At 51.9% G+C, this 69,853-nt stretch overlaps 2 protein-coding genes across 2 annotated transcripts in view; both read right to left on the bottom strand.

The window, feature by feature from the left end:
• The window catches only part of FOXN1 (forkhead box N1), a 13,351-nt gene extending 573 nt beyond the window's left edge, over positions 1-12,778 (bottom strand). Inside the window, exons 1-7 of the mRNA XM_063113039.1 lie at positions 12,656-12,778; positions 11,764-12,228; positions 9,260-9,370; positions 7,320-7,450; positions 5,964-6,060; positions 2,250-2,457; positions 1,583-2,074 (exon numbers count right to left, since the gene is read on the bottom strand). Coding sequence (XP_062969109.1) covers positions 1,583-2,074; positions 2,250-2,457; positions 5,964-6,060; positions 7,320-7,450; positions 9,260-9,370; positions 11,764-12,228; positions 12,656-12,778 — 1,627 coding nt within the window. The remainder of the gene's footprint in view (positions 1-1,582; positions 2,075-2,249; positions 2,458-5,963; positions 6,061-7,319; positions 7,451-9,259; positions 9,371-11,763; positions 12,229-12,655) is intronic.
• Positions 12,779-35,042: 22,264 nt separating this feature from the next.
• On the bottom strand, positions 35,043-56,765 carry SLC13A2 (solute carrier family 13 member 2). Its single transcript, XM_063112457.1, has 12 exons — positions 56,664-56,765; positions 42,440-42,568; positions 41,534-41,670; positions 41,233-41,438; positions 40,510-40,690; positions 40,289-40,411; positions 38,378-38,596; positions 38,136-38,224; positions 37,749-37,870; positions 36,427-36,588; positions 35,662-35,799; positions 35,043-35,213 (listed from the first exon to the last, which is right to left on the bottom strand). Exons 1-12 carry the CDS (start codon positions 56,763-56,765, stop codon positions 35,043-35,045), a joined length of 1,779 nt encoding a protein of 592 aa, XP_062968527.1.
• Between the last annotated feature and the right edge of the window lie 13,088 nt (positions 56,766-69,853).

Genomic DNA, 69,853 nt, shown 5'->3' with positions numbered 1-69,853 from the left:
TCTGTGGCTCTTTTTTGGTGGGGGACACTGGGGAGACTCAACGGTTTGAGAATGGCTTATTGGAAGGGTTGATGTAAATGCTGTGCATTCAGGGGTTAGCCTAGGGGAAATTCCAGTAACTCTTCACCCTGGCTTCTGCCCAGGCTTCCAAGGAAAGTGGATCTGCAGCCCAGACCAAGGATCTTCCCACAGTGCACTGCTGGTTCTGATGCAGTGGATGGGCATGGCTCCCCAGGCCTCCTCCACTGCCAGGCCCAGGGGACAGAGCAGAGCCAGGAAGCTCACCTGACTCTGGGGAACAAACAATGGTACCACCTGATCCCTCTCAGTGTCGTGTGACCTGCATCATGGCAGGCCAGGGCCTGGGGCTCCTGCTCTGGAGAAAGAAGTCCTCACTAAACCCTGGACTGAACTTGGCTGCGTGGTTTCTAATCCTAACTCTCCCTCTTTAGAAAGTGACCTTGAAGGGCCGGCCCGTGGCTCACTTGGGAGAGTGTGGTGCTGATAACACCAAGGCCATGGGTTCGGATCCCATATAGGGATGGCCAGTTAGCTCACTGGGAGAGCGTGGTGCTGACAACACCAAGTCAAGGGTTAAGATCCTCTTACCAGTCATCTTAAAAAAAAAGAAAAAAAAAAGCAAGTGACCTTGAATAAGTTTCTTAACCTCTGTGCACATCTGTGAAATGGGTTTAATAATCTCTTCTGGCCTATGGGCCCAGATGAGAGAGCACCTGGAAAGCGACTAGCATGATGCCTGATGTTTAGTAGGGGCTCAAGTCAATGTTTATTGCATCTCACATGTCTATAGCTTCCTCTGAGGCTATTAGGGCTCTGTTCCCCACTTCTGGACTGGGGTGAGGATTTATGTGCACTTTTCTAATATTAGCTTCCCAAGACCTGGGCAATCTCCCTGTCAGACTGGGAGCTCTCTGAGGGTAGGCTGCCTCCACCTACTTGTAGATGTCCCCTACCCCAGTGCACACAGAGGGTCTTAGGCCTGGATTAGCATTCCCTTCCAAACTTCTAGTGGCTGGTTCCAGGGTCCAAGGGTGCACTGGAGTTTAGATGGGAAGGGGTGGGCTTGAACCCGTGCAGAGATGGAACAGACAAGAAGGAGTAGAATGGGTAGAACCTCTTCCTGGACTTCCATCCCCAGATCTCTCCAGAACTTGCCCAGCTCAGGCCTTACATTCCTCCAGGGGGAGGGTCTCTCTCGACAAAAACAGCAAATGACTCTGGGAATGTTCAGACTACCAGTCACTCACAATTGAGTATGGAATAGAACATGGAGCCCTTTCCAGCCTACCCAATGCTGACAGTGGTTTGATGATGGGGTCAGTCGAAGCATGTTTGGGGGCACCAGGCAGAGGGAGATGGGGGCATGGACATTCCTCTTTGCCCTGTACTCTGGATGGCAGGGAGCGAGTGGGAAGCTTGATGCCCCCTGCTCTCTGCTTCAGTTGACCAGAGACCCGGCAGCTTGCAGGCTGCAGCCTGGAGACTTGGAGAGGATGGGCCACGTGGCCCGGTGCACCTCTCCAGTCCTGTCCTGCCTCCCCTTTCCCACCCTCCAGCTCACCCTGGAAGTCGAAGTCAGTGAGAGAGGGGTTGATGGCATCTAGGTCGGTACCAAGGTCTCCGTCTGGCAGTAGGGTGTCATGCACGGTCCTGGCTGGGGAAGGCTCAGCCAGCAGCTTGGCACTGTGGCTGGGTGGGGTGTGGGCAGGCAGAGGTGAGTCCTGAGGGGTGCCTGGCTGGGCCCGCAGCTCGAGGTGCCCATCCGGCTGTGGGAACAACGGCTGTGGGGGTCCAGGAGGGGCCAGGCCCGGTGAGAGGTGTGGGTATGTCTGCCCATAGCAGGAGGGTGCATGCCCCCCCAGTAGGTCCTGCAGGGGGTTCTTGCCAGGAATGGGGCCCGGAGCTGGGTGAAGTGAGTGCAGAGGCTGGGAGAGCCCAGCTGGGGGTGCCAGGGGCCGGATGGGGCCTGAGCCTGCCAGCCCAGGGGCTGGACAGCCCATCAGCGGAGAGCCCAACTTCTCCCTCTTGTCTCCAATGAGGCTGTCCAGCTCTTCTGAAAAGGCCCAAGAGAGAAGGAGCACCGTGAGACCTCCCTCGTCCATGGCCTTCCCCAGCCCTCCCCAGCCTTGGATCCTGCACTCAGGCCCTTACCTCCCTCCTCAATTCTCTGTTTCCTTTTTGGCTCCTGGGTACCCTGGACCCTCCCTTGCACACCTGGCCAGCCTCACCTGGCTTGGCCATGCTTTTGCGCACAGCAATGGGGTCTTTCCTCTTCCACTTCTGCAGCTCCTCCTGCATCTTGTCGATCTTGGCTGGATTGAGGGCCCACAGGCAGCCCTTGCGAGAGGAACTGCCTGATTTGTTCTCCACCTTCTCGAAGCACTTGTTGAGAGATAGGTTGTGGCGGACAGAATTCTTCCAGCCATCAGGCGCTGTCTGCCGGAGCGGAGCAAGGCAAGAATTCAGGCTGGGTTAGGCAGCCAGAGCTGGCTCTGGATCTGGGCTCTAGAGCACTCCTTTGTTTTCCCCATGGGCACAGAACTGCTGCCCACTCTGGGGCTCATCGTCCACCTGAACACCCAGGATACGCTCAGTACCCTTTGATGGCAGGGAAGGGGTGAGCAGGAACCTGGATCACAAGTTATTTTCACCTAAAATCTGCCTTCATCCCATCCCCATCCCTGGCACGCCCCTTCAGAGGACTGTTGAGGGCTGGGGGGTGCTTCAGAGGCTTCCTGGCCCATGCCTTCATCTGAAGTCGGACCACTCCCCACTGGTCTTCAGGTCTGTGCTGGGCCCCTCTGTGGAAAGGGAACTCACTACTCCGAGGTCTCCTGTGCTAGCGTTGGAGAGGGAATTAGGAGGAGGCTACGGAATGCTCCTCTCCTGGGTCTGCCTCATCCCCTTCGGGCAAGTTTGGGAGAAAAGAAAGACGGGTGAGGGTGGTGCGTGTTTGGGTGTGTGCACATGTTGCACACGTGTTTGTGCATATCTGGGTTTTGGTGTTTGGGGGGGAGCAGTGTGTATGAGCACGTGCTTAGGTCCCTGCATGTGTCTCCCTGGTATGTGCAGTATCTCCTGGGTATGGGCCTGTGAATTCCTCTGACTTGAGGATGTATGTGTTCCTGGGGATGGCTGTGTGTGAGAAAGTCTCTCTGGGTATGTGTGTGGGTATCCATGATTGGATGAGTGTGTGGGTGTGAGTGTTTGCATGAGTGTGCCCAGGGGGCGTGCCCTGGTGGGGAGGCCAGCCCTCAGGCAGGGGGTACTCGTGCCAACAGAATAAACACCCATTAGGAGGCCTGGTCATGCCACTAGTGCAGTAATTGTGCCCAGGGAGGGTTGTAAAAACCATTAGGCTGACTCAGTTGGGTGAGAGGCGGTGGCGGGGGTGCCCGTGGTACCCTCAACCCCCACTTCCAGCTCTGTTCCAGGCTCTGTGACAGCCCTGAGCCCAGCGGGGGCTGTCTGTGGGTTTAGTACCTGCTCTGGCTGGTGGGGCTCTTTTGCCCTCATCACCTGGCCCCTCTCCCTATCAGCCTGAAGTTTCTGCTTAATGAGGGGCAGCCACGCCCTCCTCCCCAGCTCACTTGCCCCAGGGAGCAGCCACTCTGAATCACTCCCAGCAGAACCAGGCCCTGATGCCAGCATCATTGCAAGTTGCTGGTAGGAGCTGCTGGAACCTTTCTTAGGGGCAGCTGGCCTGGGGCAGGGGGCTAGCTGAGATGACCCCAAGGCTCCCAGGGTCACTGAGGAGGATTCTTGAGCCACCAGGCCAGCCAACTGGGGATTCATCTTTGACTCCCACAACAGTCTTCAGTAGGAGTCAAGGCTATGTCTCCCCGTGGACAGAGTTAATGGGTACTGGGGCCTTTTATGGCCCCATAAATCTGTGACTTTGGGATGTCAGGGCAGCCCCCACCCCAGCCACTTCCTGTTTGGAAGAGGGATGGTCAGCACTAACAATTATGTCCAGTGGCTGGACACTTCCCCAGTCCCACATCCCTGACTCATGGGCTATAGGACGCCCACATCAGCTGCCTTGGGCATGAATGCTGCCCACCCCAGGGTCCACTCTGTCCTTGCTCAGAAAAATGACCTTCAAGTGGGGAGCGAGAGATGGAGGGGGCACGGGATTGCTGAACTAATTCCTTAGGTAGGTCACAGGGGAACCGAAATGTCAAGAGTTGGAAGATATCCATGTGCCAATTGGTCCAACCTGACCATTTCACAGATTGGGAAACTGAGGTCCAGAGAACATAGGGCCTAGTCCTAGATCACACAAAGGGGCAGTGACAGAGCCCAGACTACAACTCCGTCCCCTAGCTGAGGGCCCTGCCCAGGTCACCCCATAAGGCCCGCCTCGCCATCCGGGGCCCTCCCGTCCTCACAGATGTTTTCTCTCTGAAGTCAAATGTAAACTCGGAAGTGAGGAGTGATGCAACTGGCCAAGAACAACAACTAGAACCAGAGGAGAAAAGCTGTTGGACCTCTTCACTCTTCAGCCCATAAAACAGGGATTACATGGCTCCCAGGAAAAATAATTAAGCCAGGAAGACGAGATGCAGGGAAGCGCTGGGGGCCAGGCTGGGAGCTGGCAGGGAGGGAGGGCTGAGAGGAGTGGGGCAGGGCCCCCGTGTCCCTTTCTCTGGCCTGGCCCCTTGAAGTCCTGGAGGACCCTCCAAAAGCTCTAGTGGGTAGCAAGAACCCAGCCCCCTGACCTGCTGGGGTATGGGGCAGCCCTGGATACAGGCTTTGAAGTGTCTCGAATCCAGAGACAACTCTCCTGTCTCCTCCTCTCCCTTCTAGAACCTCTGATGGATCCACATACTTTTCCATCCCCGGCCAGACCACTCTGCCTATCTCACTCCCTCCCCATCTGATGGCAGCTCAGCAAGTACAAACTTGTTAGAACATCAGCCTCAAATTATCCATAGACAGGACAGTTGGTTAGATGGTGGGGGCAGGAATCACCCACTGGCAGGTGGAGCTGAGTTCTGGATTACCTGGACCTCAGCTCCCTGCACCACCACCCCCCGCCTGGGTAGCAGATGAGATTGTATCCACAAGGGTGCAGGTCTTGGGGAAGGCAGACCTCACACACAAGCTCTGGTCTCTCCTGCAACCACCCCAGGAGAAGGGGTCTGTGCTGGAGGGCCTGGGAGAAATGCAGCGAGGGGAGGTGTGTGGTATATGAAGCCAAACAGCTTGACCCAGCAACTGAGCCCACCTGCTGTGTGACCTTGGGTAGATGAACCACCCCCTCTGATGTGTGTGCCCATTCGAGGAGAAAGGTACCAATCCTGCCTCTAGGGAGGGAGTTGGGGAGAACCGCCCAGAAACCCCTTCTGTGGATGACAGGAACTAGATCCTCTCAAGGAGTGGGGGAGCCAGCCAATTCCCTGGGACACTCAAAGACCAGGAAGCCCACACCCCACTTTCTGGCAGAACTGCAGTTGAGCCTGCTGCCCACAGAGACAGATCCTCATCTCACCCTGGCAGGCAACGGGTTCTTTGGCCCCAGCATCCCATGTCACCTTAGCTGACCAGCTCCTACTCAAATTCCTCCAGCCCCACAGCATCCTGGGGGTAGGGGTTGGTTCAGTCTCTCCCTTCCTCCCCTAGTTTCTCTCCCCGCTCGGGGTTGGTGGGTACTCCCTGAAGCCTCTCAGGACTGGCACATCCACCTTCCTCCCGCAGAAGGTCTGACTCCAGTCTGCTGTGTGACCTTGGGTGAGAAGTGTGAGCTCCCTCTTCCCCACGTGGAGCCCCTTGTTTGGGAACTCTGTCCTTCTGAGGTGGAGACAAGGGAAAGCATGTATGGGGCGAACCCCCTCTCTTGGCTGTCTAACTCCTCTTCACCACCAGGCCTAGTCCTCCGGCTCTGCAGAGGCCTGGCTTGTCCAGGACTTGGGGGTGGTGGGGACAGACCTTGGGCTCACCTTGAAGTAAGGAAAGTGTTCCGTCATAAAATTGTAGATCTCGCTGACAGGAAGGCTCCCAGTTTTACTGTTCTTGAGGGCCATGAAGATGAGGATGCTGAGGACAGAGAAAACTCCTGAGAGTCTGAGTCTCTGACCAGTCCCTGAGCCCCCCCAGAGCCACCTAGCCCTGGAGAGGCTCTGTGAGGTGGAGGTTGAAAAAAAGGGGCTGAAGTCAGGAATTACAGACACACAAGGGTCTTGCAGAAGCTGAGAAACCCAGGCTGTCAGCCTGGCTTAGCCACTTGCTAGCCGTATGGCCTTGGGTGAGTGCCTTAACCTCTCTGAGCCTCAGTTTCCTCAGCTTTGAAGTGAAGAAAGTAATAGCTACCTCAGAGTCGTGAGGATCCAGGATGAGGCCTAGCACATAAAATGCACTCATGAAATGGAAGCTGTCATTACCAGTCAGTCCTCAGCCAACTGCTTGAGTGCTGGATAGCAGGAAGGAACCAAGGTTTCTTGAGCCCCTACAATGTGCCAGGCATGGTACCTACTTCTCTTACTTAATCCTTCCAATGTCTTGAGTTGCTGTCCCCCTGACCCCTCCTTTTTTATAATCAGATGAATAAACAGAGGCTCAGAGAGATAAAGTAATTTGCCTGAGGTTTCACAGAGAGTAAATTCCAGAGCCTGGTCTTGAACCCAGTTCTGCTGGACTCCAAGGCCTGAGTGTGCTCCTCTGCACCTGGTCCTGCCTTCCACGAACTCCCTATGTGCCCCTGGCTGATGTCTATGTTCCTCTTCCTTCCCCTGAGCCTGTATTAACTGATGACCTGACCCCAGGAGGGGCCTCGCATGCATTAAGTCAAGTGTCACTGTTGGTTGGATGAATGAAAGGACGAACAAAAGGGCTTCCCAACAGGTGGGTACTGCTCGGCACCTGAGACCCAGACCCAGAGAATTCCCACCAGATCTAGAAGATGGTGGATAACTGAGTCACATTTGCAGTCCTTATCCCTCATTTATTTCCAGTAGAGCTTTGAGATGGAGCTTCTCTTTGTATCTGGGGGTAGTGAGGAAGGCGATGTGCATCCCCCCTAAACTCTCAGTCCCAGGCCCCAGGCCCCAGGAAGTTAGACCTCAGCAGGCAACTGCCTAGTTGAGCCACAGACATGACTTCCCAGGGTTAGATGAAAGATCAGAGGTGATCCAGTCTATCCCCCTGCCCCCACGCAGGAATCCTCTCTCCAAAATCCTCTGGAAGCCCATTGGGTGTGACTTCCATCCCCTGCCACTACCCTTATACCCCAAGGATTCCATGCCTCAGTTTCCCCGGGAGCCCTCTCACCCTTCTTCCTTCCACCCTATGAAATGTACCTGTAGGAGTAAATAGGCTTTGGGAAGAGAGGCTGGTGCCCGTCGGTGCTGGCCTGGGGTGCAATCCGCTGGTACTGATAGTGTGAGGAGCCCAGGTAGGGTACAGGGTAGCTGCCACCACCTGGGGAGTACTGTGGAGGTCAAAGGGGGCAGAGTGATTGCCTTGGTAACCAGTCTTTTTAAGGGAGGCTTTCCCTCCCTTTATTTATATGCATCCAGAGAAGGAGCTGAGACCGGATTCTTTTCTCCCTGGTCATGGGCTCCACCACCACAGGGCAGAGCTATCTGAGGGGGGTGGCCAAGGGTGTGGACATCTGAGGGCCTGTGAGGAGAGTCACATTCCAGAACTCAGGATCTGAGGCCTCAAATTCCCTTCCTCCTGCTTCTTACTCTCAGCTCTTTAGGTACTCTGGTTGCCATGGTGATGAGATGGCACCTGGCTGGGCTAGAGAGTATGGGGGCAGCCCTCAGCCTCTGCACCCTTCCAGTTAGGTGCTCCAGGCCTCCTTTGCATCTCCTAGAATGGCTGGGCCGGAAGTGGGATGTCCAGCCTGGGCGTTTGCTGGGCACTGCCACCTTTTACAAGTTTCAGTGGCTCTTAGGAATGGCTGGTCATGGTAGTGGGCAGGTGGGGGTAGGAGGTGGTTTTACGGCAAAGGGAGTGGCTGCGGTGCCAGGGGTGGTGTTTTATGGCGACAGGGGGGTAGTAGACTCTGACTCCCCCAGCTGCTTCAGGCTGAAGTGCTCTTTCCAGGTCACCCGAGAGACACTCAGTGCCTGAGTCACCCTCTCTTCAGGCTCCATAAAGCCCTGGGTGCGGCCATCTTGTTCCAGGAGGGGGTACAGACTGCAGAGGGCATCAAAGGAGGACCAGGCATGGTGAGGCCATTTCAGGTCTGGTGGCCCCTGCTTATGTGGCCTGCTATGGCTTACTCCCTGATAGGGCAGGCTGCCTCAGGGACATCCCCTACCCTGGGTAAGACAGTGAGCCTCAGGATAGCTTTGACCATTCCAGCCAGGCCCCTCGCAGCACGGAGGACATCTCCTCATACGTTCCCTTTGCTTCCTGCTGTCTCTTCCTTTCCCCCGCAAGGCAGGCAGTGTGATCACCCCCTCCCCTGCCTACTTCCCTGGCTTGGCCAAGATCAGGGCCAATGCCAAAGAGCTGGGAGTAGAACCTGCTCCACAGGCAGGGCCTGTCTCAGTGCCAGGCTGCAGGTGGATGGAGCTGGGCGCTGGGCAGCCACTTGCGCTGTCTTGCCCGGTGACTCCTGGGAGCTGCCTGGTTGCTCTGGGGCTCTTTTCTTTCTCTTTTTAAAAACCTCCATCCCATGCCAGTGTGGGGTAATTCCTTGGCGTCCTGTACATTTGGGAGGAGCTGAAGCTGGGCAGTGGGGTGGGGAAGGAGGAAAGAGCCAAAGATGATGGGGCTGTGGTGCCTTCCAGGTAGGAAGTACCCCTAACCCCACACCTGGTGCCCACCCTCTCTAGGCTAAGGGAAAGTTTGAGGCCAAGGTCACATGGCAAGGTGGTGGCTGACCTGGAACGAAGCCCATTGTTCCCTGCCCTGCTGGCTTGTGTGTCACAATACACACTCCTTTTCTCTCTGCTCCTGTCTGTCTAGGGTAGTTCTATTCCTCCCTCTCTTTTTGGTTCACATCATGGCCCTGCCTCAATCTTGGCTCCACTTTCCTGTTTGAGACCTCTCAGGCCCTGCCAGGGGCTCAGGTAAGCCCCGTCCACCCCTACAGAAAGGCAGTTGCTTCCCTCCCCATGACCACTGCCCCCTGCCCTGGATGGCCCAGCCTGAGGCTCAGGGCCCAGCCGCCCTCACCTGCCCATCCAGGTGTGCATGTGCACTTATACACACACCCACACACAACACATCCACATAATGTCATGAGACCCCAGTGAAGCATGCCCACCCACCCTGGACCCACCTGGTGGAAGGGGGGCTGGGAGGGGCAGTACATGTGCTGCAAGGGCGGCTGGTAGCAGTACATCCCAGGACCACTCTCCAGAGTTGGGGGCTTGACCTTGACCTCTGACCCCTGCTGGAAGAGAAAGCAGATGACCAGGTTGGGCTTTTTTTTTTTTTCCTTCTTTCCAGTATCCTGAACCTTACACAAAAGCAACCCCTACTCTGCCTCCCCCAAAACTCATGCCTGGAGAATAAACAGAGAAGAGACGAGGGCAGGGATTTTCCCAAAGAAACTCAGCAAGTTAGTGGTGGAACTGAGTCTGGAACTGACAGCACCCCCATCCCCCATTTCACTGCAGGTGGGCTGTCCAGAGAAGTGGAGGAGGCTTGTCACTGAGGCTGGGGCACAAGGGTACAGTGCCTGACCCCACTCACCAAGCCTGGCTTGTGGCATGCTTGCTGGTTCAGAGGTCCCAGCCTCTCAGAGCAGGTCTGCAAAGGATGCCCGGAAAAAGGCACAGCACCAGAATTCCCTCTTAGGAGCCATGGTAAGGGGAGCACTGGAACTGGCCAGATAGGTTGGTCCAGCTGTGGCCCCCAGGTCCCTGCTGTTTCCTCTCCTGCAAAGCCCCAGGAAGCTCCAACAAGCTCTGTGGATGGGGCTGGTGAGTCCTCTCTGCTCTATCTCCTGCCATCTCCAACTCAGAATGTTTGCTCCCTGCTCCAGGGAGATGGCCCAGTTGCTGGTGTGCGTGAGCCCTACGTACTGTCTCACTCTATGTGCAGAGAACCTGCTGCTACTGTGGTGCTGGTGGCCACCCTCTGGCTTCCCACTGGTTGTGAGCCCCACGCAGAGTCCCAGGGCCCAGCACAGAGCTCTGCCTTGAGTAGGGACAGAAGCGGTGTGCTGTTAGGTTCTGGAAGGTAGACAAGCCTTTCTTGGGGTTACCAGGGGCCTTAAGAAACCAGCATCTGGGCCCAGAGGGGCAAATCAGTTGTGACCTTTTTCATTGTGTGCCCTGAGGTTGCTGATGCAGAGATTGCCATAATCATAGAATCTCAGGCCTGGAAGGGTCAAGAGCACTTGTGTTCAACCCCTTCATTTGAAAGATGATGGGGCTGAGCCCAAAGAGGGGAAGTGATGTGCCCAAGGTCACATTGCTAGTCAACTAGCTAGCTGTGGGGCTCTGGGTCTGAACTCTTCTCCGTTACGTGGGGGGGAAATGTGTGGACTAAATCTCATCCTCACCACTGACAGGCTGGGGGGCACCTTGGGCAAGTCACTTGGCCTCAGTAAGCTTCAGTTTCCTCATCTGCAAAATAAGGATTGTGGGAACTCTCTAGAGGGTTGCTGTGAGGACTAAATGGTGCACTGGAAAGAAAACACCTGGCAGAATGACCAGGAGCTGGTACTGCGTGGACAGTTGGGGCAGTAGCTGATATGATGGTGCCCTCACTGGGGGCTACTATCAGGTTCAAGGGGCCTGAGAAGAAGCTGTCAAAGGGCTCCCAACACAGAATAAGGTCCTGTCTTGGCCATACCTGGTAGGTGCCCAATTGCCTTTGAAACAGGCCTTTGGTGGGAGTAGCTTGGAGCTGGAATGGGGGCTTGTTTGAAGGCAGGAGGTGAGGTGGGCTGGTGGGCTTCTGGAGTAGGCACAACCCAGGCCGAGCCCACTCAGTCACTGTCTCGGGGACCTCCAAACCAAGCTCCTTTTAGTTTTCTCTTCCAAAGCAATGATCCTATGAGGCAGGTACTGTTAAGCTTTTTCTTTTTTGGCTGCTGGCCGGTACAGAGATCTGAACCTTTCACCTTGGACTTATCAACACCACGTTCTAACCAACTGAGCTAACTAGTCAGCCCATGTTAACCTTTTTTGATGAGGGTTAGAGAGGTTAAGTGACTTGCCCAAGATTACACAGCTTGGGAGGATGGCTGTGGAAAGACATATTGACCTTTCAAGGTGCTTTCAAGGTATTCCTATGAATATACATAGGACAAATGGTAGGGCTGGAGAAGGCCCCTTGAGAAGACTTAAATCCTCTCTCAACTTTGTACACTGATGCTGGCGAGGGGAAAATTGTGCTCTGTGGCTCCTCCCTAAACCCCTTCTCTTGGCCTCTGGAATGTGTTTTTCTTCTCACATTTGCATACGGGCGTGTAAGTCTGGCTGGGGATTCTTCACACTTAGACAAACAGAGGGAAGTCACACTGGAATCCTGACTCAGGAGCCTCTGGGAAGCTGCCAGCTTCCTTAGCTTGACCTGCCTTCCCCACCTTGTCCCCTCCATGCTGAGCCAGGCCAGCTTACCCCCCACCCACCTTCCCCCAGCTGACCTGGAGGCTCAGCTTGAAGCCAAGAGGCCCCAACTCTCTGAGCTTACTGCTTCCTTGGAGCACACTGATCTTGAGTGGCAAGGTCTGAAAGGGGCAGGTCTGGAGTTTGATCTCAGAGGACTCTTTCTAGGCTGCCAGGGACGAGGATGGGGGAGGTGGGATGCCTACTGGCCACTGGTACTCACCAGGACTTGGGGGCTGTGCTCCTGGCTGGCGTATGGGAGCCCATTGCACCAGGCCTCCGCCGAGAAGCCAGGCAGGAAGGCCTCGGCCTCCCCCACGTCCACAGGAATCTCCTCGAAGGCCTCCAGAGCCCCCGGGGTCTTAAAGGAGTGTCCATCGAGGGCCAGGGCGGTCTGGGCCTCCGGGAAGACATCCTCATGGAAATGCCGCTTGTACGGGTGGAAAGGCACGTGGCTGCCCTTGAGGAAGCGCCCAGAGCTGTTTGCTGGGCCCTCCTCAAAGCCAAAGCCAGGATATTTGTCTGAGGATGAGAGCCGGAAGGGGCCCGGGCCGGGGCCAGCTGGGCAGTGGCCCTGGACTTGCTCAGGGCCTGGTGACGCAATGTTGGGGCTGTGTGGGGGCAGTGAGGGTGCCCTCTCTGGAGGGCCATCGGGCACAAATGATGAGCAGCTGAAGCCGGCATGCGTCTGGGGAGACAGAGTGTGGAGAGCGTGTGAATGGAGGCTGGACCAGGCCTGGGGACCTGCCAGGACCCTACCTCTGTGGGGTAAAGGGGTCTGTGGCTGGCTCTGGGGAGCCCCCAAACGATGGAGAAGACATAGCCTGCCCTTGGGAGCCCCTATCTGAGGAGGGCACGCTGCCCCTAAAACTGGGGTGCCCCAAGTCTGATGAGGCTCCACAGCCCTGCCCTGGGAAAGTCCCAGACTGAAGGGATGAGCAGAGGCCCATATCTGAACACTTCTGGATCTCAGGGTCATTGAGGACTTGTTTGCTGGTGGAAGTGACAAGACAGACCCTGGGAGGTCCCTGGGGGGAGGGAGTGACTGGTCCACCTGTTGCCTATGCAGCCCTTAGGCCTTGGCCTAAGCCCAGACTTAGGTGCCAGGTACTTACGTTCTGTGGGGCAGGAGAGCCTGGGAGGCCCGGCGCCTGCATGAGGTCCCCTTGGGGCTCGCCCTCCAGTCTGGCAGGGCCCGGCAGCGTGACGTCAGACTGCAGCGGGAGTAGCGACACCATTACCCAGTCCTGGCCTTGAAGAAAGCCGGCTGCGATAAGAGTGAGGACCAGCGTCCAGGGGTGACCAATCTCAGGTCCACCACCTCTATTCCCACCCCATCCCTGAGCTGGACCCTGCCTCCAGCCAGCCATCTGATGAGAGAGAGAGAGAGAAAGAGAGAGAGAGACTGAGAGAAACAGAAGGAAACATAAAATGAGAATGACAGACAGTAAGAAAGCAGAGAGAGATGACACTGGAGAGAGAGCAAACTGAGCAGGTAGGAGCCTGCAGAGGGGGGGCTTGGCTGTTCTGCAGCTGCAGAGAACTGAACCAGCAAGACCCTGCCTCTGTCTTCTCAAGATGGTCTCCTGTTCTACAACAAAGGGCCAGTCTAGGTGACCCCGGCAGGCAGTTTCTGTTCAGTATCGGGGCAGGTCCTGAATGGAGGGGGATCTGGAGGGTGCGTCAGGTCCAGGCCTAGGGTGGGAGCAACCCCCATGATGTAGGTGACCCAGCCCTCAGCAGAGGCTGGGCCTGTGGTGCTACCTCAGGCCCTTAGCTTAGCTGGCATGACACCGTGTGCAAATGGGAACTCAAGGGGTCCTGATTGCCGGGTGGCCCGTGAGCCTGGAAGGCACCAGGGATGTCACCAGCCCACTGCAGAATGCCCGGCAGTGCTCTTTTCACCAATGGCCTCCCAACTCTATCTCATACCTGTGACTTTGTGCAGGCCACTTCCCCTTTCTGAGCTTCAGTTTCCTCATGAAAAACTAGGGGCTTGAACCAAGTGATATCTGAGGGCTTTTCTGCACAGATCTAGAATTACAGGTGAACCCTGTCCCCAGCACAGTGGAGTAGTCAAGAGGACTCAGGGCTCAAAGTCAGGCTCAGCCCTTCTTTACCAGCTGTGTCAGCAAAGCTCTCTGCACTTCAGCATCATCATCTGCCACAGGGGGAGTGACAGGACTCACCTCACAGAGATGTTGCGAGTACCAGGTGCAATCATGCATAGAAAGCATTTAGCATAGTGCCCAGCGCATAGTGAGTGCTCAAGAAATGTCAGCTCTCACTGCTGATACTGTTAGAATGGCTCTGTTATCCGCAGCTCTTTGCCTTCCTTCACCCCCTGCAAAGGGCAGTTCCTTTTGTATTTACTTCTCTTTGCACAAGTGGTCTCTCATAAAAGTTCCCCTTTGCTGAGGGTCTGCTCTGGGTTGGCCTCTGTGCAAATGACTTGCATGAGTTTCTCATTGGTTTATCAGGACAAATCTGATACCACAGGTAGCATGATGTCTTGAGGAAGGTATGTGATTAACCCCACTTGCCAGATGAGGAAACTGAGGCTTGGAGGGCTTATGTGACTTGCCCAAGTCACACAGCAAATCTCTGATGGAGTCAGGATTTGAACTCAGATCTGTCTAACTGCGGAGTCTGCACTCCTCTTATGGTTTCTTCATTTGGCGAGGGTCACAATTGGTGTGGGATAAGCTGGGGGGCCAGGCAGCAAGAAAAGGGTGATGTTTACACTTACCCCTTCCACCCAGGACCCCCTCATTCCAGAGCAAGGTGGCTGTGCCCTTCCCAGGCCATGCTCTTCTGGGAGCTCTGGGAGGGAGAGAGGGCTTCACTGGCCCTATGGTGCCCAGCCTGGGGTTGGCATATCTTTGCTGAATAAGCCATCTCCTTCATTTGAGGTGGGGGTGGGTGGGTAATGGGGTCAAGGAGTCTCAATTTGCCCAAAGTCTCACAGGGGATCAGTGGTGGAGGGGGTTGGTAGCTGGGGGCCAGTAGGAGGCTCTCCCGCCCCTTCAAGAGTCCCCATCGCCCCTTCTCGATGTCCCGGCGCCTGCTCACTCGGCAATGCTAAATGTGGCGTGACGGGGGAAGCGCCGAGCTGGCCGTAACTGGACACCGCAGTGGAGCAGGCATGGGGCCCAAGGTGCGGGGCAACCCATCTCTGGTTCCGCATGACCGCCCGGGCCTGGCCCCTGCTCCCTGGACAGCTCCTCCTGGACAGCTCAGGCCTGCCTGCATTCCTGGCTCCGGCCCAGACTGCTTTCCCGGGAGGTGGTGCAGTGGGCTTGGTGCCTTCCCAAGGCCAAGGCATTCTCCAGCTCCTCCAGATGCAAGGCCAGGGTCCTTCCTCCCCCCAGATCTCTGGCTTTGTAACTCAGGGGGTGCTGGTCACTCCCTTCTCTGAGGCCGGGTAGCATGGTGGTTAAGAGCAAGGGTCTGGATTTGAACCGACCTGAGTTTGAGTCCCAGCTTTGTCACTTCCTGACTGTGTGGCTTTGAACAGACTGTGTTAACTCTATCTCACTTTCTTCATCTGATAAATGAGGTGTATGGACCCATCTCACAGGACCATCATGAGGATTAAGTGAGAGGATGTGTAAGGTAAGGAGCAGGCACATAGAAAATGCTCAGTGACACGTGTCATGCATCTGGCCTCAGTCTGCCAAATGTAGCTGGGCCCCGACCCCAGGCTCTACAGTTTCCCTGATGGTCTGGCTGCTTCAGACCTGGCACCCTACCCTTGCTGGCCCTCCTGTCTGCCTGGCCTTCACTCAGGCTGGCCTCAGGGGGATCAGACCCCAGCCCTGCTCCTTTGCAGATGTGCACCTGAGGAAGCCTCCCTGAACCCCAGCTCCAGCCTGCACAGAAGGACTCCTGTAGCATCTGCCTCCCCTGATCCTTGCACCAGCCCCCAGGACATTACCTATAGCCCTGGCTGAGTGTCTGCATGTCAGAGGCCTGAACTGAGGCCTTCAGTTCGCAGCCATGACTTTCATATCTTGGCTTGGCCAAACCACCACCCCACCTCCCCCAAGCCCCTGGGGACAGGATTAGAACCGGGGAAGTTATGCAGAGTTCACAGGCTTGCCCATAATTTGCATTGAGGATGCAGAAGCCCCTGAGTGGTCCTCTGTCCAGGGTTTCCTCTGGGCAGCTTTTGTAAGTGATGACTTCTGATTTGGTGACCATGGTATCCCCTTGGTTGCCTCAGCTGAAGCTCTATTCTAGAAATGAGGCCTGGAGAAGAGGTTAAGTGACTTGCCTCACAGTTAAGTGACACCACACAGCTCAGGAAAGAGGGGACCCTCAACCAACTGCATTCAGAGGCTGGACAAAAGGCCTCTGACTGGTGTATATGGGGGGTTCCTGTCCAGCACAGGGAAGGGCTCACTGTGGGGACAGGGATGAGGCTGCCTTGGTCTGATCCCTAACTGGAGTAGCTGGCAGAGCCCCCGAAGCCAGATGATCTAGAGTCAGAACTAGGTTTGATCCCAGTAACTGTGGGACTTTTGTTGGGCAAGTTGCTTAACTTCCTTCGCTGGGCCTCAGTTTTCTCATCTATAAAATAGGGCTAATAATACATACCTCTCTAGAGTATTAAATGAAATATTGCTTGTAAATATCTTAAAGCATAGTATGTGCTCAATAAATGATAGCTATTATTAATAATTAGCAGTGGGACAGAGTTAAATTAAGGCATGAACTCTGGGGGTGGGGGCAGGGAGAGCAGAGGGAACTCCCCTCTTCTGCCCCTTCCTGCCTCCCACCTCCATCTCCCTGACATCTTTCTCCCCCATTGGCAGAGGCTAAACTCTCTTCTCAACTCTCTGACCTCAGAGGTCATTTCAGCCAGTGCCTATAGAAACTCTCAGGGATTGGGGTGGGAAGGAAGGGGTGACTCTGTTGCTTTGGATCCCTCAGGAGGCCTCCCTGATGGCCCTAGCAGTGTCCTGGGACTGGCATCTGCAATCAGAACGAATCTTTCATTGGAATCTGACCTTCATCTTGCCTGTTTCAGTGTCATGGGGCACAGGCACGTGTGTGCAAATATCAGCAAACCAATGCAGGAGGTCCTATCAGCTCTGCTCCCTTCTCAGGTCCCAGAAGCTACCTTAGGTCACTCTCATGACCCGTCACTCACTATGGGCTCCCACACCCACAACCTGCCCCTTCTTGGGTTGGAGACCAGAGCCTTTTACAGTGGACTGTGCACTGGGTTCCCTTCGACTGTAAGGACGATCATCATCACAGCTCCACATCCACAGAGCCCTTTGCAGTTTGCTCTGCACATTTGTATCTCATATGTCATTACGTCCTCCCTTTGCCCCAGAGGGCAGCGGGCAGTGGTGCACTGGAGCCAGCTGGTATGGCCTTGCGAGAGCCAGTCGTGCCCATCACCCAACTCCACGTACAGTGAAATGGGCCCAAACTGGCCATGGCGGGTGTATTTACCCACGGAAATTAGCAAATACTACACATCAGAGCCCTATTGATTTATTTTTTCAGATCTGATTGGTGAACATGTACCAGCATACCATTGGTAGGGGTGCAAATTTATCAACCCCATTTTTCAGGGGAGAAAATTGAGGCCCAAAGAGGAGAAATGACATGACCAGGGCCACACAGCTAAGACTGTAAATCACATCTAATTCTCAGGCCTTGAGAGCCCTGGCCACACACCCAGACACACACACTCCAGGGGTGTGACCCTGGCAAAACATCAGTTGAAGACCATTTAGTATCTGGGCCTTCTGTCTACTCTCTGAGCTCTGAATTTCTCCTCTGCCTTTGGTGGTCCTTGGGGAGGGGCAGGGGAGGGGTGGGAATGGAGGAAGTAGACTTGATCTGCTCTGGAATCAGAAAGAAGGAAATGGCCCTCTGACCTGAGCAAGGAGGATGATGAGTGAGAAATTTCCAGAGAGCCTGACGACAGGATCAACAATAATCAATGTTGCATCCCTGCTCTGTGCCCTTCTCACAAACAGCCAGGCCTGTGTCCCCTCTACACATCCACATCTCCCCAACTCTCAGACTCTTTTCCCACTCCTCAGGACTCAAGCAGAAGGGGCCTCTTTGGGGGTGGTAGTCGGGGACACCCTGTTTGCTGGTTGTATGACTTCGGACAAGTCACTTCCCCTCTTTGCACCTCAGTCCCCCTATGAGTGAAATGAGGCACTGGGACTGTTTGCATCTGAAGATGCTGAGGCAGGTCCTGTGGGGGCGTCTGTGGGCCCTCAGCTCTGCTGTGCCTTTGGAGCAGCCTCCCTGAGGAAGTCCTCAAGGGGATCAGGAACAGCTGGGTGACTTATTACACCCCAGGAGACAGGCGCTGTAGTATCATCCCCATTTATAGATCAGGAAACTGAGGCTCCGAGAAGTTAACCTGACTTGCTCAAGTTCACTCAGCTAGTAAATGACACTTGCCAGGATTCAAACCCAGGCTTCAAAGTCAGTATGTTTAACCACCACGCTGCACAGCCCCACCTCAGGAACACCTCGCCTCCCTGCTGACACCTGGAGCATGGGTGCGGGGCACAGTTGGAGGTTTCCTTGGGAGGGTCTGTCCCTGCGTCTCCCGTGGGCAGCTGAGTCACAGAGGACAGGTGGACATGGGGTACTGAGGGTCCTCGCTGGGCTCTCTCCACACTCCATGCCCCCTCCCCACCCAGCTGCCTCCTGCCCGCCCTTTATGAGCGAGGCGGAGACGGCTCCGGCTCCGTTCCGCCTTAATGGTTTCTGTTGCTGGCTGCGGCAGCATGTTTTACGAGGGGTGGGGCCCGGGCCCAGTGCTCGCCTGTAGCCCCACCCGGGGCTCCGCCCGACAGGCTGCTGGGAGGGGTCCCCTGGAGCATCTTGGTAATTACCTAATGGGGGTGGCAGGGAAGGGCCTGGGGGCTGTGCCTGAGGCTCGGGCACCCCAGGACACGCAGTGTCTGAGGGTGCCAAGAAGGAGGGGTTTTAACTCCCTTCCTCCCATCAAGTTTGGGGATTCTGACATCAAAATTCTGGCCTCTCCAGCTCTCAACCCTGCCTCAGTTTCAGGAGATGGGTCAGGTGCCCCTGCCTTGAGATCTGACTAAAGTGCTTTGAGAAGCAGGTAGGGACAGAAGGGTCAGGGGATGGAGAGGGAGGAAGAACAAAGGGCGAAAAGCAACCGGTCCCCCATGTGACGCTTTCCTCAAATGGGAGCCACTGATTCCTGCAGCTGACTCACTCTCATCTCCCAAGTCAGGTTTCTCCTGAAGCCACTTCAGTCATCCCCCTGCCTCTGGACATAGGCTGCTCTTGGAGCATCACTCAGGATATCCATCCTGGAAAAGCACTTGAGCCACCTTCCCTTCCCTGGGCTGAGCTGGAAGTTCTTCCAGACATTTAACCTTAATTCTTCCTGTAATCTCAGTCCTCTTGCCCTGTCCTTCCTGCCATTCACCAAGGAATCTTCCAGAGGCTATTTAAGGCAAAGACTCATCCCTTCTCTAGGGAGGGTCCCTGCTTTGCTGCGGATGCCTGACTCCAACAGCTTCCCATTTTCCCGCTCTCCTTTGCCCAGCACGTCATCCTTTCCTCCATCCCTGGCCACCTCTGGGCAGCTTCCCATCTCTCCAGCCCCTCCCCAGCCCCTGCCACCCAGCCCTGGCCCCAAAGGAGCCAAATCCAAGCACTCACAGTGGGCTCTGGGCCATGGCCACCATCACGGCTTCGGGGAGTCATTCAGCCAGCAGCTCCCCAAGAGCCTCCATCGAGGTATAAATACTCCCGCATGCCTGGACCGGCCCCCTGCCTGAGGGCTGGGGCGGGGCTGCCTCCCCAGGCCAGGCAGGCAGGTCACATGCCCCATAAATGCCACAGGACCACAGGTTCTTCCTAGCAACCCTGGGGAGGCCAACTGGTGCCTGACCTCTCTGGATGGATGGGAGGATGGATGGATGGATGGATGGATGGATGGGAGGATGGATGGATGGATGGATGTACAGGTGAACAGTTGGATGAATGGACAGAATGGATGGACGGAAAGCTGAACAGATGGACAGATGGATAGATTGAAGATAGACAGATGGATGGATGAATGATCAGTAGGACAGGTGGAGAAATGTCCTTGACCTACCTGTGGATGCTTATTTTGTAGATGGGAAGGAAAAGATGTTTAATTTCAAGGAAACAAGAAATGTTACCCCTCAAAACTCCCTTCCATTCCTTTCTGAGCATACCCACTAGGGAGCGTCCCTTCTCTCCTCTGCTATGGCCACCTAGTCTGAGAGATCAGCTCTTCTGGATTCTCCCTCCTTCTTAGATGCCTGTTTCCAGAGACCTCCTGCCTAAACACCACAGCCCCCAGGAATTTTTTGCTCTTACTCTTGGGTGTCATTCATGGTCTGCCTTTTCCTTCCTTCTGCCTACCTGCCTATTCCAGAGTCCATGTTCTGAGGCTATGAGCCCGCCCCCGGCTCTTGCTCCCAGAAGCAAGGTCAGCTTGCCCTCCAATGTTGGGAGGGTGGAATTCTCAATTTCAAGAGCATGAAACCCTTGGATGGGCAACGTAGGGAGAAAGCCTCCCTTTCCCTATCTTCCCAAGGGATTTTTGAAGGCATAACTGGGTCTGATGGTGAGAACAGGCCTGGAAAAGAACTTGGAGATAGATAAGGTGACCAGGAACTATTGGGGGCCTGACTGGAGAGCTGGGCTTCTGGGGGGTGGACACTTCTTGTCTGCTAAATTCTCCCAGGGGGCAATGTGCAGAAAGCAGTGACCAGAGGTCTTAGACACTGATTTCCAGGGAAGACAGTTCCCTCAAATCCTCAGCCTGCCCAGCTGTGGAAGGGGCCAAAGGGTGGATGATGAGGTGGGGAATGACGGAAGGACCAGGAGGCTTTCGCACAGATTATGAAACATCGCCTTCGTCCTTCCTTTGATCTTCCTCCTGCCAAACTGGCTGAAGGCGGTGGAGGAATGGGCTGCGGGATGGGATGAAGTCACTGGCCTCGAGCCCCCATTAGCTCTGGGTCCCTATGTCCCCGAAGTCCCACCCCCATAATGAAGTCACCCAAGGCAAGCCTGGTCAACCCGCCCCAGCCTCCTGTGGGCTGCATTGATTGGCCATGGCAGTGATTGGCAGCTGAGGATTTGATCTGTGAGACCAACAGGGATTGACAGAGCCTTGTTTCACCTTTTCGAATCTGGCACTATCATCTCTGAAGCCTTCACCAAGTCCAGACCCCGGCTTCCCTACAAAGCCTCCCTTTTTCTTCACAGGGAGTCCTCCTGACCAAAGACCCCCAGGGGGTTCTCTCCCAGCTCTGCCGTCAGAGTGAGTGTCACGGGAGTGAACCTCATTTCCCCTCCTCCTTGCCCTACATATCTCACCTGGTTGTCCCAGAGTGTCAAAGTGACTGGAGGAAATTAAACCAGCACCATCTAGTCTAGTGCCCTGCTCTGCTGGGGTCCTGGGTCTGTGGGATTTCAGGAGAGGGATGGGGCTGAGTGAGATCTTTTCTCTGTTGACCATTGCCCTTCCCAGGGGTGCTCCCCGTGGAGGTTGTCAAGCAGGCTCATATCTGGCTTGTGGGTCCCCTCTGTGCCTGTCCACCTTACGGGGGGCATGAGATGGCCCAGGATCCCACCATCCTTTGGGCCAGGGGCCTCTCGTGCTTTGTACATATCATTATCAGTACTGTTCATTATTATGAATCTATTATTAGGGATATTAATTCTGCCATCACTACTAATAATACAGATTTAGTACAAGACAAATACATACTGATATACCTCCTCCCCCAAAACCATCCAACACAGGAGTCAGAGAGGTGGTTATCTGTTTAGACTCACTAGACCTTGAGGTGAGAAGTACACTGGGAGGTCCTCCCACCCAAGCCCCTTACTATTAGACAGATGCGGGAGGGATTGGTCCCCGCTACGCAGGTGCCTGCACACTGCTCCCCTCTCCAGGACTGTGTGAAGCCTGCTCTGAGCACCTAAGCATGCTCTGGGAGAAGCAGCGGGCTCTGGGGTAGTTCCCTGAGCCCATTCAGCTACTTGGTTCTAGCCCCCATCTTTCCTTTTGACCAGCCCCAGACCCTCCTGGGGTTGGCATTGCCATCCCAAAGAATTTTTTCTCCAAAACGCTTTCCACTTCAGGCAGATTGGATATGCTCACGGGAAGGCCCAGAGAGGCAGATGGAGCCAGGGACACCACCCACCAATGACAGTGAACACTGCTGTGGTCACTCCGGCTCTGTGTGGGGGAGGGGTCTTCTGATCATGATGATGTGTGTCCTAGTGCACATCCTATGCCTTCCAAGACTGATGGGCTGGTGCAGTCTGGGACACGGCTATGGAATTTACAAGTGTAGGTGGGACCTCCAACTGTCTCCGGGTGATCCGGTTCCAGTGACACACCCCATTCTGTGTGTGTGTGTGTGTGTGTGTGTGTGTGTTGGTGCCCAGGCTGGCTGTTGTTTGTCAGAAGCAGAAATTTCAGGCTAGGGGAGCCCTGAAGGCCCTGGAGGGTATATGAGGGCAGAGCTTGAAGCTGACTATCCATGCATCCTCCCATGAGCATGGGATGGAGGGTTAGGGTCAGACCTCCCAGAGGGCTCTCTGTTGCATCCCAGGGAAGGGGGTCTTGAGGGCTGCCCACCTCCTGGAGCTTCCAGAGTAGCTGTGAGAGCATGGGTTCCCTTTTCTCTGTGACTCACAACTGGCTCTCGAGTTAAGTTCCCTGAGAGATCACGATTCAGCTAATTCTCTCCCCGGCCCCATTAATCTGAGCTGACTAAGCAAGAGCCACAGGCGGGGTAGAGACTTGGGGATGCTCATGATGGCCGCAGTCATTCCTAAACCAGCAGGCAGGCCTCCTTGATTCAGCTCTGTCCATCCCCCTTCCTTGGCCTGGCTGTGCCTAATTGCATCAGTTACACTCCCAGCCCTCCAAGAAATGTTGCCACCACTTCCCTCTGGGGTCCTCTGAGCATGTCTCTCCATCCCCCGTTCACCTGCCACACACTGCAGTGTAGAGGTCCGTCTGGACATCAGACCTCAACTTGTCATGTGACACTTGAACTCATTTTGACTTTTGGACCAGCATCCAGCCTTTTTTTTTTTTTTTTTTTTTTTTTTTTGTCATTTTTTCGTGACGGGCACTCAGCCAATGAGTGCACCAGTCATTCCTATATAGGATCCGAACCCGTGGCGGGAGCGTTGCCGCGCTCCCAGCGCAGCACTCTACCAAGTGCGCCACCGGCTCGGCCCAGCATCCAGCCTTTAAGGCCCAGATAGGATCAGGAAGCCGAGGGCTTTTCCAGGGATAATCCTATCCGATCCACTTTGTTCCAGTAGCATGGCTCTGGGCTTTTCCTCAACACTCAGAGAACATGGAGGACATACCAAGACCTGGAAGGGGCACTGGGAAGGATGTTGGACTCCAAGGGGATCTGTGACATAGGGGGACATCCATCCTGAGGAGGTGGGGATGGTGTGGGATGGGGATATGGGGTTAGGAATGAGGAGGTGGGGCAGAGGAGATGAGGTAGGGAGGGAATAGGAGGGTCAGGGTGTGGAGATGGAGGTAAAGCTGGGGATGCGGTGAGGAGGTAGATAGGAAGGGGTTGAGCTGGGATTGAAGATGGGAATGGGGATAGGGTTGGGATGAGAAAGGAGACAGGAATGGGATGGAAGCATTAGGGATGAGGTTAGGGTTGAGGTTGGAGATGGGTGCAGAGCTAGAGGAAAGGGGAGGGAGTGGGAATGGATGAGCTGGAAAGACCCAATTTATTCAGGGACCATTTGATTAATGCTTCTGGGATGCACTCTCCCAGAGGTCATCTTGTCCTTCCCCTGCTCCCGGGCATGTTGCCAGCCCAGCCTCACCTATCCCAGATCAATGGTTGCCTCTCCACTCAGGAAACCACCTCCTGTGGTCACATGGTCCAGTTAAACTCAAATTTAAAATGCTGAAAATCTCTCTGAAGTCCATTAAGCTCTCCTGCTGCAGAAGCCAATCTTGGCTTGCTGAACTCTCCCCCTGCAGGCCTCAGCAGGGGTGGTGGGCTGTGACTCTGAGGGACCTCTATCCCCTCCATCCCTCTGTTATGGGGTTGGGGGGCAGGCAGAAGTGGCCCCCAACCTCATTAGAGTATGTAGCTGAGGAGAATAATAGAGGAGCAGTGGGTGTGGGGCTTTTTGGTCCCTTCCTGCACACAAGCTCCCAGGACATTTCAGTGTGACTTAGGAACACTCTCTGACTATGTGCATGGGCCCTGTCCAGGCAGTGGGGGTTCTGCTGGTCTTTGAAGACCAGGTGTCAACTCAAGACGGAAGGAGGGAGGTTAGACATCAGGAAGGACTTCCTGGCTGGGAAGGATGGAGTGCCCAAGGGAAGTGGTGCTGTGTTGCTTTCTTAGAGGGCAGATGGGACCTCCCATGGGGGCTAAAGGAAGACTTTCCCTGAGGCAAAGATGGCACATGACAGAAGCCATGTGTCACCAGTGGGCTTTTCCCCTTGTCTTTAATTTCCCAAGCCTTCTCCCTTCTCATGATGAATGACGGATGAAGGCTGTTGGTGCCTGCTTAATCCTCCCAGGGAAGTGTGAGGTCGGTGTGTGTATGAGACAAAGATGGGGAGCAGGGAGGGGTCCCAAGCCCCTTAATCTGTCTTTTGCTTTCCCAGGACCTGCTGGTCCAGAGGATTCTGGGGCTCCCTAAGCCCCTGGGAAATAAAGTCCTCTGAGAACTCCCTGGCATTCCCGGGAGAACAGGTTCCTGGCTCTGGGAGGTGAATGAGGCGCCGGGCCTGGGGGGGCAGCATGCCTCAGCAGGCCCTGGAGCAGGGAGCTGAGCTCTGCAGAGGCTGCACGGGCGGGGCCGGGCGGAGAGCTGGGAGGACATGCACCTCTCCCCGTGGCACCTTCGCCCCTGAGGATCCCCAAACCTGGGGCAGCCCCCGCCCCCTCTGTCCCTTCCCAAGACCCAGCCCGTCTCTGTCCCTGCCTGGCCCACCCTGGGCCCCTCGCAGAGCCACAAGAGAAAGGGGCCAGGGCAGGAGGTGCTGCCCCCTCGTCCATCAGTTATGGATGCCCTTCTACTGTCTGCGTCCCATGGGTCAGGGAATGAGCAAGATGGCAAAAAGGTCCGACGGGGACAGGACTAGAGTGCAATGCCACCCTCCCCACCTCACCCACTGATCATCCCAGAGGAACATCAGTGGGGGAAAGAGAAGCTATGGGGCAAGTAGAGCTGGACCCTGAAGCAGTAGAGACTTCAGAGAGACTTCAGGAAGGACTTCACTGCGAGGGAACTGATCGAATTTCCTCCTTCAGGAGTTAGGAAAACTAGGTGGGGCAGCCTTGCCTGGCATGGGCAATGACTGGCATAGAGGCGGGGATGGTGGTGGGTGAGATGACTTCGCAGAAGTCTTTTCCCGCTGACCAGCTGTGCCTCGCCACAGGCACATCCAAACATATCCCCCTGCACCTGTAGGTGCAGAGAGAAGAGGCAAACACGCCCACTTGTTAGAGTCTATTCTTAATCCAACATGCTTCTTTGGACATTTAGGGAGGGCCTGGGGGACTCCACGGGGAATGCCAGAACCTTACCTGATCAGGTAGGGGATGGGGAGGAGTCATGGGAGCTGGAGGGGGCTTCCTGCTGCTCCAGCAATTTCCCTAAGAACCTTTACCCCCCAGACCCCTAATTCTGGGCTCCAGGGGTCCAAGGGCTCCCTGCCCATCTCAGATCTGCTAGGCAGGCTTTTTTGCCTCAGGGGTCTTGAGGGAGAGAAATGTCCCCAGACCTCAAGGGGGACACTGCCTCAAGCTCAGCATCAGCTCCTGGCCACAGCACCTGTTGCCACCTGTCTACTTCTTCACCAGGTGCACCATCTCCTTTCTGCAACCCAGGCCTCCCCACAGGCCTTGGGCATCTAGACCTCAGCCCAGGCTGCCCAGAGATGTTGAGCGATTCCTTGATCCATGCACACCCTGGACGCCACCCAGCCCCTGGAGCGGGGCTCTCCACCCAGAGAAGCCATTAGGTTGGGGATCTGCCTCCCTGTCTTTCAGCTCTAGTTTTCTAGCTCTAGCACTTCTGTGTCCTTATGTTCTCCCAGCACAGGGTGGGTAAGCACACCCCCTCCAACACAGAGAGACATACACGCAAAATCCAACACCGCACAGCAGAATGAAGAGCCACACTACAGCAAGGATTGAACAGGGACAAGAGGGAGGGGCATGGAGGAGGGGGTCCCCTTAGCCTCCAGGCACTCACCCCAGTCCTCAGTCTCCCGTGAGCTGCAGTGAGAAGCTGCGGAGCACCCAGGCACTCCAGTTACTCCTGAGGCCCGTTAAAAAGGCAAACCCCCTCCCCATGCCCTGGCCCATCCCTGCTGGCCTCCACGGCTGACTTGGGCCAGGTCTCCTCTTACCTGCTCAGTGAAGCAGGTCGGCGTGGGGGCCTGGGTCTGGGGGGCCAGGAGCTCCGTCCGTCTGTCAGTCCGTCAGCTCGACTGTCCCGGGTCTGTGCTGACATCAGGTGAGGGGAGGCAGCTGCTGGGTGAGCCAATAATTATGATATCAGCTTCCCCTTGCCCCGAGGGGCTGCTGCCAAAACGGGGAGAAGAGAAGGTGACTAAGAAGCTAGTTTGCTCCTTGGCTCTTGTTTGACAGGTACCGGCTCCTGTGCCCGCCCCAGCCGCGCCCCAGCCCCCCCCACCCCGCCCTCCTCCCAAGCTAGCTCAGGCCCCCCATCCCTGCCAGCGGGCACAGCCTGTGGCTTGTGGAGGAGGGGGTTGTCCCATGTCCCCCATCTGCCCCCCAGAACGGGGATGTCAGCCCCCCACGGGTGGGGCACAGGCCTGTCGAGGCATGCACGTGTGTGTCAGGAGAGCCACATGTATGTTCATGAAGCCGGCAAGGGGGTGCCTGGGAAGAGCACGGGTGGCGGCCCAGGGTTCCGAGGCACAGCGTGGACAGGCAATAGTTATGATGCTTCAAGGACCAAGCACTAGCACAGATTTGCTGCAAACTATCTGTCCACAGGTTTTGGCCATCTGCCTGTCTCTTCTCCACGGTCCCCCTGCCACTTTCGGGTGTCTCCTTGTGTGTGGGGGTGTGTGCACCCACATGTCAATGTGTCCATGACTCCCTCCGTGTACCTGTGTGCATGTGAATCTCTCCACGTGTTCCTCCTGAGTCTGTGCGTGTGTCCCCTGGGTTGCTGTGTGTCTGCATCTTCGTCTCCCCCTATGTCTGTGTGGGTCTGTGTCTCTGTATCCAGGTCTGAGTCTTTGTCCTCTTGTGTGTCGTTTGTGTGTTTATACCCTCATGTCTGTGCATGTGTCTCTGCTCTGGGCCAGCATTCCTGCCCTGTGCGTGTATCTGGGTGTCTGCATGGGAGGAATTGGGGGCTCCCTGGTTCTGTGCCGTGATCCCACAGCCACTCTTTATGGTCTGGAGGATGGAAACAGAAACCTGAGTGGTGTGGCCTTGGTCCCAGGCCCCTCAGGGTCCATACTGAGGGTGGAGTGCCTGCTGAACCCTAGGAATTTGTCCCCCTGGTCCCACCTGGACTTAGGCTGGGGGCTTGTTCCTGCTCTCTGACAGCCTTCCCTACTGCTGCCCTGGACCCTGTCCCCACCTCCCTGCTTCCTTTTTCACCTTCCTTGCCCCACTCATGACTGCTGTTCCTGGTCATTCTTTCCCACCTCCCCCTCCCCCACCCTTGCGCTGACCTCTAAGCCACTTGCATCTCTTCCTGGAGCTAAAGGCTCCATGGACCTCATGGTAGAACTGCTGCCCAGCAAGGCCTGGGGTTTGGGAATAGGCCAGCTCCTCCCCACTTACTATATCTCATTCCAAGGAGAGAGGTAATGTCAGCCTTGGCTGAAGGATGGAGTTATCATCTTGTGGAGTAGACTAAACAAGTGGAGACTTCTTGGTTTAGGCAGAGAATGTTCTATGCTAAATATTCATTTCAGAAAAGGGGGCTGAGGCAGAGTGATGGTTAGCTGTGTGATATTCCATCGTTACCACTCTGAGCCTCAATTTCCCCATCTATTAACAAGGGAATAATATTATTCACCCACAGGGTTGTTGTGAGGATTAAATAACTTTATATGTTTAAAGTTCCCAGCACAATCCCTGCTACATATAGTAGATGCTCAATAAACATGTGCCTCTTTCTCTTCACCAAGCCCAGTAGTGCTGAATGGGAAATGAGGATGTGCTGGCATGCCCACTTGGGTATAGGGATGTGTTCTGGGGATAAAACAGGGGCCCTGACTCAATCCACCTTTTTCTAGGATTCACACTAGCAATCAAAGTCATGTTCCTTTAGACCTAATAAACAATGAAGTTTCACAGTGAAAGGGCAGGTGTTGAGACTTTCTAGTGTGTTTGCTAATTGCTCCTATCTGATGTATACAGGGCTAATTGTTATTGCTAGACTCACAGATATTTCTGTATGGATACTCTGGGCAAGGAGAATCATGAAACTTGTGAATTGAAGTATGCCATCATTGCTATCAACCAACATTATTCTGAGGTCTCTAACCCATGCAATAAGATAAGAAAAAGAAACAAGGGATGCAAATATGAGAAGGAAGGAGGCAAAATCCTCAAGAATTACAAATGATGTGATTGTTTACTTAGGAAATCTAAGAGAGTCAACTGAAAGACTATTAGAGCTAATGAGAGACTTTAGTAAGGTAGCAGAATACATATTAAGTGTGTAAAAAATAAAACCATTTCTTTCTTTCTTTTTTTTTTTTTTTTGTCTTTTTCGTGACCGGCACTCAGCCAGTGAGTGCACCGGCCATTCCTATATAGGATCCGAACCCGCGGTGGGAGCGTCACCGCGCTGCCAGCGCCGCACTCTCCCCAGTGCGCCACGGGCTCGGCCCAAAAATAAAACCATTTCTATATGACTAAAACAACCAATTAGAAAATAGGAGACAGCTGGCTGGTTAGCTCAGTTGGTTAGAGCGTGGTGTTATAACACCAAGGTCGAGGGTTCAGATCCCTGAACCGGCCATCTGCACCCCCCCCAAAAAAAGAAAACAGGAGACAAAAGACCCAATTCGCAAAAGCAACAACATTACAAGATACTCAGAAATAAACTTAATAAGAAATACATAAAATCTACATGAAGAAAACAATAGAACTTTACTGACAGACATAAAATAAGATCTGAATAAATATAAAGATATATCACGTTCCTGAATTGGAAGGTTAAATATAAGATTGTCAAGATGTCAATTCTCCTGTAAATAATCTATGAACTGGATATAATTTAAATCAAAAGTCTAATGAGTATTTCCTTTCCTGAACTTGACAAGTTGATCCTAGAGTTTGGGGAAGAGTAAATGTGCAAGAATAACTTAGAACTTTTTGAAAAAGAAGACTAATGGGGGAACTTGCCCTGTCAGTTTTCAAAATGTTCTATAAGGCTTCCACAATTAAAACTGTGATTTTAGTGCAGAAATAAGCAAAGTAATGGAAGATGACAGAGTCCAGAATAAACTTGGATATTTGTGAGAATTATGTATATGATAATAGGTGTTTTAAAGTAGCAGGAAAGAGGGCCGGCCCGTGGCTCACTCGGGAGAGTGTGGTGCTGATAACACCAAGGCCACGGTTCGGATCCCTATATAGGGATGGCCAGTTAGCTCACTGGGTGAGTGTGGTGCTGACACCAAGACAAGGGTTAAGATCCCCTTACCAGTTATCTTTAGAAAATAAATAAATAAATAAATAAATAAATAAATAAATAAATAAATAAAGTAGCAGGAAAGTCTAAAAAATTCAATAAATGGAGTTGAGATAATAAACTTTCCTTTAAAAAAAATAAAATTAAAAAACCATACAAATAAATATAAAAAATATAGGAAACACTTTTATAATTATGGAGTCTGGAAAAGGCATTTTAAAGCATGATGTCAAATCCAGAAGCCATAAAGGAATATATTGACAGATTTGACTAAGTAAAAATCAAAAACTTCTTTAGAGCAAAGTATAACACGAACAAAGTAAAAAGACAAAAAAATAGCATGAAAGAAATTGCTGCAACATATATAACAGACAAGGAGTTAATGTCCGTAATATATAAAGAGCTCCTCTAAATAAATAAATAGAAGATCTCACAGAAAAATGGGCAAAGAACATGAATAAGGAATTCACAGGTAAAATACAAATGGCCAAAATACTAGTGAGAAGATTTCAATTTCATTGAAAATCAAGGAAATGCAAATTAATTCAGAAGCCAAGGGACCTAGGGAGGCCCTGGTGGGATGCCCAGGAGAGACTGTGGCTGTCACCTTCCCACAGTGAGGCTCTGCTTCTGATGGGTGAGATGAACTTCTTTCTCTTCCGAGACAGGTTCCACCTCTGCCCGAGGAATGGGCGCAGGCTCTGGTTCTCTCTTTCCTTTGGGAAGCACGACTTCCTCATTGCATGCACTCTGGGCGTCGAGGCGGGAGCTCTGGGATTTCCATAGACCTTGGATTGAAAGGGAATTTGTGAGGTCTTTCTCCTCCTTCTCTGCCTCCAGACAGGACCATCCCTCCCTCTCTCATCACACCAGCCCCTCAGGGTCTGCGACTAGGCACAGAAAGTCTGTCCTGGCATCTAGCTGCTTCAGTGTTGGCTCTGTTCCCCTGGGAAAGCACTTCTATCTGGAGGTTTGGTCCCACACACTCCAGCACCCTCATTTCAGGCCTGCAGATGGAGCTGAGCTGGGCTCTGGCCTGGACGAACTGCAGTTGGGTGTTTAAACAGGATGGAGCTAAGGGAAGCTCTGAACCTCTGGAGACTAGAGGTCAGAACCGGTTTACTGTCTGCTGCTGAGCTCTGCTCAGGGCTGGGCTGTTTTGAGCCAGGAGCAGCCCTGGCTGGGGATGGAAATCCCTGGGGTCAATGTCTGCCATGTTCCAGTCTGGGGCAAGACTCTGGGGACCCCACAGAGAAGGAAGATCATGTTACCACCTAATGTGACGGAGGAGGGGCGCCCCTCTCTGCACCCTACATCAGGATCAGCCATCTTCAGTCCACTTCTCTCACGTAGGCTGGACTTGTTTTCTCAAAGTGATTTCCCAAGACTAAGCCTGCTTCCCAGGCCTTCCAAGTCTCACTCCATTGGCATGCAAGACACTTGAGAGCCTCTGCAGAGGAACAGGGCCCAAGCATAGCTGCCATAAGGCCCTGAGGTCCAAGGGCCCCATGTCAAAGAAAGGTTGGAGAGATCTGGGATTAATCAGGTGGGCTTCCTGGGGGAGAGCAGGCAGCTGTGGATGATGGAGAAGCCCTGGGCCAGAACATGGAGGATGTGCGGTGGGGGAGCAGGGCTGGGAGGTCCGGGCCTGTTCTGGTTGGCTGACCCCCTGGGAAATCCAGGGAGTTTCCAAGCTGAGAGCTTGGTGGTGCGGGGGGAGGTTCTGGTGGGGAAGAACATATTTAGAGTCTTGCTGGGTGGGGAGGGCTTCTCTCCTCTTGTCTTAATCCCTCCTGGGACAGGTGTGGAGGTGGGGCAGTGTAATGCTGGGGTGTGTGTGTGTTTTCACTGGCGTTGGTGTGTAAGTACATGCGCACCTCTGAGTGAGTGTGCAAAGGCTTACACTTCTTTTCTCATGCTCACGGGCCGCTGTGGGTGTGCATCAAATCTGTGGAGCTCTAACGTGCTGCTGGGTATGTCCATGCCAGAGTCTGTGTCTAAGTGTGTGGGAACATCTGTGTACTTGTGAGAACACTCAGGTCTGACCCTGTGAAGAGGCATCCGAGTGACTGTGTGTGCACAAATGCTTGCGACTGTGTATATGTGTGTGTTTCTATGAATGACTGGGTGTCTGAAGGGCTGTGAGCACCTATAACTTTGTGCACGAGTGTTTGTGTGAGTGTGTGTAACTGTGTGTACACAGGTATTCACATCTGTGCATGTGTCTGTGACTTCTGTGTGTATCCAAGGATCTGTGGCTCTGTGTACACAAGTCTGTGGGTCCCGCCCTTAAGAGTAATTCTTTTTTTTTTTTTAAAGATGACTGATAAGGGGATCTTAACCCTTGACTTGGTGTTGTCAGCACCACGCTCTCCAAGTGAGCTAACCGGCCATCCCTATATAGGGATCTGAACCTGTGACCTTGGTATTATCAACACCAAACTCTCCTGAGTGAGCCATGGGCCAGCCCAAGAGCAACTCTTCTGAATCCCTTTCAGTCTTTCCAATCAGGTTGCTCCATCCCCTTCCCTCCCTCCTCTTCTGCACCCAGCCCCTGAGGTTGGGAGCTTATTCTTTTGGGGCCCTCAGCCTCCCTGACTCTAGTAACACCTCATGGCTCTCCCGGCCATGACTAAAGGGGCCCAGACTGGGGTGGAGGCTGCAGGGGGGCACCCTCCCTAGGCTGGTACCCACCAGAACTTCACCCACCCCAGTCCTACCCCACCCCTACCCTCCACCCCTGGCTATACAGCCCTCCTCCTTCAGGAAGCAGCCTCTCCTCTGAGACTTTGGGGAGATGGGGAGGTCACGTTTGAGCCCCCAAGGGGCCTACTTTGGGGCCAAGGACCCTAACCTCTGACCTGGGCCCCTGCTCCTACCTCTTAAATTTCTCTAACAAGCTCCCCTTTTCCACCCTGCCAGGTTTCTCCTCATGAGGCCTGATAGCTCCTTGCCTGGGCCCTCTGGTTGCCATAGCTGCCTATAGGGCTGGTCCTGGCAGCAGGACAAGGGGGTAGGGAAACCCCAGGGCCTTTGAGGACAGAGACAGGGGAAAGCAGTAGGAGTTGGCTCAGAAATCTGGGCCCATCTGCTGAGCATAAAGTGACCTTGGCCCAGAGAGGCCAAGACACTGTTTCAAGCTCACACAGCACTCCACACATAGCAGTCTGGAAAGGTGCTTGGAGGGCAGTGTGTCCAGCTTCCCTCTGGGAGCAAGAAGCTGGTCTATGCTTCTGGTACATTCATTCGCTCCTACAACATTCACTGTGCCAGGCCCTGTGTAGGAATTGGGGACACGGCTCCATCAGGCAGACTGTCCTCAAGTTGTTTCCAGCCTTGCTGGTCTCCAGAAGATCGTGAGTCCTAGCACTGCACACATTCAGCTGGCAGGAGACACCAAAAGCCCCTTTCTACCTTCTTAAGAGCCATCAGAAAGGGGTGTGGGTGCCCAGGCAGGGAGGGTGCAGACCCCAGACCCAACAGTGCCCCATCCACCTGTTGCAGCCTGGAGTGGGTGTGCAGGAGGGACTCAGCTGCTAGACTGCTTGTACAAACCTGACCCAGGCTGACAGGCCCTTCCTTCAAAGGCTGGCCCAGTCCGTGCTGCTTTATTGCCCAGCTAATGACGGTGATTAGGCCGACAGGTGCTGCCTGCCGCCTGTCCACCCTCCTGCCTGCTGAGGAGGGTGGTTTCTGAGCATCTCGGGGAGGCTCGGCCCCCGAGCCCTGTGAGGGCACCCACCACGGCCGACCTCTCGACCTTCGGGCTGTCTGTGTCCACTTCCTCCCCCGAGAAGGCAGGGCCAGCACCGTCCTCATTCCCTGGGATTGCTGTGTGACCTCAGTCCACAGCTGGCCCTCTCTGAGCAGGATTGAGGGGAAGTAGAGCTGAGAACCCCGAGAAGCACACCCACCTTTTCCCTAGCCAGGGCTGGATGGCAGGTACCTAAGCAGGGTCCAGAGGAAAGTAGTGGCTGAGGGTCCTCCTTCCAGATGGGGCTGGGGCTGCTCCTTAGGGACCCGCTGCATTGTGGGAAAGCCATTGGGAAGCCCCACCATTCTGGAGCTGGCCCAGTCCCAATGGGGGGGACTGTTGCCTGGGGCTTTGGGGGGTGGTCCCACTGTAGGTCTGGGTGGGAGCCGTGATTTATCACTGTGCTTCACGGGTGAGGAATGCCAGCCTGGGGGGCCGGGCTGGGGGTGGAGCCACTCGCCTGAACTCTTTATTCTTCTGGATGTCTGGCATGTCCTGTCAGGATCGCTGTCCCCTGGGGACAGCCATGTTCCCCACTGTGCGGTAGCCCCCTCCCATCCGCACTCCCCATGAACTCCTAGCTCTGGTAGGACCGAGAGAAAGCCCAGCCCAGGGGGAATCCAGAATGAAATCCTTTCTGGTTTTCTGTCTTCACAGCTCAGCCCCCTTTTTTCATGTGGCCATGAGGGTGATGCTATATATCTATTTTCTCTCCCACTTCAGCAGGTGGGGACTCTAGGAAACTTCTGTCTAAATGAACTCAAGCCTTACATGCCACTGTTCACAGTGAGAGAGACTTAGGATGGACACAAAGAGGAACTTTCAGCCAGGAAGGGAGGTTGAGCTTCAAAAATGGTTGATGGTGTATCATCATCAATGATGGGGCATCAGCCTTCCCCACCCTGCCCCCACCTTGCCAGGGAAACGAAAACTCTAGAGTCTGTGAGGGCAGGGTGGGGTGGGGTGGGGTGGTGGGAGAGGGATAGAGGTGGGGTGGGGAGGCAGAATCTTCCAAAGTGGTCTGGTCTTGGACTCGGAAGGCCATGCCGGTTTTGAGCCTGTTCCTGGGTCTAACCTGCATCCTTCTTGCTGCAGGCTGCCATTTTGGGTGAGGGTCCATCTTTCTGGGCACCCGGCATGGGTCAGCCTGCCTCCTCTGGTCTGGTGAGACTGGTTTTTCCAGCTGGAGGAAGGGTCCTTGAGGAATTGGCAGGGGCAGAGGGTTTTATGTAAATGCCCAGGGAGTGCTCTGGGAACAGGGAGGCTGGTTTTCCCAAAGACACGCAGGGACTGGCAGCTCCCAATTAGCCAGGCAGGTGATGTCAGTGCTGCTTTCCTGGGTGGCTGCGCCCACTCCGATTGGCCTTGGCAGGGGTGCCCGACCATTACCTTTTCCCTTGGGTGGAAGGAGTGATGAGGGGGTGGCTGTACAGGATGGAGGCCAGGTCCCCTCCCACTGTACTCCTCAACCTAGGACCTGAACCAAGTCGTGGACCAGCCCTGAAAAGCCCCATGAAAAACCATCCCAGACTCTACTGAAAGACTTGAATGTGGCTAATATTTGAATCTTCCCGCAAACCCTGAGAGGGTGGGGAGACCTCAGTATGCTAGGCCAGTCCCAGAGGCTGTTCCCATGGCAGCTGCTGGTAGGCCCTCCAGCTCTGAGTTTTAATAAATACAGTGTAAAGGGGTCTGGTCTCTAAGCTGGGGAGACAAAGACCTGGAGTACCGGAGAGGGCATGTTGTACTGTTTGTCAACCACACATGGGCACTGTCAAGCATACACAGCTGGGATCAGGTCCACGCAAGCAACCACCTCAGGCATCTCAACAAATACCATCCTCACATACACACACACACACACACACACACACACACACACACACACACACACACACACACACTTTCCTCCAACACACAGGAAACTGAGCACACACACCTTCCTTACAGACACACGACATTATGTACACATGTGCCGTTCTTGCAGAGCAGCAAGAGCGGGATTGGCTCTTCCTGGGCTTGGCCAGCCTGTACCCGGCCTAGGGGCTAGGCGTGGTGGAGTGGGCCTGGCTGGCCAGGCAGTGGGTTGAAGTGTTGGAGTGGGCCCAGGAGGGGAAGGTGTCCAGGTTGAAGATGGGGACACTCCAGCTGTTGATGGCCAGTGTGATGACCAGCACCCCGATGATGTTGAGCATGAATCCAGCCCGGACCTGGTGTGAGGAGAGACAGTTTGCTGAGCTGTGTTGGCACCCAGACCTCAGGCACGCAGAGATGTTCAGGAGCCCTCCTGCTAGCACAACTCTCACCAGAAAGTCCTCCCTTTGGTCTACACTGCAGCGCTAGGCAGTGCCCCTGCCCCTTGCTTCACTCCTAGTGGTAACAGGGAAGAGGGATGCGCCTCGTGAGCTTCCGGGGCCCTGAGCCCTGCGTGTGGGTGCCTGGCACCTGGGAGCCTTCCCATATTCCTCACTCCCTACCCTCCCTCTCACACGGCCCGGGGCTGGGATCATGTCCCAACCTCCCCGGTTGTACCCCCACCCCACATGGCGCCCACTCTCTACTTAGAATCTCAGTGGCTTTAAGCTACTCTGCAGTCCATCAAGATGGAAAGATGGGGCAGAAGGAGTGCTGAGGCATTCCGGCCTCCCTGCCACTCACCATATCAAGCACTTTGAGGCCCCCAAAAGAGAAGACGATGACGTTGGGTGTGGTGGCCACAGGCAGCATGAAGGCCAGGGAGGAGGCCAGAGTGCAGGGGATCATGACGTACAGAGGATGGACGCAGATGGCCTGGGCCTGCAGGGGAGACAGTAGGACAGAGCTGATCCCTATCCTGGAGCAGGAGCATGGCCTCAGTTCTCCTGTTTCCCTTCTCTGAATGACAACCTCTGCCCCCCAGCACACTTTGGTCATGAATCCACCATTTCTGCCAGAAGGCACTGGATGACCTGAGCAGGGCCCCTTGACCTCTCTGGAGGGGGATGAGTGTGCTGCCCTGCCCTGTGGGGCGTGGTGAGGGGAGGGGCCCATAAAACAGATCTCAAAGGGGCTCCAGGGGTGTCATCAAAGGCTGCGGGAACGCGCCTGGGGAGGAAGGGGCTGGGGACGCTCCGGGGAGCAATTTCACCCTGTCACCCCTGGAATGACCAGAACAGGGGCTGGGGTGGGGAGGTGGGTGAGGCCACTAGAGAGCCCCATTAGGATACTCAAGGGGTGACGTCACCAGGGATGGGGTGAGTCAGGGGCCAGAGTGCCTTGGGCCCAAGGTAAGTCCACATTCTGGAAAAAGGTAGATGCTCAGGGGTCCTCGCCAGGAAAAGAGAAGAGGTGCAAAGACAGGTCACTCTGCCCAGCAGGTGGAACCCCTGGTGGGGGTGGGCAGGAGGGCTGCCTGGAGGAGGTGTTTCTTTAGGGCCAGCTCACCATGGAGGCCAGGATGGGCAGGAAGAGTGTGGTGGTGGCCAGGTTGCTCATGAACTCAGTGAAGATGGCAATCAGGAGGCAGAGGATGAAGGCAATGGCAGAAGGTGGCACATTCTCCAGTTGGGTTAGCTTGTCCCCCAGCCAGGCTGATAGGCCCGATTGCTGTGGGCAGAGGAAGGAGGTACATGAGAGGTGGGATTCTCTGGGGCCCCAGAGTCCTCTGCTGAGGTTCTGAGAGGGTCCTGCTCCTGCCCACACCTCCCTAGTCTTCAGCATCAAAGACAGCTCTGGTGAGAGGATAGGACCCAGCTAGAACCAAGGGGTACCCTCTTCTGCTCTTGAAGAACAGGTAGGTGTGAGAAGGATCAGATGAGAAACTGGGAGAAGGGGCCAAAGGGCCTTCTTGGGAGACCTGGGGCTTGGTGGAAGTAAAAACCTTTGGCCCCATTTACTCCTGCCTTCCTGACCTCTCTGAGGAGGTGCCTGGACAATCTTAGCCCTCTCCCAGCCCCCTGCAGCCCAGTGGGTTGGGGTAGAGGGGACCTTGCTCCTGGCAGGGAGGGAAAGTGGGGGTAGGGCCCTGATAGAGGCTGGGAAGATGCTGACAGGAGGATGGGGACAGTCCACAGGGTCAGAAGGGCTCTGAGATCTTGGCTTGCCTTGCTTGGAATGCCAGACTGTAATGCCAGGAGCTGGGACTTACTTCATCTTGTTCAAAGCGCTTGGCTCAGTCAGTGCTCAGTGAGTGAATGCTGGATGGATGAATGAACCACAGACACAGGAGTCCCCTGCACCAATCCCTGACCCTGGGTAGCTGTCTCCTGCCTGTGCAGTGAATGAGTTCAGCCTGAACATTGAGGCCCAGGGGTGCAGTTTCAGAGATTTCTCTCTTTTGGATCCTCTGGTCCCCAGAGCCTAGCTGGGTGTGATTATGGCACCCCCTGGTGGCTGCAGCAGGCAGTCCATGTCAACTCAATGCCAACTACTGGGGTGCTCAAGCCATTTTGTACTCTGTCTGGCAAGGGGTGAGGGGCTGGGGTCGGGTGGGATTAGTCGCTGAGAATGGGTCCAGTTCACCAGAGAATCCCATCTTCTATTTGACGTTGAGCACCTGACTGGGGAGGTCCCTAGGGCTTGTGTTTCTTCCTCTTCCCTCAGAGGGGACTCATTTGTTTCTCCAGTTGCTGCAAAGGCTCTGTCCACCAGAGGGACTCCTAAGTGGGGATCAGGTCTCCCCTCTGTGAGAGAGTAGCAGGATCCCTTCTCTCCCTGCCACAGGATTTCCCTCAAATAGGCTGGGAAGGGGACTGAGGGTCTCTTACCTCACTGCCCTTGGCCAGGGCAAAGCCACCACCCAGCAAGAACACGACATTCCAGGGCATCCTTTCATTCACTGTCTTCCAGCTGAGAAGGGCAGGAGGGCCCTTCAGCTTCCTTGGGTTTTCTACTCCCCAGGTAAAGGAGGACGGGTTAACAAGAGCAGACAAACCTTCCCTCCCCTCCACTTGGGGCTTCTCTGTGTGGGTCCCTGTTGGGGCTTGATGCATACAGGAGGGGGACCCTCAGTTCTGAAACACCCCAACTTTGTCTGAGTCCCTATGCCCTTGACAAGTCACCCCAGCCTCTCCAGGCTTTTTTCACTCCTGCCAAGTGTGATTGAAGGTACACTACAAGCCTGGAAACCCTTCCTTGCCTGTCCAGGTACTTACCTGGGTCCTGGGTCAGCCCTGGGATACTGGAGGGTATGAAGAACATAAGCAAGCCGATGAACATGGCCACTGTCCCATCAGACACCATGCTGGGGGGGAGTAGAGAGGGGGGTTTAGTGCCACAAGGTGGAGGGCGGTGGAGAGGATCTCCTCCCACAGACATGCCTGGTGAGTCTTCCCCGCTCCTCCCCAAACAGTTAAGTCCTAGGTGAGATCCCCTCCCTATCCCTAGCAACTCTCACCTGTTCCCATTGGCATTGGGAAAAGCCAGCTCGCCCCAGCCAGGGAAAAAGCCCGGCTCCCGGGTGAACCAAAGCACCACCAGGATGACAAAAAGGACAGTGATAGCCTTTTCTGCAAAGGTCATGGGGCCCAGCAGCTTGTGCTCTGTCTGGATGACGTGGAGGGCTGCCTGCTGTTCCTCCTTTGCCTGTTCCCCAATGCCAAAGTTCTTCCGGAAGCTGCAGGCAGAGGGGTGGGGGCAGCTGATGAGGCTCCTGCACCAGGCAGGGAGCAAGGGGCTCTGAGTGCTATAAAGGGGCACCTGCAGAGGTCATCTCAGGGCTACTACACTAAGGTTCTGGATCCATCGAAGTTTCTGGAGGAAGGGTAGAAGACTCTCAACGGGGTCATGACTCTTGTTTAGCAGAAGAGCTGAGTTTCCCCATGCTTGGTCCTGCTGCATCTGTTCCACTGAGCCCTTTTTCTTTAAGGGTTCTCTTGCCCAGGATGAGGAGGTCCTAGCAGCCTGGACCCCATGTCTCCTCTGACCCTGACTCATGGCTCCCCTCCTCCAACAGGCTTTCAGGAAATCCTCCTTTTCCTCTCCTACCTGTTTCTGCGTACCTTCTGCCAGCCTGAGCCGTGCCCACATTGTCCTCAGAGGCACAGGAGTCTGCAGCCCACTTCCTTTTGCTGCTTACTTAACTCATGCTGACATTTAACTTTTCGCTTGGGTAAATCTCAGCTTCCTTGCTGGACTGGGAATTCCTCAAGGGCAAAGACCATGCCCCACGCATCTTTGACTCTCCCATGGTGCCTGCTGCTGTGCTGATTTCTTTAACTACCACCTTGCCTTGTACCAGCCCCCAACCTTAATCCTACTTCCTTCATTCTTCTCAGTGATTTTTCCAAAGCACAGCAACAGTGTTTAAAAACTTTCAATGGCTCTCCGCTGCCTGGGCAGGAAGGGCAAATAACAGCTCATACCGCAGTAACTCTCATACCACCATTCCTGTCCTGTAAGCATGGCAGACATCGCTAATCAATCACAGACTCGATTCCAATGGAGCCTTAGCAGGGTCTCCAGTGATTTTCAACTCAGAGCTCCAAACAGTGACTACCAGTAACCTAGGGCTAAAACCTATTTATTACTTTTGGCCTCAAGGACAAACTCTTCATGTGGCACACAGGATCCTCCTGCCCACTTCTCCAGCTTCATGTCCTGATACTCCTATGTTTCAGCCCCACAGAACTAGAGTTCCCCCAAACACATAACATTCTTTCTTGCCTCTGTGCTTTGGGCAAGCTGTTCCTGTTGTCTGGAATGCCTTTACCGCATTTTCTAGCTGGCTGACTTTTAGTCCTGTGAGATTCAGCTCAGACATCTGCAGGGGACTTCTGGAATCCCCACTACCCTGGGCTGAACTAGGCACTCCATCCTTTGTGCTCCCACAGCTCCTGGGCTTCTGCTGTCATGTCCCCCACAACATATCATCACCCACCAGATAGGCCACAGGGCACAGACCGTGCCTAATGCCTTCTACTATTCTCAGTGCCTAGCACAGGGCCAGGCACACAGTAGCAGTACAACAAATGCTCTGTAACTGACCACAGTGAGTGTGTGCCCCATAAGTACTTATCAAACGACCATGGAGAATCATGGGGAGGGGCCTGGCCTGGACATCAGGAGATTCCATTTTCTGCAAAGCACTGATACTCCTTAAGCCTCAGCTGACTCATGTGCTAAATGGGTAATACTCTCCAGCCAATAATTTGCTCAAATGGGAGGCCAAGTGCACAGAGGAGCCTTGGAAAGGAGAGGCCTTCTCATGGGGATGGTGATTATATTGTTTTCCACATCTGGACTCAACTGGAAGCTCCCAGGTGTAGGGGCCAGGACTTAGGTCTCTCTCCCCCACTTTGCCACTTACTTGAAGCCCAGGAAGAGGACCTGCAGCCACAGCCAGGACAGCAGCAGCAAGATGACCATGGTGGGGAAGGCAAAGCTGAACCAGGAGGCAAAGTTCACCACGTTGCCATTTTGGGGGAAGAGCCTGAAGGGGGACGTGGACTGCTGTGTCACATCACTCTGGCACTGTCCAGCCCAATCGGCTCCCAGTGGGAGGGCAGACCCCACTCCTACGCCACTCACAAGTTGATTTGGCCTTGCAGCACCAGGTTGGGCGCGGTGCCGGTCAGTGTGGCGATGCCTCCAATGCTGGCCGAGTAGCACACGCACAGGCTCAAGCCCTGGGTCATGAGGCGCTGCTTATTGCTCTGACGTGTCTTCGGCTTTGAAGCAGCAGGTGAGACAGGGAGGGCCTCCCCGTTATCTGGGAACAAGAGAGAGCCGAGGTGGGGGCAGGTGCAGGTGCAGCTCAGGGCACCTGGCTGGGGCTCCATGGCCTCCAGGGCACCTTGTCTGTGAACAGCCCAGACCTGGGGAGGGAGGACAGAGACTGTCTCTAGGTCTAAGTGGGCCCAGCATTCCCCAGAGTCTCAGGCTGGCACTTCCCCGGACACCATCTAGTCCAACCTTTCTCTTGAGAGAGGGAAACTGAGGCACGGGGAAGGGAAGAGGATTATCTAAACTACATAGGAAGAAGAGAGCCTAGACCCCCGACTTCCCACCTAGACTTCAGCTCTCTTCTCGCTAGAGTGGCCAAGCATCTGGGTTTGTCCAGCACATGGGACTTGGCATTTTAAAACCAGGAAAGTCCCAGGCAACCAGAACAAGCTGGTCACTGCCCTTCTTGCCTCCTTTTTCTCTCCCCAGAGACTCCAAGATGACCACCCCTGGGAATGGATGTCCCCTCCTTGAGTCCCTCCCCAAGGGCTGAGGAGTTAGGGCAGGGTCTGGCTTAATCTTTCTCACCAAACTCGGTCATTTCCTTCTGGGGACTTGGTTCCTGGAGCTCAAAGGTGGGATTGTGGCTGCCCTCCTCGATGTCCTTGCCCATGTGCGTGTTGTGCAGCTGCTCCAGGACGGCATGTGCGATGGGCACCATCATGGCTGAGGTGGCCGTGTTGCTGATCCACATGGACAGGAAGGCCGTGACTATCATGAAGCCCAGGATCAGCCTAAGGACAGATGGATGGACACGCACTGCCATGGCCACTTCCCTTCTGAGTGCCAACCCACCCTAGGCCCTCCTGTGGTGGTCTGTGGAACTCACAGGGCAGGCCGCACCCCGATGAAGAGGAGCACACAGAGGGCGATGCGTTTGTGCAGGTTCCAGTGCTCGATGGTGACAGCCACCAGCAGCCCCGCGAAGAACAGGATATTGGTGTCCGTCAGGTACTCAACGCTGACCTGGCGGTCAAGGACATGGCTGAGAGGCAGGCAGACCCTGGGATCTCCCACTGTGCCCCTGGGCTTACGGGGTGCAGTCACTGACATTCCCACACACTGGCACTCCCCTGGCTCTTGGGACCAAATGGAACCGGTCTTTGGATTATCTGCCATTGAATATTAACTAGGTTCCCCTCTTCTTGCCAAACTCATTCTTTCTCCCCTCAGGAATGACTGGGAGATAATCTAGACTGACTCCATTCATGTTTCAAGCTGAAGACTGGGAGATAAATAAGTCAGTGCTCCTTCTAGAAACTAGAGCAGTGGTTCTCAAAGTGGAGTCCCTGGGCCAGCCTCATCACCACCACCTGGAACTTGATAGAAATGAAATGCTTAGGCCCCACCCCAGATCTACTGAATCAAAAACTCTGGGGTGGGGCCCAGCATCTGTGTTTTAACCAGCCTTCCAGGTGATTCTGATGCTCATTCGAGTTGAAGAGCCACTGAACTAGAAGTACATAAGTTCTTCAGCTGGCTTCCAACATCCTTTTCCTGGGTCCCCAGGCGTTCTGCCTCCCTGGCCTCCAGCCCCACTTTGAACTAACTCTCAACACCAGCCCTCCCCCTTGACTTCTAGCTGAGTTCTCCCACAGTGCTCTCTCCAAGCAGAGGCAGAGACTCCTCTTCCATGAGCTTTGCCTGTGATGTGGCTTCTTGGTCACCAGGGTCCTAGGAAAGAAACCTCCCCAGCCCATCCTGGGACCCTTTTTCCTTTGTGGGGGGGGCTCACCTCAGAGGCCTCCATGATGCCCATCATGGGATACAGGACGAGGGGGAAGAAGGCAGTGACAGCAATGGGCACAGCCTCGGTGCACCAGAAGAGCGCCATGAGAATGATGGTGTAGGCGCAGTAGGCTTCCTATGGGCAATAGAGGAGTGGCAGATTTGTTGGAGAGGGCACACCTGTGTCCCAGAGTCACGTCACCTCCTGTCCTCCAGAGAAACCAGGCCATTTCTAACAGCATGGGGAAGCCCATGGTCATTGATTCCCAAGCCCAAGGTCCCATTTCAAAATGGAAATAAAAAACAAAGTACTCAGCATCTTGTCTTTGACCTTGAGGAGCCCAGACATTACAATCCAGCCACACTGGAGAGTCTGGAATTGACTGTCAGCCACCAACGAGCCCGAGGGGAATGCAGGGGACCCAGGTGAGGATACCAAGATGAGATGGGGATTGCCAGAGGAAGACACAGGACCTGGGCAATATGGACTCCTGCTGGGCACCCTGGCCTTTTCTGGCTCTTATCACAGCCTATAAGGATAGATTTACTTTTGTGACTATTTAGTGTATGTTCCCTCTGCTAGTAGGTGAGCTCCATCGGATGGGGTCAGTTTTGTGGCATTTAGATCCTTGGAGCTCATGACCCAGCAAGCTTTGGAGCAAGTTTTGCGAACGGCAGAGGGACTCCTTCTCAGCAATGCTGGCAAGGTTGCTGCTTTACACAACTCACATCTGTAGACCAGTGAAAGGTTCCCAGTCTCTGCGTTGTATAGTGAATTGTGGGGCAACCCAGAGTCTTGTGAGTCTTTGGGTACCAGGAGCCCCTCCTTTCCCTCATGAAGCCCACAAGTCCAGAGAAACCTGACCTCAGGACTGGAAGGGGACCTGGGGCAGGAATGGAGGCCCACCCCCCCGTCCTTGACAGGGCCTCTCCTAGGGCTGGGGAATCATTAGCCAGGAGGCCTCCAGGAGCAAGGGCAAGCACATCCAAGTCTCTCCAGGGGCCGGCACCTGCCACTCTTTGTTTGCTAAAGGAAGGGGCCCTGTGCTGGGGCTAGTGGACAATGGGGCTGGGGGCCCCTCCTCCTTACCCTCCTGATTGCCCTGCCCTCCACTTTATCTCCACCTGGTACAGGCTGTGCTCACCCCTTAGTACCCTAAAGTTTGGGAAGGGTCCCTGGGGTGGAAGTAGGGAGTGGACTAGGAGAAGAGGAAGCTACTGTTTATTGAACCATTCTTAGGAGTTTAGGGTTGGCATTTTTGTAGTTATATGAAAATATAACAGCCATTAAGGTGGGAGTGGTGGTCCTACCTTACAGAAGAACTCAGAGGGTCAGTGGCCGGCTCAAGGTAACAGAACTAGGGAGTGGCAGAGCCAGGATGGAAACCCAGGTAAGGCACAGGATTGCGTAACTCCAAGTGCTATCTGGAACCTTCCCCCTGTAGTCTATGTAAATGGCGCCCTGGAGTTGCGCAACAGGAAGCCTGCAGCTGCACACAGCCCCGCTGGAGACCCAGGTCTGTCTGAGGCTAAGCTCTCCTTCCAGGAACCCTCCACCACTTCTCCTCACCCTGGATATAAACTCATCAGCCCTAGGGGGGTGGGGCCACTTTGACCCTCGACCAGAGACACCCGCCTCCCCCCTCCCCCAGCAGGATTCTGCTGATACTCGTGTTTCCTCACCCACTTCATCTCCTGCCATGATTGAATGGCCAGTTACTTACCCTCCCCTCGGGCTAAGGGCAGGCCAGCTGCTCTGGACCCTGGCATCCGCCACCCAGCCTACTCAGAACTCTCTGGCCAGAGACAAGGTGGAGCGGCTGGGGCAGACGGTCACTGCTGATTCAGGAAGAAAGCTCTGCAGAAGTATCCCCAGGACTGATCTATGCCTGGCTTTTGGGTTTTATGTGCTTCAAATGCTTTTTTTTTTTTTTTTTTTTTGGTGGCTGGCCAGTACAGAGATTCAAATCCTTGACCTTGGTGTTCTAACACCTCACTCTAACCAACTCAGCTAACTGCCAGACCTTCAAATGCTTCTTAAAATTGCATTTAGTTGCTCTGTGAAATAGACTATTGTCCGCATTTCACAGATGGAAAAAGAAAGGTGCGAATAAATGAAGTAAATGTCTCAAAATCATACAAATATTAAGTGGAGAAGCCTGGCCATCCGGTTCTTGGGCCCCACCTTTCACCTTCTGCCCTGAGATCAATCCCTTGCATTTGAGGGTGTCCTCAGCCTCAGGCTCCCATGACCAGTAGTGGGGAAGGGCTGGGGCACTGAATCCAAACTCAGTGCCTGCCACATCCTGTTGCCTGGCTCTGTCAAGTTGCTTTACTTTTGAGACCCCATCTCACACTCCAAAGGCAGTTGTTGGCTGGCCAGTTAGCTCACTTGGGCAAGTGTGGTGCTGGTAACACCAATGTCAAGGGTTCAAATCTCCTTACTGGCCAGCCTCCGAGAAAAAAAAAGGGGTGTTGTTAATGGTCAAACCTGCCTCTGTGAGCTCCAGTGTGTCTAATATATGGCTTCCCCCAACCCCCTTCTACAACTATATGGGTCCCTCTTCACATGTGTCTCTGGATCAAAACCTGTCTTGAAGTTCCATCCAGAAGCTTTGGCCCTGTGCCTCCATCCCACCTCCTGGGCAGTCTATCAAGCTGTAGCATAACTCGATGACTTGTTCTTCCTGGATCATGGGGATTTAACTGTGGCACGGAATTCTAAGGATCTATAAAGTTGGATGGCACCTACATCGCTGAGTTGCAATTTATTTTTTTATATTTTGGTGACTGTATTTCAAAATACTTCGTTTCTTTTGTAATCCTATGCATTTTGCTTTGTGCATTTCAAAGCAGTATTCTGAGAAGGGCAGAAAACGACTCAGGGAGCCCTAGCATTGCCTTGCTGACATTTGTGGAAGCTTAGCAGGTCTGGGTTTGAGGTTGAGGAGCTGTCAGTGTTCTAAGAAGCCCCTTGGGTCAGGTACCAGCCCTTTGGGCACTCCCTGAGGGGGATCCTTTATCCTTAGCCTGACAATATGTCCAATTACAAGGTCAGTATCCCCAGCTCTAGAAGTGGGGATTTGAGGCAGACCTGCCCTCCCAGGCCACCCTAACACCTTCTGCCTTGTAGCCCAGCTCTGTAGAACTTAGGCCAGCCAATCTCAGCTGGCAGCCTATGATGGCTATGCACGTATCCACGATGGCTTACATGCCAGCCACTGGCAGCTCCCCATGGCTGCTGTGCTGTGCAAGTCCAGGGGCGCCATTCACATATGGAGTCGTGAAGGCAAAGCCTGCGCCGCTGTCTGAGGTGTCCATGGAGCTCAGAAGCCAGCAGGGAAGAGTTTTCTCCTGGTGGTGAATGCTCTTCTTTCTGCCTCTGTCACTACCTCCTACTTCCCTGGGCTGGCAGGGCAGTTCTCCAGCTCTGTTCCTTGGCTGTAGCACTCACTCTTCTCTCAGTATCTGTTTCTGAGCTCCTGAGGACAGGGACCGAGTCTCTTTCTCCTCTGGGTCTCTAGCTCCTCGTTCTTTTGCTGGTGATGGCCTGGGTCTGTAAATCTTCCTTTCCTACTTGTGCCACCCCCACTCCCCAAGGAAATCACCCTGTTCAGATCCCTATTCTCTACCCCCAGGCAGTCCAAGCTCTTTGGGGGCAGGCACTAGGTCTCCCGCCAGCTCATCAGACATTTCACAAATACCCTGTCTGGGCCAGGCCTCCAGTCCTGCTCGTTCTATACCTCAAATGCTCCCATTTACTTCTCTCCAGCTCTGGGCTACTAGCCTGGTCCAAGCCCCACCATCTGTCACCAAAACTCCTGAAAAAGCCTCCTTACTCATCTCCCAGCTTCCTCTGTTGCTCCTGAAATCCCTTTTCCTTGCTGCAGCCAGAGTGATCTCAAGGCACAAGTTTGTTTAATTTGCATTCCCTCCCCCAATACATACACACTCACCTCAAAGCAGCTCAGATCCCTTCAGTGGCTTCCTATGCTCTTAGGAACCTGGGTTCGGGTCTGGTCTGTGCCTCACATCTTTACACTCCCCCTCCCCCTCTCTGCTCCAGCCACACTGGCCCTCTTCAGGTTCTTCAAATACTCCAACCTCCCACTGGCTGCAGGGCCTTTGCATAGAATTTCCTCTCTTTGGACTCCTCTTTCCCCCCTCCCCCCACATTGCCTAGTTGATGCCTACTCATTCTTGAGCTCTCAGCTCAAACATTCCTTTTTCAGGGAAGTCTCCCTGACTTCCAGGCTGGTGTAAGCCCCTGTGCCCCTACTGCATAACATCTGTTACAGTCTATAATTAAGCATTTAGTTTTATGATCTAAATGACTAGTATCAATCTTTGTTGGGCTGGCTGGTTAGCTCACTTGGTTAGAGTGTGATGCTGATAACACCAAGGTCAAGGGTTCGGATCTCTGTACTGGCTGGTTGCCAAAACAAAAACAGAAACCAAACAAAAGAAACAAACAAAAAAATCCCAGGCAGTGTTATAATATCAAGGTCAAGGGTTCGGATCTGTGTACTGGCCAGCTGCCAAAAAACCAAATCTTTCATATCAGCCCATATTCTCCAGGGAACAGGGTCCGTGTCTGCCTCTGGTCACCCCAGCAGGATGCCTGGCACCTACACAAGAGTTGATACTCTGAATGAATGAGTGAATGCATGTAAGCCCTAGGGATACAGACCTGAGTCAGGCCCAGCTCTGGCTCTCAGGGAGTCTGAGTGCCTGTGTGAGCTGCCCTGCAACTTCAGCAGCGGACAGAAGAGCTAAGACTGGCAGCTTGCTTCATTTGTATTGGGAAAATACACATGTATTGGGAAGTACGTCAAGGGGCCAGAAAACCTGAGTGCCCAGCTTTATTGCTGAGTGTCCTTGGGAAAGTTATTTCACCTCTCTCAGCTTTCTTTTTGCTTTTTTGTAGGAAACATCAAGCATTTCCAGCTGTTCACATATTTATCCCCTTCACACAGTTTCCTTATCTATAAATGGGAATAAGAGAAACACTCCTCTAGCTGGGTTATTGTCAGGATGAAGAGAGCTAACAGATGTAACTATGCAGGATATAAGCTGTAAAGCACTGTACCTCATGAGCAGATGGCAGAGTTGGCATTGGGCGAGAAATGTGCTCCTGGGCTTCTGGGGAACCAAGGGGGATGCATGAGGCACAAATGGAAAGGAAAGTGCCAGAGAATTGAGGATTGACTCTGGGCCCTGAGTGTGTGGCAGGTGTGGGCAAGTTGTGGGACCTGTGGGCATCATGGCCTTTACCCAGTACTGACACAGCACAGCCTGCGGCTCTCAGCAGCAACAAATATGCCCACAGTTCCAGAGGTGTCACAGCTTATTCCTCCTGGCGATTGAAGGTTAACCCTGGGGTGGGGCTGGGCTGGCACACAGTGGACCATGCCCCCTGCTCATCTGCCCCTGGTGAGTGTGGATCCTGCTGGCAGTGAGCACTCTCAGGTCTCAGGATCGAGGCAAGGCACCAGGAGGCAGCCTGCCCAGCACCACCGCAAAGGAGAGACCAGAAGAGTGGGAGCCCAGAGGAGCAGCCTCTTCTCTGAATCTCTTTCCATCTGGGCTGAGGGAGGCTTCCAGAGCGGGGATGCTGAGCGGGTGCTGAGGGATCAGTAGGAGTTCAGTCAGTGGGCAAAAGGGATCAGGGCGAGGGAGTAAGCGCAGAGGAAACAGAATGAGGCATAGAAGATCAAGATGCGTTCTTGGAGGGGTATACTCGGAAGGAGACTTGCCTGCCATGTGAGAGATCTAGGACTTTATCTAGAAGACAGGGGTAAAAGGGTGAGGCTGTGAAGGGTTTTAAGCAGAGAGAGTGGCATGGTCAGGTTGGTGTTTTATTAAAAGATTATGCTGATGCTACCATATGAGATTTATTTATTTATTTATTTACTTATTTATTTATTTTTTTAAAGATGACTGGTAAGGGGATCTTAACCCTTGACTTGGTGTTGTGAGCACCACGCTCAGCCAGTGAGCGAACCGGCCATCTGTATATGGGATCCGAACCCGGGGCCTTGGTGTTCTCAGCACCACACTCTCCCGAGTGAGCCACGGGCCGGCCCTACCATATGAGATTTAAAAAAACATGTGGGCTGGCTCCGATCCCCCTACTAGCCAGCTGCCCCCCTACCAAATGTGTGCAAGTGTTTGTATATACTTAGGGAAATCTTTTTTTTTTTAAAAGATGACCAGTAAGGGGATCTTAACCCTTGGCTTGGTGTTGTCAGCACCACGCTCAAGTGAGCGAACTGACCATGCCTACATAGGATCCGAACCCATGGCCTTGGTGTTATCAGCACCACAGTCTCCTGAGTGAGCCACAGGCCGGCCCTATACTTAGCGAAATCTTTGATTTAGGAGTTCTTACACTTTTTTTTTGTATCGGGACCCCTTGGCTGTCTGATGAAGCCTTCCAACTTTTTAGAATAATGTTTTTGAATGCACTAAATAAGACACATAGGACTACAAAGGAAACCAATTATACTGAAATACAGCAATTAAAATATGAAAAAATGCTGGGGGGATGCCAAATGCCTAATACAAAGGAGACAAAGGTTAGTCCAGTTATAAAAATATGTCCCATAATCTCTGCAGCAGCCATTAGCCAAACCACAACCTCCACAGCAGTAGGTCACAAACAGTCAGGATTTGTTCAATGACTGCCAGCTTCCCTGATTTTTACCCGCCACTCCCTACTCCCACTTCCAACTCAGGACCAACCCCCAAAAGCCAAATATGCTCCCCAAACCAATCACATGAGGTGCCCAGCTTTTAGTTAGCCTGCCTACGGCTTCCCGTGCCCACCGCCTCCGATCAGGGCCCGCCTGAAGCCTTCCCTTCTTCCCTCTCTAAAGCTTTCCCACCTCCTGTCTGCCTTTGAGGCTCTGCCAAAAGCAAGTGATGGTGGTGCTTCTCTTTCTGTCCTTCGCTTGTTCTCATTTGGGCGATATTTATTTATTTCCTCATCTTAATGTGAATGACTTCGTTGCATCATCTTCTGCTCTAAGAAGCCAAAAGGAGACCATGAAATTCTGAGTGTTGGAGAAAACAAAAGTGGGGAGAAGAGATCTGACACCACAGTTTGGGTCGGGGCCAGGCCTGCCTGGGTCCGCTAAAGAGCAAAATGCAAGCTGGAGCGACCAGGAGCAAAGCATTCCCATACGCCTCCGGAATTTGAGCCTCACAGCAGCCCTGGGCCTTGCTGCTGGGTTAGATCCAGGAACTTTAGTGTTAAGATTTCACCTTACTTTTCCATCCCTGGCTTCAGTTAGGAAGTGCTGATAAGCAGGGATGTGATTTAGTAACCTGGGCAAAGCCCAAGTTGGGGAACCGTTTGTCTACTCCAGGACTTTGAGGCTGGCTCTTTCTTCTAATCCTACTCCCGGGTCCCCCAGAGTCTAGATAACCCTTCTCCACAGCTGTGGTCACTTAGAGACCACAGCTCTCCACTCTGGGGGAGTGATCAGACCCGCCTTCCCATTTCATAGGTGGGAACATCTGAGGCCCTTGTGAGGACCTGTGGAACAACGGCCCATTTGAACAGAGCTGTGGAGAAGCAGCAAGGCACCTACACAGTGCCTGAGGCCAGTTATTTTTTATGTGTGTTATTCAGGGGCTCAGGAAATCTTTTTTTTTTTTTTTTTTAAGATGACCGGTAAGGGGATCTTAACCCTTGACTTTGACTTGGTGTTGTCAGCACCACGCTCTCCCAAGTGAGCCAACCGGCCATCCCTATATGAGATCCGAACCCGGGGCCTCGGTGTTATCAGCACCACACTGTGCCGAGTGAGCCACAGGCTGGCCCCTGGGATGGATTTTGAACCCTCATCTGTCTGGCTCCAAAATCCATGTTCTGGACTCTGCTATCTCAACTGGAAGCCAATAAGTCTCCAAAGATAGAGGTGAGCCACAGAACAGAGTTCCAAGTTCTGTGTACAGTCTTCATGCCCACAATGAGTGAATCATCTGAGTCCTCCTCTGCTTTTGGGATTCAGGAGGAGCTTGCATTAAGGGTATTTTAATTTCACAGTTTTAAAAGTGTGTGTGCACACATAGTTGCTGTTCTTGTTTTTCTAGGAGTGCAGGTGACTCAGATGAAGAGATTCTACTTTCTGTTCTTACTATAAATATAATATTGATTCAGCTGTGCTCTGTGCTGGCTAACACTGTACCACTGGGAAACTGTTTTTACAGATGGTCCTTTTGGGTCCCAGGAGGCATTTGCATTTTTGACTCTAATTAGCTGTTTGACCTCTGAGCAAGTTATTACTGTCTGCAGCATGAAATCCCCACTCCTGCCCCTGGCCTTGTAGGGCTGACATTGGCTGACCTCTCTCCTCACTTAGGCAATCTTGTCTTCACTCAGGCCCCCAAAGCCACATTGGCCTGTTTATCCCTTCACCTTACCAAGCTCACCCCAAGTCTTCGGGCCTTTGCACTGGCTGTGTGTTCTGTCTAGATGGCTCTTTACACCGAGCTGTGTTTGACTGGCTTTTACTTGCCATTCAGGCCCTTGGGTAATCATCACCCTCGCAGGAGGCCTTCCCTGACCACCCCCCATCTTGAGTAGCCCCTCCCAAGCCATAGTCACAACCTGTTGTATTGTTTTTTTATTTTCACAGCATGTACGGTACATGCTTTTGTGTGTCTCTCACCCCTGCCACCCCCAGGAATGCAAGCTCCCCTGAATCCTCTCCCCAGCACACCCAAACAATACCTGTCACACTGCGCTGAGTTCTGTGTTCACCAGTAAGTGAATGAACGGATGAATGAATGGAGGCCTGTAAGGTTTCTTGCACCCTGATGATGCTTCTTCAATGTCTGGCTGCAGGGTTGGGGCAGCAGTGAGAAAGCTTCAGGCCCTACTGTTCCCCACTGGCTGGGACCATCAGAGGGGACCAGCATTCAAGCTCTATTGCCATTCCTCCAACATACCCTGCTGTTTCCAGACTCTATACCTTTCCTCCTGAGGTTCCCTTCATCTGGACTGCCCTCTGCTGATGCCTCTGCCTGTTGAAATCTCACCCAGCCTTCAAGGCCCAACTCAAATGCCACCTGCTTCAGATTCTCCCCTGACTCGACTGGAAGAATGTGCTCCTCCTCTGAGCTCTGCAGCCTTCTGGCTATACCTCTGTGTGGCATAAACACCTGTCTCCCCTCTGGACTGTAAGCAACTTGAGGACAGAACATCTGTGTTCCTTTTCAGTAATACATGGCACAGAGCAAGAGCTCAGCAGACATCTGGGACTGAAGGAAGCTGAAAGAACCGGCTGATGGCTGGATGGACATGACGGAGGATGGCTTGAGTGGTGGGTCACAAAGGGGGCAGTACCCTGCCTCCCTGGACAGCCTCAGGCAGAGACCCCAAGACCAGACTTCAGTCTAAACTTTTTTCCAGCTGGAACCTTAAGCAAATTATTTCAGCATTCTGGGCCTCAGTTTACATGTCTGCAAAATGGAGACAGCCACAGTAACCTCACTGTGACACAGAGGCTTTTACAAGAAGTGAATGAACACATGCTTTGAAGTGCTTGGCACAATGCCTCACCCATAAAATATACTCAATAAATTTCAACTGTTATTATTATGGACACAGGTCTGAGCCTAGTCTGGGGCTCCCCCTTTCCACTTTGGGGGACAGGGCCATGGAACTAAGCTCAGAACTCATTACAGAGAGCACAGATTCAACAGGAGTTCAGGACAGAGTCCTCTTTGCCCACATTCCTTCCTTCCTTCCTTCGACAAGTATTTTTTGACCATCTACTTGTGCCAGGCACTGGGGATTCTGCGTGGAACAAGACAAAGTCCCTACCCTTATGGAACCTACATTCTGGTGTAGAAAGTCAGGGAATAAATAGAAAGAAAACAAATATATAATATCAGATAGTGAACACTCTATAAATTAAAATAATAGGGTTGTGTAATGGGGAGGGACTGGGTGGTCTGAGAAGGCTTTTCTGAGGAGGTGGATTTAAGCTGAAACCCAAATGAGAAGAAGGCATCTGGGAGAAGAGCAGTCCAGGCAGGGGTGAGCAATTTGAGGAGCAGAAAGGAAGCTGGGGGGGCTGCAGGGGCAAGAGCAAGCAGTGGAATACAGGAGATGGAGTCTGAGAGCTGGGCAGGCGTGGAGCCCTGGGGACTCCTGGCTACTCTAGGAGGTTTGGGTTTTATTCTAAGTTTGATGGGAAACCGGCATAGGGTTTTAAGCAGGGCAGTGACACACGATCTTATGTTTTGAAAAGATTATCCTGGCTGTTGGGTGAAGAATGGTCTGGGAAGCAGAAGGATCTACAAAAAATTCCTGGAGCCATACATGTATACTCTAATTTCCCCTTTTGTTAGTTGCATATGGCTTAGAAAAGCTGTACGGGAGTGAATGATAAAAATAAAGGCCAAGCAGAATCTAAGGGTGCTAACGCGAATGGATTACCAAACAAAGGACCGTCAGAAATCTCTGATAAAAAGAAAGACTGAAGCGATTTTCCCAAAGGATCTCATTGTTTTAAAAATGGACCTGATAATACGAAGCACCTTTGCAGATGTCTCTGACCATTTTCTCTGAGACCAGAATTCAGGATAGATAGTAAAGATAGTTACCTGATACTAATTTGGAAATACATGGTATTTGTATTTTAAATGTATTTGGTCATATTCAATGACCTCATTCCTGAGTTCCTTTTTCACTAATGTAGCTTTCATTTCTATTATTGCAGTTTTAATAATATGAATAAATAGAGCCGGCCTGTGGCTCACTTGGGAGAGTGTGGTGCTGATGACACCAAGGCCACGGTTCGGATCCCTATATAGGGATGGCCGGTCAGCTCACTTGGGAGAGCGTGGTGCTGACAACACCAAGTCAAGGGTTAAGATCCCCTTACTGGTCATCTTTCAAAAAAAAATAATTATTATAATATGAATAAATAGAACGTTTGTGCCAGTACACACTCTGTTACTAAATCTGTACTTAAAAATCCTTGTGCCTCTAGCATCTGTTCACAGGAATTTGAGTGCTGTTTGCTATAATTTCTTTAGGCTCTTCTAATTGGAGTGGAGTACAATTTTACTGTGAGACTGTGGTGTAAAGGTGCTGTGAAGGGTAGAGTTTTGGGAGATGATGATGTGAAATATGAAGATGTAATTATGGTCCAACACAATGGAGCAGCTTACCCATGAGAGTAGTAATTGCTATTTATTGCTCTGAGGAAGACAGAAAGACAGGGAAACAGGGGAAATTTCCTTGAAAAATGAAACATCTTTTACATAAATGTCTAATGCATATTATAAAGTTCGAATCCTTGTTGCATTCCTTCTACTGCTGCAAATATATTAAATCTTCAGTTAAAAAAAAGGAATGATGGGCCGAGCCCGTGGCGCACTCGGTAGAGTGCGGCGCTGGGAGCGTGGCGATGCTCCCGCCGCGGGTTCGGATCCTATATAGGAATGACCGGTGCACTCACTGGCTGAGTGCTGGTCATGAAAAACGACAAAAAAAAAAAAAAAAAGGAATGACTCAGTTTTTGGCTAGCACACAAGGGTGATGGTGAAGCATTTTTTGATGAGTAAGACCGTGGGAAGAGCCAACTGGAGAAGACGGGCAGTCAAGTTTTGATTTGGGTACGTGTATGCTGCTTTCAAAGAAAATATTCAAGTGGAGGAGGTGTCCCAGTGTTAGTTGGATAAGACAAATTTAGAGGTTAGGGCTGGGGTTACAGATGGGTCACTTGTCAACAGAGATGCTTTTTAAAGCGTGAGGACAGCACAAGAACACCTGTGGGGGGAGGGGCAGGAGGGACCCTAGAAAACTTCAACTTCAGAGTCAGATGGAGGAGGCAGGAAATATGGGAGGAAAACCAGGAGAAGGTGTCACCAAAGCCAAGAGAAGATAGCATGGCAAACCAGCTGTGACAAATGCTGAGATGAGGAAGGCGAGACTGGGCTAGGGGTTTGGTAACATGGAAACTGATGAGGATTTGAGTTGTGGAGATGGGAACTGTCTAAGGAGAGAAAGCACACGTGCAGGACTGGCTGGTTAGCTCAGGAGCTTAGAGTATGTCAAGGGTTCAGATCCCCCGTACCAGCCAGCTGCAAAAAAAAAAAAAAAGCATGTGCAGTGTAGACAATGTCTTTGAGCCATTCTGTTGTGACAGAGAGAGCAGAGGAAAAAGGCAATACCTGGAGGGAATGTGAGATTCAAGGAGGGCTGTTGTTTGTTTAAGATGAGAGATATGGGAGTGATCAGGTGGGGAGGGAAAAATTGATCATGCAGGAGAAACAGAGGATAATTGCAGGAGCAAAGTCCTTGAGAGGGGCTGGTGTTTCACAGATAACTGGGGACAATTCATCAAGTTAAGATGGGGCAGGCAGCAGGGCCAGATGTAGTAGGAGGAAGACAAGGCTCCTAACACATCACATTGCCACCAAGAGACATGGCTTCTAGTGCTGATTCAGGTTTTCCTGTGTGACCTAGGGCAAGTTACTGAATCTTTCTGGGCTGTGCTTCCCTGGGAGGTGGGAAGGAGTGGAAATCACTGTCCCTGTCTGGTTCCCTCTGGGGCTAATGCATTTGTCCCAGCCTGTCTAAAAATCCATCTGATGGGTCCCCAGCACAGAGATGCCATTGGCTTTGGCCTGAGATGAAGGTCATCTCAAAAGTCAGCCAGGCCTTGTCACTCACCAGGTGTCAGGGGCACAGGGGCTGTGCCACTACCACCCCAGTCTCTTACCCCTTTGGACACCATGAATAGAAAAGCCTGCCTCAGTTTCCCTATCAGTGACAAAAGGAAAAAAATGGCCCAATAGGCAGCTCTGGGTTGTGGGGTGGGGCCAGGGTCACGGTTCTGTTTCAGTCTTGATGGGGCAGTGGGGTGGAGAGAAGCCAGCTTTGGAGTCAGACCACACTGCCAACTCTGCCACTGCCCACCTGTGTGATTTGCACATTTACTGTGAAGCTTGAGCTTCAAGTCCACCCTCCTGGACCCACTCTTCCCAAAGATCTGAGCTAATTTTAGATTCATGATTTTGTGGGGTTTTTTCTTAAATAACACAAAAGGGAGTTCCCAAAGTGTGTAATATCCAAGCTCCGTGAAACCAGGACCTGCCCTGGGACTTTGAGTAAATGACTGAACCTCACTTTCCCCAACTGTGAAATGGGACAGTCAGACCTGCCTTATAAGATAGGGAAAGGGTCACTGGCTGCACAGTACAGGGCATGCGGTGAGGCTCAAAGAAATGAGGGATGAGGGATGACTTGTGCTGGGGCAGGGGAGGAGGCAGTGACACCTGGCTGTGCCCAGCTTCCCCTCCATCCAGAAACAGTTTTTTGTTTTTGTTTTTTGCTTTTTTTCGGCAGCTGGGTGAGGGGATCTGAACCCTTGACCTTGGTGTTATAACACTGCACCCTAACCAACTGAGCTAACTGGCCAGCAACCCCCTTCCCACCTCCTTTTTTCCAGGCATAGTTTTTGTGCTGTCCACTGGCAGGGGTTGCCTCTTCCAGTTCCAACCAACCCTTCCTCCTCAGCAGACTTAGTCCTAGAGATTACAGGTGAATTTCTCCTTCTGTTTACATTCTTAAAGGCACAAACTGCCTGAAGCCAACTGTCTCTTATTGTCCTTCCATCCCTCTCCAAACTCTGATCTCTGCTCTCTCCTCCCCTTTTCCCACCCAGCCCCTCTCATCCCCCACTGAGCCCAGTCCGGGGGCCGGCTGAGTGTACACATAATAGGCAGACTTGCTCCATCTGCCCCCTGCCTTCGGCACCTCCTTTACAAAACCGGCTTCTGGTTTCACAAGGCGGTAGGTTTCAAATGCACCTAAGCAATTCACATTAGGCTCCTACTACTTGGTGCCAAGTAAAGCACCCCCCCCCCTTTTTTTAAAGATGACTGGTAAGGGGATCTTAACCCTTGACTGGGTGTTGTCAGCACCACGCTCACCTAGTGAGCTAACCGGCCATCCTTATATAGGATCTGAACCCGTGGCCTTGGTGTTATCAGCACCACACAGCCACGGGCTGGTCCCAAGCAAAGCACCCTTTAACTTCTTAACCCTCATCCCTCAGGATGACCAGGAAGTTATAACCTCATTTCCAGGGGAGGGGGGATTAGGAGGTTATGCTGGGTCCTAAGGATGCCAATCCTGGCCCAGACAGTCCCTCCTTTGCCCCCCTCCCCAGGGATTATCTGAGCCCAGAACCCCAAGCCCTTACCTTGGTGGGGACAAGAATGGGCAGAGGCAGCAGAAGAATGGGCAGGCAGAACACAAGCAGGTAAGAGCGATAGGCCCACAGGCCCTGCCAGTAGGTGGCCATAGTGTGGACTAACTAGGGCTCCCAGAGCCACCGCCTCTGGAGCCGGGGAATTGAAGGACCAAAGACACAGCCGGTAGGTGGCCTGGGGCTGGCTTATATAAAGCCAGTTGAGTGTTAACCATTGACCCACCCTGGCAATCAAAGTGTTTTTGGAATCTGGCGATTAAGGAGGAGGGACCTGCTGGAGGAGTAAAGATCAGGAAGACTTTGCAAAGAAAGGGAGGGGAAAAGATCAAGAAATAAAAGCTTCAGGTTCCTTCAAGTTCAGCCCAGATTTAACTCCTTCTATTTGTGGAGGCTGCTAAGGGCTGCTGCTGGAGGAACTGGAGAAGGAAGGGTGCTTGGAGACTCCCACAGCTGGGGGGCAAGACCCCAAGCCCTCCTCCTTAGCCAGGTCTTTCCTCTGTCCTTTTATTCCCCAAAAGGCAGGTTCTCAGCTGAGCAGTTTATACAGGGCCCCGGATGGGAGATTCCAGTCTAAGTTGAACCTGGGCAGCCAAAGCCTGGTGCAAGCCCTCAACTGTCAAAGACACCAGTCCTGATTATTTCTTCTTACTTGCTTTGTGGCACTGATCCACTGACTTACCCTCTCAGAATAGCCACTTCCTCATTCTGCAGTAATATCTTCCTATTGCAAGGCTCAAATTAAACAACTTGTGTATGTCAAGCGTTGATGTGTGGTAGCTGTACTATAAAGGTTTATTTCTTTCACGCTCTTCCTGGCCTCTCCACCCCCTACCCCCACTGCCCTGGAAGACTAGCAAAGATTGTCTTATATTTTGGAAACACACTCACTCTCTGCATTTATCTATCCATCTACCAAATGAGTATGTGGCACCAATTTGTATTCGGCCCTGTGCTCAGTGCTAAGGATACAGAGATCAAAGGGCCGCTGCTGCTGGTGATAAGAGCTAACAGTTGTTAGCATTTAGTACAAGCTGGTAAGTGTACTGTTTCATCGACTCTGTACAACAACTACATCATGACTTCGGTGTTACTGTTCAGACGGGGAAGCTGGGGCCCAAGGACACAGAGCCAGCCAGACTTCAGACATGTTTAGTGAGTGCCTTGAGGGAGATCCAAACCAGCGCAGGAGCTCTGGTGAAAGGAGAGCATAGGGGTGCCAAGCAAGGACTCCTGGAGGAGACGGTTTCCCAGCTAAGGCTTGAGAGTTGAGTCTAATATGGCCATGAGGTGACCAGGGAAGGAGCTCAAGCAAAGGGAAGGGTGAACTAAGGCTGGAGGGTGGCGTGAGTGCACACGTGTGTTGGGGAGGGCAGGTTGTGGTTTGGAGGAAATCGCAGGTCGTCTCTTGGTACCTTCGCTCCTCCTCACCCCTCACTGCACAGCAGGAGCTCAATCCGTGTTTCTGGTAATTACCAGAGTATGATGATCTGTGTGTGCCAGGATAAGGCAGGGTGGCAGGGAGGTTGTTTCGGGCAATGAGCTCAGTCTGGGCAAAGATGCAGAAGTGTGGTGAGGTTTAAAGAACAGAAGGTTCTGTGTAGTTGGAACATGGGTTTGTGTGGGTCAGGACTGGGAGATAATAACCACATTTCCAGGATGTACAATGGCGTGCCCTGGGCTGTTATGCCACCGAGACACTCCTGGAGCCAGTGGGGTCTGTGTGAGAGAGATCCCCAGTGCCCTGTGCAGAGTGGTCATAGAGGTGTGGATGGACCCAGGTGGCGGGGCTCCTGGGGTCAGGTCAGGCCGGGTGGGCAGCTACTGTAAGACTGGCCTGAAAGTGCAAATCTTACTTGTTGGGAAGGCTCATCATGCAAAGACCAGGAGACAGAGATCGCTGCAATCAAGTAAGAGGTTTTTTTATTCCAGCATGCTGGAGTCGCCCCATCTTCAGGACAGAAGCGGCCCCGAGCTCTCAACACGAGCACTTTTTATACAGTTTGGTAGGCAGACTTTGGCAACAGGATGAGTTGTATACAGCTTATTGGTCACCTGAGGCTACTTTTAAACTCATTGGTGGCTTTCAGTGGGGTGGTATACAGACGAGGAACTGGGGAATTGCCCAACAGCTCACCCCTTGTGTGGTTAGGCCCTTCCCGGAACTGGGTAAACTTTGGGCGGTTTGGGAAGTCCTCCATCTGCCCTTACCAGAAAGTCCCACCCGCAGGGGCCTGCAAAACCCTGCGAAAGCTAATTACAGAAGCAGAAAAGCTAGTCAGTTAATATTTAAGGGTGGGGGAAGGGGTTCAGGTCCACACTACAGTAGCGCAGGACAGACTAGCTACCCCCAACCCTCCTTCAGGCCATGGCCCCTTCACTCCCATGCAGCCAACCTGCCACCTGCTCAGGGCAAGGTGAGCAGGAACCGGGAAGCACAGGGATAGACAAAGGGTGTCAGACACCCAGGAGAGTACTCTGGTTCTATCTCATCTTGGAGGAGTCTTCTCTTATGATGGGAAGCTCTGGAGGATCCACAGGAGAATGAGGCTGGGCCTCACCCCCCAGGGAACAATATTCACTATGTATAAATTCTGAGTTCTAGTTTATCTGACTCTCCACACCAAATCTGTGATGTAGGCTCAGAGCAGTGAAGTTACTTGTCCAAGGTTACACAGCTTGGGAGTAACTGAGAGACAATCCAAGACTGCTCATGCCCTTGGCTCAGCCCTCTGTGCTCTGGGTTCCTTTGATGGAGCTGGGACAAAACTCAGTATTTCCAAATTAGATGGCTGCTATTCCAGTGAGACCTCCTGGCTTCCACCTACAGCCCTCTTCAAAGTCCTAGGCTTTTGGGAACTTTGTTGATTCTTTTTTGCGGCCCAATGTTAGGGGGCTATGGCATCGCCAACAGCCAGGCCTCATTAGTGATTAATTTATCTCAAAGTCAGTGGGAAGCTTGCAGCTGTCACACCCATTACAAGAACTTAACCACTGCCTGGCAATCACAGCCAAGGCCTCACTCTGCCAGGCCTTGTTCAGTTCTCCAGTTTGCCCCACCCCACTTTTCTTTAATTAATGTTGCAAATAACTGTGCTTTTTCTCATGGCTCCTAATGGACTGTGAACAACTCATGGCAGGTAAGTGACTGCTCTTCTTTAGCCTTTGTTGGGGCCTTTCCTGCGACAGGTTTCTGCTCTATCTCAGGTAGGAGGCATGACCGGAAAATACCTACCTTGCTCTTTGCCCATTGACCTTCTTGGTCAGAACGATTAGAGAGCAGCTGAAAGCCCTAAGAGAGAGGAGATGGTCGCTGGCTTGCAAAAGCCAGTTTGTCTTCAGAAGCAGGTGGCTGGTAAGCTGGAGTTAGAGGGCTGGCCCGTGGCTCACTTGGGAGAGTGTGGTGCTGATAACACCAAGGCCATGGGTTCGGATCCCATATAGGGATGGCCAGTTAGCTCACTTGGGAGAGCGTGGTGCTGACAACACCAAGTCAAGGGTTAAGATCCCCTTACTGGTCATCTTTAAAAAAAAAAAAAAAAAAAAAGCCAGAGATAGAACTGGGACTGGATCACAAAGGTGGCTTTTAGGAAGTTCATACCAGGACATGTGGGGCACGCATTCAGACAAAGGCCACTGAGGCAACCTGAAGTTGAGCAGACTGGGCTTGGGGCCTGTGGGGGAACGACCCACATGGTCCTAGAAAGGCGGGAATGATTGGACATATTAGCAAGCACCAGGAATGATTTGCAAGACCTGGGACTGTCCAGCCTAGAGGAGAGAAGACAGGGTGCAGGGACAGGAGTCAAATCCTCGATTGAAGAAGGGGACAGGTATGTTCTCAAGGACAGAGAGAGGACCACAGGATATCAGGGCTAGGGAGGTACACTGGGGCTGTTTTCAAAGCGCCCTCCTGGGGGCTAGCTTGCTCTGAGGCAGTAGGGAGAGGTGGAGTAGGGGGTGGGAATCTTGCTTACAGCTCCAAGAATCCTGGACCCAGAATCTGACTCCAGGTGCCCTGACTGCTCCTCTGTCTCCCAACTGGGCCCACACAGTTGGTCTTATTCAGGTTCTCATCTGCCCCCTCCAAGCGTGCCTCTTGAGGTGCTTTAACAGTGCTTAAATGTCCCTACGAGACCTAGTCCTTGCTTTCCTCCTTAGCCTCAACCCTCACTGCTCCAGCCTCATGCTCAGCAAAGAGACAGACTCAACTGTTTCCAGATCCTCGACTGGGCCCTGCATTTTCTAAACTCTCCAGGGAGTTCCCATGCTCTTGTTTCTCTCAGGCATATTCTCCCAGTCTCTTCCTCCCCACTTTACTGGTTAAGTCTTGTTTATCTCTTAAATCTCAGCCTTAGACAACTTCTTTTGTGAGCTCTCATCGCAGACTGTGTCAGGTCCCTTGCTAGTACCCTAGAGAACCCTCACCGCAGCACATGTCACACTGCGTTCTCCTGACAACATGTCTATCTCCCCCACCAGGCCATAAGCTCTATCAGGGCAGGGCCTGTCTGGATGGACCTGGTACAGAGCTTGTACCCAACAAACGTGTTGAAAGAATGGATGGGTGGATGGATGGGTAGATGGGCGGACTGGATGCCCATCAGATAATCTATAAGGTTCATGCCAGAGAGCCCAGCCCGCCCTCCACCATGTTCTGGAGCTGATCCCTGGAGTGTCAGCTTCTGACACATGGGGGCCATTGGTCAGACAATGGGCAAAGTGAATGGATTTTCACCAACATTAAGATCGTGATGAGGATATAGGGAGTTAGCTTTCTAGAGCCAGCTGTGCATGAGGCTGGGCAGGAATCCAGGGAGCATTCTGATCCTAAAAGGGACCTGAAACTCATTTATATACAATCAGCCCAAGAACCGCTTCCCTGCATCACCAAGCAGCAAGCCCCATCCCTCCTTCCTCTAGGTCTCATGCCCAGCTCTTTTTAAAAGTTGCTATGAAATACATATAAAAGTTACCATCTTAATTTTCTTTTTTGGCAGGTGGCCAGTACAGGGATCAAACCCTGGACCTTGGCGTTGGCACCATGCTCTAACCAACTGAGCTAACCAGCCAGCCCTGACTTAACCATTATTATGTGCACAGCTCAGTACTGTTAAATATATTCACACTGTGTACAACCAACTCCAGAACTTTTTCATCTCGCAAAACTGAAACTCCATACCCATTAAATAACACCTTGTTTCTCCCTTCCCCCAGTCCCTGGAAACTCCCATTCTACTGTCTGTTTCTATGAGTTTGACTACTCTTGATACCATTTACAAGTGAGATCATGTAGTATTTGTCTTTTTGTGAAAGGCATATTTCACTTAACATAATGTCCTCAAGGTTCACCTATTTTGTAGCATGTGTCAGGATTCTCTTTAAGGCTGAACAACATCCCATTTTGTGCATATATAACGTTCTGTTTATCCATTCCTCTGTCATGGACACTTGGGTTGCTTCCACCTTTTGGTCATTGTGAATAAGGGCGCTATGAACATGGATGTACAGATAGCTCGTCAAGACCCTGCTTTCAATTCTTTTAGGGATATTCCCAGAAGTGGTATTGCTGGAGCCTATGGTAACTCTATTTTTAATTTTTTGAAGAACTTCCATACTGTTTTCCATGATGGCTGTACCATTTTATATTCCCGCCAACAGTGCCCAAGGGTACTAATTCCTCCACGTCCTCACCAATAGTTGTTTTTTAAAATATAGCAGCCATCCTAATGGGTGTGAGGTGATATTTTGTTGTGGTTTTGATTTGCATTTCCCTAATGATTTGTGATTGATAGACTTTGGATATGTCATCTCCCCAAAGCTCATGTCAAAATGTGATCCCTGATGTGGCAGTTTTGGGAGCTGTTTAGGTCATGGGGGCTGGATCTCTCATGAACAGATTAATAACCTAGGGAGGGGTTAGTGAGTGAGTTCTCACTATTAGTTCCCAGGAGAGCTGGTTGTTTAAAGGAGCCCAGCACCTCCCCTCTCTCTTGCTTCCTCTTGCCATGTGATCTGCTTGTACCCGCCGGCTGCCTGCTGCTTTCTGCCATGAGTAGAAGCAGCCTGAGGCCTGTGCCAGATGCAGCTGTCCCAGAATCATAAGACAAATAAACCTCTGTTCTTTATAAATTACCCAGTTTCAGGTATTCTGTTATAAGCCACAGAAATGGACTAATACAGTGATGTTCAGCAACTTTTCATATTTGAGGGTACTTCAAACAGTTCATGAAAAGATTCGTATTATCTTTTAATTCTATTGTTCTGCAAACTTTTTGAAGTACCCTCTTACTTGTTGGCCATTTGTATATCTTCTTTGGAGAGATGTCTGTTCAAATCCTTTGCCCACTTTTTAATTTTGTTATTTTGTTGTTGTTGTTGAATTGCAGGAGTTATTTTTTTTTTTTTAATGTATTCTGGATATTAACCCCTTCCCACATACATGTTTTACAAATATTTTCTCCCATTGTGTATATTGTCTTTTCACTCTGTTGATTGTGTCCTTAGATGCAGATGACCAGCTCTTTTGAAGCCTGTTTTCTCATTTAAACTTTCTTTTGATATTTCTTTTAACCTGATTTCACTATCTCAATATTATGATGAGGACTTAGAGATAGGAGGAGGTGGTAAGATTAATGCTGGCTTCCAATCTTTGGGTCCCTGAACCAGATCCCATTCATTCATTATCTACCTGTGTATTCATTCTTTCATTCATTCAGCAAACACTTACAGAGGGACAAAGTAGAATTCTGGAATCAAACAGACCTGGCTTTGAATTCTGGCTTTGTAAGCTTGGTACCTATGTGATTTTGGACAAGACGACTTTTCTGAGTGTTGGTTCTCTGCAAAGCAGGAAGAAACTGGAAATGTAGTCAGAAGAGAATACTTGAAACTACCCTTCAGGGTTGTTGGAAAAATTAGAAGCACCATGCAAAGGGCTAACCCTGGGTGGACATTCAATAAATGGTAGCAATTGTAATTTCTCAGTGGCCAGCACTGGGTGGATGCTGCCCTTCTTCTAGGTCCCTTGAGTCCCAGGATCAGAAAACCAATGCTTTCTGGGAGTCCAGCTGCAGTTTATTTGGCCAAGGTATTATTAGCTGTTGACAAATCTAAGCAGAACTCTGTTTGGCCAAGCTTCTCCTCATAGTGACAGTGCCAAAGTGTTCCTCTTGCCTTATGTTCTGACCTTGGAGGTTGGGAGGCAGGGAGGAGTCTCGGGCAAGGGAGCAAAAGGAGGCCTGTGTTTGTGAAGAGCGGAGACTTCTGGGAAAGCCCTTTCACTGAAAACGGATTTAATCAAATTGTCCTGGATCAGGGTGGTGATAACGGCTGATAGAGCTGGACACAGTGTTTGTATGAATCATGGATCCCTCTGACTAGGAGTGAGGCAATCTCGATCCTTATCGGGAGAAAAGGCCCTTCCCTTCCTGACAAACGATCCTCCTCTCCTGGAAACCTCTGAGCAGCTTCCGAGTGGATGAGGTGAGGCGGGGCTGGGGTCTGGACCCCACTCCCAATCCTGGCTCTGCTCCTCGCTGGCTGTGTGACCTGCTCCTGTTCTTTGAGTGAGTCCCAGTTGCCTCTTCTGTAAAATGAGCATAAGAAAAATCCCTGGAAGGTATGAGGTTTATGTAAGAGGATAGATGAAGAGTAGCTGGCACACAGTAGGTCCTGAAGCAGCGGTGGGCTCCCTCCTTTCCCCTTTCCTCTTCAGCCTCAGTTTCCTACTCTGCTCTCAAACGTCCCCACATGAAGGAAGGCGCTCACCCCTCCTGTCGAAACATCCTCTGGCTCCACCCCCCCCAGCTGAATAGAGCCTCGACTTCTGGAATGTGTTGCCCACCTCCTTTTCCACTCCACAAAAACTCTCCCTCAAGAGCAGATCACACCTGCCACCCTTGCCTAATGTCACAGACCATCTTGACTACACTGTCCATAGAAACCCTTTTAGGACATACTGGCTGCTCTGGTTTCTGGCCCAAACTGTACTTCTGGTGGTAAACATTTGTCCCTGGCAGGTCCCCAACTAGACTGTGAGAGTCTGGAGAGCAGAGCTGGGATCTGGGTCACCTCCCTTGGGTTTGTAGTTCAATGGGTACTGCAGCCTCGCACTCTTCTCAGAACAGGGGTCTAGAAGGCAGTGATGGCTGACGGACAGACCATACCTGAGTGACAGATGGACCCACTAGATCCCTTTATCAAGCCTCCAGTACTCTACCCCTCCCCACCCTATACACACATACTGACCTACTTCCTTCAACAAGATGTCAAAGCGGAGCCCCTTACCATTTAATCTGCAAAGCATACAGGTCTCTAGGACAGAGGGGCATTCTCACTCTGTGTGTAGGTCCCCAACCAACACCCTTAACACTCCATACGTGTGCCCTTAAGGAAGCAGAGGAAGATATCCTGATGGTTATTTTTATTTTATTTTATTTTTCCTTATACAAAGATGACTGGCAAGGGGATAGGGGATCTTAACCCTTGACTTGGTGTTATCAGCACCACACTCTCCCGAGTGAGCCATGGTCCAGCCCCTGATGGTTCTGATCACAGAATTCTGGAATAATAGAGCTAGAAAAGAGGCTAGCGATTATCCAGATCAATTTTCTTTCTTTTTTTTGGCAGCTGGCTGGTAAGAGGATCCGAACTCTTGACCTTGGTGTTACCAGCACCATGTTCTAACCAAATGAGCTGACCGGCCAGCCCCCAGACCAATTTTCTCATTTCCTACTGAGGAAGTTGAGGCTCTGAGAAGTTAAGAGACTTTCTGAAGGTCACACACATTTGGCACATCCTGGACTAGAACTCAGGACTCTTCCTCTATTCATTTCACTTTAAGCATTCAGCCCACATTAATGAGTCTCCACTGTGGGCCAAACCCAAGCCAGGCATTTGTTTACTCCTCCTTGCCTTTAACTCTCACCAAACTGCTTGAGGTTGATATTATTATCATTGACCAAAGGGACAAATTTAGGCCTCAGAAAAGAGAAATGATTGGCCCAAGGCCTCACAGTTAGTAAGTGGCCAAGTCAGGACTTGAACCCAGATCCTTCAACTGCCAGTTCAGCACTCTTTCCACAAACCCTGCAGCCCCTCCTTGGCAATACCAAAAAGTTGCTGATGGTGCTGGCACCCACACCAAGCAGACAGGAAAAGGTCAGGGTTAAGGCCCACTGGAGATGCTGGGTGCACAGGTGATGGCGAGGGGCCAGAACAGTGGCCTTCTAGCAGAAATGGCCCTGCTTTGTGTAACATGCACATAAGATCTCATATTGCTCAGGAATGCTGCAGGACAACTCCCTGGCTTGGTATGGTGGAGAGTAGGTGGAGTCCTGACAAATAAGTCTTCCTAGCAGCAGTGGGGTCCCACGCCCCCAGTCCTGGCTTAGCTCACACTGCCTGCTGGATGTCCCGTACAATGCAAGATTATCCATACCCAGCTCTAAGGCCAATACTTTTACCTTCACTGAGTCTTGGTTTCCCAACCTCAAATAGGATGGTGCTGTATGTAAAGGTTTTTTTCCTGAAACACCACTTTATGGAGGTCAAGTCTCCATTAAAATACCTTTAGTCCCCACATCCGCTTCATAATAACAGTGCTATTTGCTATTAAGCACCTACAACATTCTGGAACTTAGTTATATCCTTGCAACACCCATTTGCACAGAGAGGTTAAGTCAGTTGCCCTAGGTCACACAGCTAATAAATGGCAGAGCTGTGATTTAATCTCAGGATTATCCAATTCTAAATCCAGGGCTCTTTCCATAACATCACAATATCTTCGTTATTTGCTATTCAAAGTCTTTCCTCTGTAACCTGCCTTAACTTCCCTTTCCAAAGCCAGCATCATTCACAAAGGCCTAGTCATCTGTCCCCTCTATGTTTACAGGTGTGTTCCTGGTGGTATTTCGTTACTGGCCTTTTTCACTGAGTGAGAGTCTAGCATAATCTCAAGTGGGCATAATGTATTAATTCAACTTTCATTCACTCAACAAATATTTACTGAGCACTTGCTATGCCTTAGGCACTACGCTGGACAATGGGAACAAGGAAACTACAGTCTGGTGAATGAGGTAGACTATCAAATAATGACAAAAATAAATATGCAATTAAAAACCATGGTAAGTGCTAGGATCCACATTGAGTGGGTCGGGGATATTTACCAACTCCTAACCCAGCCCCACCCATCAAAGAAATGCTCGTTCCAATCTGGATTCCCCCAGTATTTGCCTTGCCAGCCTCCTGAAGAACCTCTTGAGTTGTTAAGGTTCTACCTGTAGCCCAAGGTCTATTTGAGGTTGGAAGCACAGAGAGGCCGAAGTTTCCTGTTTCTCTTAAGTTTCTTCCTTTAAATTAGTCCTTTGGACCCCCAGGTAGTAAATTCTATCCTTTGAGGTCCTAGTAGCAGCTGGAGATTGGAAGTGGGTCTCTGGCAAGGGAAGCCAAATTGGGGGAAGGAGAAGTAAGTCCTGCTGGGTGGGAGAGCTTAGGGTCCAGGAACTTTTTGACAGTCTGTGAAAACTCTTGAGATCTGAAAAAAAACTTACAGTGGTACTATAAGTTTAATATAAACTTACATAGAATAACCTAATATAGTAAATAAGTATAAACTTATATAGAAAAAAATTATAGGGGTACTATAAATTTAATATAAACTTTTATAGTGACAGTATAAACTTAAAAAATTTAAGAAATCAAATTGTAAAATAAAAATCATAAACTTAATTAATTAAATGTCTCCAAGAAGGAACACGTCAGGGCAACTCAATTCAATGTGTAAAGTTTATTTACTGTGGGATGGATATTTTAATAAGGGATGTCAGGTGGGGCTGCCAAAAATAAGAGGACCAGGCCCTAGGAAGGCCTTAACAGGGCCTGTGATGATCCCTCCGTGGACAGAAGTCTCCCAGCTGGAGGGCCGGCCCGTGGCTCACTCAGGAGAGTGCGGTGCTGATAACACCAAGGCCACGGGTTCGGATCCTATATAGGGATGGCCGGTTAGATCACTGGCTGAGCATGGTGCTGACAACACCAAGCCAAGGATTAAGATCCCCTTACCGGTCATCTTTTATTAAAAAAAAAAAAGAAAGAAAGAAATCTCCCAGCTTGTCTGGGCCAGCCTGGCCGGGTAAGCTGCCTGGTGCTGGGCTGGCTGGGCCGTGACTTCAAGACTTTGTTTTGTGTTTCCTTGCAGGAGTCAGGGTGGGTCTGGCGATAAGATACAAGCCCTGGGACAAGCTGTCCCCCACCTCCCCATTACAATGTCACTTCACAAAGGCACTACAGGAGGCGGGGGTCCCCCACAGGGGCAGCTGTGGGGAAGGGTGGGGTGGGGGCGTGGTGGAGGGGGGCAGGGCAGCCCAGCCACCACAGCCTTCCCACCTAACAGTTGGGACATGCCACTGCCATGTGCCACATGCCAGACTCAAGCACAGCTCCCTGAACAAAGGCCTGACCACGCAAGAACTTGTGCTGTCCCGACTGGAGGCGTTTGTGACTACTAAGTTGTCTTGGGTCACATCTTCATATTTCACCTTCAGTCTGGCTTTGCCTAATCTTATTCTAGATTTTTAGTGTATGATGTAATTCTCATAAGCCCTCCAAGTGAGGGCTTTTTGAAACAAGGAAGAAAACAAACTAAAACTTATGACTTTAATAAATATTTAAAACTTCCCTAAGATTAAGACTCTATAAACAAAGTTGATAACAATGACAGGCTGGGGAGAAAAATATATGGGACTTCTATAAGAAACACAAATTGCTATATTTAAAATATTAAAACTCCTACAAATCCCTAAGAAGATGGCCAAAAGTCCAATAGAAAAAAGGATTTGAACAAGCAATCTGCAGAAGAAATCAAATGACCAAAAAACATGAAAAACTACTGAATTTTGGTAATAGTCAAATAAAGCATTATTTGCTTATCAGATCAGGAAAAAATCTTAAAAAGAGGGTGGGGGGAAATAGGCCAACTTTTGAGTGGGAATATAAACTTGTACAAATTTTCTGGAAATAATTTAGCAGTAACCACCCCAATTAAAAAAAAAAAACCTTTGACTCAGGAATCTTCCTTCTAGGAAATCTATCCTACAGACTTATTCAAATGTCCAAATATTTTTTTTACAAGGATATTCATTGAAACTTTATTTATTATTATTTTTTTAAAGATGACCAGTGAGGGGATCTTAACCCTTGGCTTGTTGTTGTCAGCACCACGCTCAGCCAGTGAGCGAACCAGCCATCCCTATATGGGATCCGAACCCGGGGCCTTGGTGCTATCAGCACCGCACTCTCCTGAGTGAGCCACGGGCCGGCCCGAAACTTTATTTTTAATAGTCAATAATTACATATATAAATTACAATGAATGATGAAGAAGAAAAGAGGCAAGGAAAGGAGAAAAAAAGAAAAAAGAAAAAAGTGACTTCATCTTATTTTTTTTTTAACTTAATTGATTTGTTCTCTTCAAGATACCCATTACTTACATAAATGTAGATGACACTGTTTAGAGAAATACTGGGAAAACAGGATGGTTGTTAATCCCTTGTATTTTAAACAAATGGGAATTACTTTCAAGCTGAGTCATCTACATTAGAGTGGCCATAAATATTGTAAAAGGCCTGAAACCGTTATTCAGTATGTCATAGTCAGTTATCCATTCCATCTTTATGCAACATTTGGAATTTGTTTACTGCTTAGACTTTCCTGCTTGTTGGGCAGATTTCTCCCACTGAGAGCTGGTCTACCCAGTTTGCAAATCTAAATAACAGCCTCATTTAAATTGCCTTACAGACTGAAGTGTTTTGCTTCACTATGAGATACAGTCAGTCCTCTGTATCTGTGGGTTCTGCATGTGTGGATTCAACCAGCTACAGATCAAAGATATCCAGAGGGCTGGCCAGTTAGCTTATTTGGTTAGAGCACGGTGTTATAACACCAAGGTCTAGGGCTCAGATCCTCATATTGGCCAACTATAAAAAAAAGAACAAAAAAATTCCACAAAGTTCAAAGAAGTGAACTTTGAATTTGCTGTGCGCTGACGTGTTGGCATTGTATTAGGTATTATAAGTAATCTAGAGATTATTTAAAGTATATGGTAGGATGTGTGTAGGTTATATGCAAATACTCCACCATTTTATATATAAGGGACTTGAACATCACTGGATTTTGGAATCCAAGG

Source organism: Cynocephalus volans, chromosome 10, assembly GCF_027409185.1.
Source record: "Cynocephalus volans isolate mCynVol1 chromosome 10, mCynVol1.pri, whole genome shotgun sequence".
NCBI classification, from domain to species: Eukaryota; Metazoa; Chordata; class Mammalia; order Dermoptera; family Cynocephalidae; genus Cynocephalus; species Cynocephalus volans.
This window is presented reverse-complemented; position numbering and strand designations above follow the sequence as displayed.

Excerpts from the sequence above, each read along its gene's own strand:
- SLC13A2 (XM_063112457.1), bottom strand. The coding sequence starts at position 56,765 with ATGGCCACCTACTGGCAGGGCCTGTGGGCCTATCGCTCTTACCTGCTT. Across the intron at positions 41,439-41,533 it reads ATCGGGGTGCGGCCTGCCCT|GCTGATCCTGGGCTTCATGA; the intron begins GTGAGTTCCACA and ends ATCTGTCCTTAG. Across the intron at positions 40,691-41,232 it reads GAAGGAAATGACCGAGTTTG|ATAACGGGGAGGCCCTCCCT; the intron begins GTGAGAAAGATT and ends TCTTGTTCCCAG.